Source organism: Heterocephalus glaber, unplaced genomic scaffold (genome assembly GCF_053883595.1).
Source record: "Heterocephalus glaber isolate CG9 unplaced genomic scaffold, H.glaber_assembly_v1.0 deba00000281, whole genome shotgun sequence".
In the NCBI taxonomy this organism is placed as follows: domain Eukaryota; kingdom Metazoa; phylum Chordata; class Mammalia; order Rodentia; family Bathyergidae; genus Heterocephalus; species Heterocephalus glaber.
This window is the reverse complement of record NW_028258139.1, coordinates 28,734,686-28,806,774: the sequence shown is the minus strand read 5'-3', so window position 1 is coordinate 28,806,774 and position 72,089 is coordinate 28,734,686. Positions and strand designations below refer to the sequence as shown.

At 40.9% G+C, this 72,089-nt stretch overlaps 1 long non-coding RNA gene across 2 annotated transcripts; it reads right to left on the bottom strand.

Moving 5' to 3' along the window:
* Window positions 1-41,511: 41,511 nt before the first annotated feature.
* Window positions 41,512-52,432, bottom strand: LOC110347686 (uncharacterized). Of its 2 annotated transcripts, XR_002392409.2 has the most exons (4): window positions 52,146-52,432; window positions 50,606-50,700; window positions 48,312-48,414; window positions 41,512-42,568 (listed from the first exon to the last, which is right to left on the bottom strand). It is a non-coding gene; the product is annotated as an uncharacterized LOC110347686 (long non-coding RNA). The 2 variants fall into 2 exon arrangements; XR_002392410.2 differs by lacking the exon at window positions 50,606-50,700 and having other exon boundaries at window positions 41,513-42,568.
* Between the last annotated feature and the right edge of the window lie 19,657 nt (window positions 52,433-72,089).

The window sequence follows — 72,089 nt, the reverse complement described above, 5'->3', positions numbered from 1 at the left end:
GAATGCCAGAAGAGAATAAATCTATATTCATGTAATTTATATATATATGAATTTATATAATCATGAATTTGTTCATAATTATGTATTCAGGTTATGTAATATATTATCATACATTCTAGATTTCTGAACATTGCTAGAAAAACTGAAGAGAATGAATGGATATACCAATCAACAATTTCTATGACATTACCTGAGAAAATTCACATGGAATGTATTGATGCAAATGTTATTCATAAAAATACATCCTCAGTGTAATGTAAAATGGTGCTATATGCTCTGCATGATGGGCATCAGAACTGCTGCACCAAACTCGGCTGGCTTTCACTTTCAGGAAGGTGCTCAGGTCTTTTATGTGCAATGGAACTGTCATTGTCCCTTCCACATCTGGCACAAGCATGTGATATTTACAAGAAAGAAGTACCCAATTTCTACTGAGCACCCCAATTTCACACGCAGTTAGTTTTCTCATATTTAGATGATTAAACATTATTAAAATGTATAAAATTAAATTAGGGCTCTTAGCATTGGCTCTAGAAGACATTGACACTGTTTAGACATAAGGGAGACAACAGAAGAAGTAAGGGCTACAGGGTCAGAGAACCTGGATTCAAGGTCCTAGTTATGCTCTGAAACAGTCCACAGACCTCACATTTTATTAGATATAAAATTAAGCATAAGTCTGTACTTTACAAACCAGGATTATCAATAAATTCAATGGAGATTTTATGAGAATATATACATTTTCAAGACCTAGCCCATGATTTATATGTGGACTAAGTCTTAAAAATGTACATGTAGAAAAAGTATTCAAGAGAAATTGCTGCTTCCAATCAAGGCAGAATAACAGAAGGACTCTCCTGTAGACACAACTAAAAATTGAGTAAGACATATAACACAATGCTTTGAAGACATAGACATTAGATAGCAAAAGACAATGATCATATAGAAATAGAGAATAAATGGAATAATCCCTACAATTATCCCCCAGCTTACTGCTTGGAGAGAATGTCTGGGTTGTGTTTCTGGACGGTAGGACCCAGGCTCACCCTGGTGTTCTCCCTGCACTGGGAAAATGGACTTGGGAATCTGAAGAGGTCAAAGTGGAGTTTACATGGTAAAGTACTGGAGAAGAGGCTCCTGAAAAACTGCAAGGGATTCCTCCTCTAGCCTTCAGCCGAGTGCTGCTCAAGAGTGCATGATCAACTCTTGATTAGACTTTCTTGGCAAACTGGGGAAAAAAGATAACTCATTCAACCTGATAAATAGCATTGTATTAAAAAGTTATAGCCAACGTTATGTTATACTTATTGGTGAAAGATAGAATTATTTCCCATTACAATCAGGACCAAGACAGAAATACTTGCTGTTATCACTTCTATTTAACATTGTACTGGAGGTTCTAGCTAGTGCAATTAAGCAAGAAAAAAAAACTGCATACACATTTTAAAGGGGCAAGTAAATCCATTTTCTTAAAGATAGCCCAATTTTTGAGGTACAAAATCCATAGAATTTACTAAAAAGGTATTAGAACTAATAATTGAGTTTATCAAAGCTCCAGGACACAAGATTAATACACAAAATTCAGTTGAATTTAACTATATTAGCAATGAATATTTGGAAATTTCAATAAATATAGTTTGTAATAGCACAGAATATGTGCTACTTAGACATAGATCTAATAAGTAATAAAAAATATCTGTTCATTGTAAACTATGAAATAATGTTGAGATAAATTACAGTAGAAGTTAATAAATGGAGGGAGACAGCTTGTCCAGGGATTAGAAGATTCAATATTGTTAAAATATCAGTTATCTCCAAATTGATCTAAATATTAGTCACAATCCCAATCAAAATTTTATCAAGAGTTTCACTAAGAGGTTTTTATTTTGCAGAAATTGGCAAAGAATTTCTTTGTTAATCTTGTGAAAATGGCAATAATGTAGAATAACTAAAGCTAAACTGGAAATAAAGAATAAATTTAGACAAAATAGAGTTGGCTACCTGAAGATTATATTCTGAGACGCCCAATTAGGAATAATCAGAAATTACATTAAATTGTTGCTTTTCTATTTAATGAATAAGTACTCTGATAAGCTAAACAATATCCTGGACATATGAGAGTTTTGGCTTAGTTGTCAGAATAATATTTATTAGAAGAAAGAAAATATAGGTATGGAGCATTTCGTAGGTGTTCAAAAACATATTGTAACAGAACCCATTCTTAATGCTTACAAATGGGTAAATAGTATTTATCTGCTTGTTCTTGTTTGTTGAAATGATCGTAAAGATTAATGTGTGTGAATATGGGTTTTTTTCTTAAATTCTTTTATTGGTACATTTAGGTATACATTACGTTTACATTTATCATTGGGTGCTTGTACCTGTACATGATGTATCTTGGTTCTTATTTTTTTCCCTATTACCTGTGCGCCCTTCATCCCCTACAAATATATTTTAAAGACAAAACAGTATTGGGCTGTAGAATTGTTAGCATGTAAACATGGCACTTTTGTAACATATATTTTGAGCTCCCCCAAAATAGGAAAAATTACTCTAATATTGTATATGCTGGAAGAAAGATGCCCTAGTGAGAGAGTGGTCACCGTGGTATGGTGGCAAAGGCTGCTGCTCAGCTCCAGATCCTGAGCTGAGGATAGACATCAATGCAGGAAAGCAACATACCGGAAAGAAAGAACTATACTCCAGGTAAACAGTAATTAACACTATTAGACAAGATCTGTATAGCACTTCCCACTAGCTTTATATATGCTGGAAATTAGTAGTGAGTCGGGAAAATTAACAATAGCACCAAGACCACAAAGTATAAAGTATGACAATTATAGAAGGAATTTTACAATGCTAGTCAAAAATACACACGGCTTTCAAGCAATCCCTCCTCCTAAACAACAACAACAACTTTTTTTTTAGAATTTAGGTATAAAAACAGTTCCCTTCTGTAGGCAACAATTTACACCATGCAATTTGTTTCATTTCCAGTATTCCTCAGAACCAATGATAAAATACAGTTGTAACAATTCTAAAATATCTATCAGGTTTATGTCTGATTTATTCTTCTTTTGTGCTCTTTGTTGTTACAATTTATTTTCTAATAAACTGCCCATTCATTTTTGAGAAGAGGAAGAAGAAAAATTAATGCAGGAATAAATATATTTGTATAAATGAGTCAGTATATATAATTATTTATATATAACACCTTATATGAAAACCCTCACTCCATAGTTATTCACATTCATATATGAACAACTTAGGGAGATTTTATATAAACATCACTCGAGTGCTGACTTCATCATTTTATAATTATCCCGCCTCTGTGGGTGCTTGTGAATCTATCTGGTATGTCTACGTCTGCCCTGATCCACTGAATCTCATTCTTTAGAAACTTTGAGTTAAAAGAAAATCTATCATTTTGTGGCCAGGGAGGCTGATGCATTCATTAATTAAATTCCTCACGGGCGTCTTTCCTGATGCAGGAATACTAAATCCAGGGATAAGTTATCTTGCCACCTGCTTTGGCGACTGTTAGCTGCCTGCTCTTCAGGCTCGTGAATAAAGATATTTGCATATGTAAACCACCAGCTGAGGTCCAACAGCTTTTTCCTCACTCTTCCAAAGAAGCTGGACACTAATTGAGAACACTGCGCTGCACTTTCATTTATGTTTGAATAATAAAGCAGCATTCACAGCTCAGCCTCTGGACGATTACATATATTATTCATGCTTTCAAAATGTAATAAAGATACATACTTAATATCAGTTTTCCAATTAAAGTTTATGACCAAGCTCAGTGATGGTTATGGTTTTGGGCAGAGGTTTTTAATTTTCTCCAAATGCCTTCTTGAGATTCACAAAGCAGCTTCAAGCATAAACATGGTTAGCTTGGGGGAAAGGGAGGGTCTGAGGCTGTCATGTGGGCATAGAGAGGATGTATATATGCAAAAGTCATCCATTCCAGTGTTGCACCTGGCAAAATCACGACAGTTCCTTTTCAAATGTTGCATTTTTTTCATAAAAAGTTCTTTAAGGATTAAGTGCACTAAAGAAATGGGCGAGTGAGTCAATTTGTTAACTATGGGTTTTGTGGCTAGCTAACACGCACTCCTGTCCTTTTGTAGCACTGAAACAATATGTGCCAGTTAAACCAGTTTTACTAGATAATAAAGTGATTCTCACTTAGCTTCTTTTTGGAAGCCTAGGGTATCAAACAGTATGGCGGACTGAAAGGAGCAAAGACAGTTTGGTTTGAACTCTAGGGAAGCGGAGAGTGAGAGGCAGGGAATTGCAGACGCCCTGCGCCTGCTGTTCTCTATGATCGGGTCACGTGTTCGCCACACCACTGTCAAGGTGACATGGGGGTCTTGTCAGGGTGGCCTTCCCTACATACATTTCTGGCTAAAACAAGCCTTTCCTGAGGATTTTTCTTTGTACATGATATGGCTTTAAAGTCTGGGCCTCTGAGTCATGTATACCTTTGTTCACACTTGGATTATTTACAGTTTTCATAAAACATTCTCTTTTCCAGGGTCTTGGTTCCCCTATCATTTGTATGGTCAGGTGGTGGCTACCTATTTATACAATACCCAGAGAGGTTCTGTCATCTGGAACACATAAAGATGACAAAGGACTTCAACATTCCACAGGGAGCTCCAGTAGCAGACTTGATCAAACACAAGAAAGCAAGTGGGCTTGGAGTTCTTGAAGTTAATACTTTGAAATTACCTTATCATAGGAAAAACAAAGAAAGAAAGAAAGAAACAAACAAAAACATGTCAAAGTGTGAAGAAAGTCTATAGGAATCCTGAGTTACCATTAAGTGGACCGATGAAGACAACAGAAATGTGTGAGGAGCAGGTCCCGCTCTTGCAGGAGAACTTTGTAGTGTAAACACATGGTTGTGGTCAGTGAGCCACATAGACCAAAATAAGATTTACTGGGGGTTCCACTTAATGTTAGTGGTGAACAGTTTCTATTTGGCATTGGCAAGGGAGAAGCAAGCTTACCAAGCTTGTCCTGTCTGAATCTTCTCCTCTCTGATCCCTCTTGGTCTTTTTCCAACATAGCTTAGTTGGCAGTGGTATAGCTGCTTCTTGGACATATATATGTCTAGCAAAGCTAAGAAAGCTTGTATGACACTACAGGTCTCTCTCTGGAACAGTTCACTCAACTCTTTTTAAAGCATAGCTTCTGAAGCATAATATATATTGTCCTTCTCTTAGAGTTACTGGTCAAGCTGTGCTCTCCTTGTAAATTTGACAGAAATGTTCTGTGCCCAAACTGACCAGTATGGAAGACACTAGCCTATGCAACGTGGAACACTCCAAATACAGCTAATGTCATAGAGGAGCTGACTGTTTAATTTTACTTAATTTGAAAGTTTAATTTAAATAGCTAGTTGGAGTCTTCTCTATCTCACTTCTCTTTCTTCTCACAATTCTTCTCTATATATGATAAGGTAACACAATACAAATAGTGCTATTGAGATTATCCTTCTATCGAGATACATTTGCTTTTATATAGGATACTTTTTAACTGGGAAACAATAAAAATTTTAGATTCCATAGAATTCTGGTAGGGAAAAGTCTTTGTGTTTAAGGAAATTTGTGCCCATCATGCTTTCCTTGGGCCACAGCCTTCAGATAAAGCTCTGGTTAGAAAATAAGGCCCAGTTGAGCATCTATATTACCGACATTGATACTTCCTGAATGCTGTAATAATATTTTGCCCCCTTTAAGTAACCTGATACATATTTGAGTGTATGTGCTGCCGAAGCGAGCACGTGATATATATTTTAATGTGGTCAGCTTTCAGTGCTTCAAGTCATCAGGCTCGGACTCTGTTAGGATTTGGAACAGGTAAACATTTCATCTTTGAAGCTTGGGTCATCTATTTTTAGTCTTTTTATCTCCTTGTGCCATGTTAACATAGATCTCACCTCTGTCACAATCGTGTCTTTAATCTTACGTTAGTAAGTCTTACTTTCAGTACAGCAGTTTTAACAAGACTAAAAATTAAGATATTTGTTTGCATTAGTTTGTGTCTTTGAGGAAAATGTGTTTCTTTAACAGTCTTACAAAATCGAATCTTTTATGGAGTAAAAATTTCCATCATTCAGTTAGCCGTCACTATGCAGTTGTTTTTAATGTGTGTATACCTATGCATGTACATGTGTATTCTGTTTCCCATACAAGCACATGTAAGTCCAGTTCTGAAATCTGACTTTTGTCCTTGAATTTTTCTTTTTAGGATGAAAGGGAATCTCATTTTCTGAAGATAAGGATTTTAATTTGAGTTAATTTAGCAGACTATGGTGGAACCAACATTGACCAAAACAGTCATAGGGCCTCTTTCTCGCCATCTGGGAAACAGGAAGGAGCACTGTATGACTGCTCTCATATTTTTTCTCAAGGATGTAAAGACTAAAACATTGGTATATCAAATACTTCGTCTTTGTCACTGAGTACATTGTCCTCTGTTGACCCTGCCACTTGCTGTTCAGCAGGGATAAATGAATCTCTTGCTCATGCAACCTCTGCTTTATGTCTGGTGTTCAGGTCTACAACATTCGCTTTATCATGGAGCATCCAAATTCTCTCTGTCTTATCAAATATTCACTTTCCAGAAATATCAGAATACATGTGACTAGTCTGTGCATGCAACTTGAACAAAAGAGAGAAGCCCATTTTAAGGAAACTGCTGTAACTGTGGCTGCAGAGTGACCAGAAGGTGGCACCTCTTAGAACATTCCTTGGGGAGAAGTCCTGAGTGTGGCCGGGGTTGATCTTGTGTTCAGAGCTCAGGTATATTGAGGTAGTAGAGTCATGAGTCTTCCAAAAGGATGGCCACAGAGAAGTCCATAAGCCAGGAGTCTAGGAAGACACTTCTTGATAGTGTCGTCTAAAAAACAGTGACAGTATCACTTGCATCTTAGAGTATATTTCCTACTTTTCAGAATGCTTTGTTTTATAAGAATATAAAACTTAAATTGACTAAGGGAGGAAAAGGAAGAAGAGACTCTTCTTTATATTTTACTACTATTCAAAGTCATTGGCTCTCAGTTTTGAATGTACATTAGAATATCCTGGGGAACTTTCAAATGACTGGGGCGGTATGCCAGAGATTAATTTTTAAAAGCACTCCAGGTGATTCTAAGGTGTATGCAGGGCTGTGAACCATCCTTCCAGTTCTTCTCAATTTATTCATTCATTCGCTCACCATTTATTACATACTTTCTCATGTCAGCTTTGAGAAAGGTGATGGTGAGGATGTAAAATGAGACTCTACAATTCTCCCCAAAGACCTTGTGAGATAGTAATTCAATTCAACAGAAGTCAATTCAGCAAACATTCACCAGACTCCTAGTACACGACAAGTACAGAGCCAGACACTAAGGAGACTGAGCTGGAACAATCCATCCTGTCTAGTATTTATACACTAGTGGTTAGTGTGTACAACTAGCTGTAATAGACAGAATGTGGTATTAGTCATATCTCACCTTCCCAGAACATTTCACAGTAACATAGGCATTTTCATCAATCTACATAATGTGAAATTCACCTACTGATTATTGAGACTAGTAAGTGGCTAGCTATCATTATCTGGAGTTCAGAGGAGAGAGAAACGTGGTTTGCCCATAAGATGCTCAGTAAGTTCTCCCACCCAAGTCAGTGGACTTGGTGGTCAATGTCTCACTCCATGGCAGGTGTGGAACTCAGGAAATAGTGGTTAATTTTGATTGCAAAATAAAGCCATTTGTCCCAGGATGTATTTTTGCACTTACTGTGGGAATTTTATTTTCTAGAGAGTGAGGAGAGGACATTTCTGTCCACAGATCTCTGAGGATACTTTGTCTCTCCAGTTAAATGTCTCTTCTGTTTCTATGTTTTTACACAAAGCTTTTCATAAAATCTGATGGCCTATACTCACTAAAATGCTGATCTCTAAATTTGCTCTCTAAGTCCATTGTCTTGAAGAGAAAACTGAAATTATTTAGTATTATCAGTAGATCTGTTTGTCATTAGTTTCTGTCAGTCACAGAGAGCTTTAATTAGGGGACTGAAAATTAGTCCAAATGTGTATAAGGAAGCCAGTTAAGTCTCATTTTCCAAAGTCTCCATTTGTCAGCTAATACAGCATGAAGCTAAATGCCATATGGACTGGTGCTGGCACATAAGACAGCTGCTGATGAACATGTTTTAAGAACTCACCCGAAGGTCAGAGAGTTGACACTTACAGAAGTGAAATAAGAGAGGTCTCCTCCTTGTGTGCAGAACCACAATGACATACTCCTGCTTAGCTGTTCTGTGCTCCCTCAGTAGTAGAGAACCCACTTGTTGGTGCTTCCTTGATGATCCAAGGCTTTTCTAGTGCACAGAAGGCTCAGCTGCTGGAAATTTTACTGTGGGGCTGTGGGATTGTCCATCTACTCCATAATGAGTTGGCGCAGTTAGGATTGTCCATATTTAGGCATCAAAGCCCAGAAGACATTAATTAACAAAGAATTAGAACATAATTTCAAAGAACGATTGAATAAAAGCTTTAGGCCAAAGAAGCAAACACCCAGAAAACTTAATGAGAATATAAGATGGTCCTCAAATATACCAGTCTCTCTTTGTGGAAGTGGGGTTTCATTTCTTTGTGCAGCTCCAGAAAAAAACCAATGACCATGGCCGGAAGTGACAAGGGTAAACTTTAACTTACTCTGGTATAGAAGAATATTAAAATTTCAGGGCAGTGGAAGTGGTTGCTTCACAAACCCCCTACTGTCAGAGATGCTTAGGAACACTCTGTTAGGAATGTGGACGAAGAGATTCCTGAATGGCTTAAGAGGTTGGATTTAATGAAATTTTCAGAGACTACTTAATAATTTTGTATATCCACCAATAGAGGAAGTCTATTCTAATTTGGATGTTTTGATGTCTCTAACTATATTTACCATATTGTCTCTGTCACTGAACTTTACTTACTCACCTAGGGTCAAACAATTGGCTGATATTAGCAGTTATCCAAGATTCTGCAGCCAATGGGTAATCCATTATCTACAGTTGTGGGTGTGTAAGATACTCAAATAATAACTGCTAAATGAGCATATGAATCACTCTTTGTTTTTCTAATGTCAAATCTGCTATGTAGCAGACAGGACTAAGGGTCTTCTACAGTCTGGCTCCATTCTGCTTGTGAACCGCATCCTGATTCTTGGATCTCATACACTTTACGTCTGAGTCATACTCAACTACTGGGAGTTTTCGGAACACTCACTCGTCTTTACCCTCTCCTTACGCTTTCCTGTAAGTTGTTTCTATGTTGGAGAACTAGTCCCTCCTTCACTGGCACCACTGCCCACCTCACCTGCTTGTCTCTTGCTCCTCCTCCTTTAAGTGCATCTCAGGTCCATCCCCCTAGGAAGCCATCCCTGACTCCTCCTCCCTTGGTCCTCCTGCCTCATGCTTCTCTCCATTGCTCTCCTGGAAGACATTACCAATCAGCAAGCACGATATTCTTGGCTGAGCCTACATTTAACTTCAGAATCCCTTTCACATCATTCAGCAATTACTAATGAACCAGAGGTGATAATGGAGATGAAATTTCCTGCTACTCCCAGTTTGAGGGTGCCTCATTTATGGCACTGTATGTTGTATTTAAAAGGTCTGTGAACTTGTTTTTTTGTGTAAGGCTGCAGCTACTATTATGTGAATTGTTACTTTAAAATTTTCCATTCTTAATTCCAGGCAGAGAGCTTGATATTAGTCTTCATGTAAGACTTCCTGGGTATGGAATCAAACTGACTCTTGGCTGGGAGAAGGTTGGAAGGGAAGACATGAGCTCTCAGACCTCTCAGGGTTCTTACCTGCCAGTGACTCTGGCGTGCATGTGCTTTGAGCCCTCTTGGAGGATGGCTGGGAAGAGACCGCTTGGTACCCTTCTAAGGGTGTCTGCAGTGTTTCCGGTCAGGGTCTGAAGATCCTCTGGCAGGAAGAGCTTGGTTGCCTCTGAAGTGCTCTTTGTTTTATAAACGGTTCTTTGGTGTCCAGTCCTTTGTTGGGGGCAGCTTTTCATGCCAATCTCCTCCCTCTGTCTTGGCACAGAATCCTCCCCTTTGCATTTGAAAGTGCCCAGTTGTCCCTGAGAACTCATTTTTACATCTGTTTCTATTTCTGATCTCTCTTCCATTTGGCACGAGGGGCCTCACTTCAGCTCAGGTCCATCCTGGCCATAACCTCGGTCCTTTGTCTACCAACACCTTCCAGGCCACCCTTCTCTCCTTCAGCTCTGTGCAAGGAATCTGGCTTTTAGGAGCTTGTCCTCAGGAAGCTTTTGCTTCCAAGCTTTCAGCTCTGTAGGCAGCCAGGGTCTGAAGGCATAGACTCTGGGGGCAGTGAGGAATGATTGCATGGTCCATATCCTTGTGGTTTTGGAAAGATGCTAAATGCTAACATGCTTTGTTTTTTAAAAAGAATATTTAAATGACTGTAATTGCCTCATATGACTTTTGGGAGGATTACATGCTGTACTGTAGCAGATAAGAGCTTTCAATTTTCTTCGAGTGAATAATTAATTTCATAGAAGATATAGAAGGTATTCTGGACCTGAAGATGAGAGTAGGATGGATTCATTTCAACAGGGGCTTGGAAAAATTCATGAGGAATGCAGTTTTGAGCAGATCTTTGGGGCCCAGGTCGTCAAGTGAAGCATCAGAAGGGAAAAATGCCTGTGACAACATGAGAGGTGAAAGTCAGGATGAAGCTGGAGAACAGCTGTGGTCTGGGGTACTGGGAGGGGGGTGTAGTGGGAAATATGATCGGGGAGAAATGGGGACCAAGCTCGGGTTGGGGGCATGCAAGGTAAGCTCATGGGCTGGACTTTACTTTGCTTCTGCTCTGTGGGTGGGGAGCAGAGGTACACCAAGAAGTGGGACTTGTCAGTCCAGCAGGCAAGCTCTATATTAGGAGTAGGAGGGCCGGGATGTAGCTCAGTGGCACTGCGCCTGCCTGACAAGTGCAAGGTCCTGAGTTCGATCCCCGGTACTGCAAAAAAAGAGAAAAGAGCAGAAGCGAGCAGTCCCAGGACCTTGAGAGGGAGTAGAATAATTTTCTCTGGTTAGGCACCTGCAAGTCTAACAAGGCTTCCCTGGGCCTGGTGACAATAGGGAACTCTGAAAACTCAGCCTGGCTCTGGTTTGGGTCCTGAAGTCCCTTTATTCATCACTTTTTTAGTTAGTAAAGCTTTGAAGACCCAAGAGATAGATCTGAGAGCAACTCCTGTATCCAGAGAATTGAGCCCTTCTTAGGTCAAGAGTGAGGACTAAAAGGGGGGCACTGGCAAACCCGGCCCAAAATCACAAGTTTGGACTGTGCTGGCTGTCATGGATCTTGGAGGAAGAGGAGGTGCTGGGGTTGAGTGGTGCTCAGCCCTCAGCATCCCTTCTGCTGTCTGGAGGGTCCCCACTGGGAAAGGGTGCTTCTTCTATTGGACTCTCATCCTGGTGGCTCTGCCAGTTTAACTGAAGGAAGCAACACCTCAGGCAGAAGGAAAGTCCTACAGAGTGGACGAGGAGCTAGACTTACTCTCTCTGTTCCAGAGAAAGGACAATTGCAAAGTGTGAACATGTTGGGGCCAGGTCTCAGCGTAACCAAGAGACAGAAGAGCCATTGAAACTGCTGCTTTATAAGACTTCCTGTCTGGAGAGATGCTTAAGACCAGCTGTTGCCTCATAGAAAAGTCATCATCAGTTCATTATTGAAGTGAGAGTCAGATTAAATAAACCCCAATGTGTAGGCAGTTAGATCAATATATTTTCCTGAGACTTCGTGAGACGATAAAATGATTTATTCATTCAACATTCTTGGATGCTCTAAAAAAGAATAGCTTCTGCTCTCACATTCATCAATGATCCTTGTTACATTTTGTATTCCAGAATAAACTATTATCTGAGGGTAGGGACTATGTGTTTGTTAGGTTGAGCCTCTGCCTTTTATAGAGGAGGCATGCAACAAATATTTGTTGAGTGAATGTCAAATTAATTTTCTTGGTTTGGTATCTCAAACATGGGCTGAGTCCTTTCTGTGTGTAAGGTATTCCTGCCTGAAATACAGCAATGGTTATCATTTCTCCTCTTGATAATGGGTGGGCAGCAGGCTAAATGCCTTTCACATGACTTATTTAACCTCTGTAACCAATTTTATTAAAAAGATCACACAGATACTAGTGCTATTTCTTTGTTATTAACAAGGAAACTGAGGCATGTGGAAGCTGAGCAGGTCCACTATGATCACTCAGAAAGCAATCAGATGACAGACATGGGGCTCAAAATTAGGTTGTGTGGCTCCAAAGCCAGGACAGCACATTAGGGCAGCATATCTTGAGTGAAGGAGTGATCTTTAGTGACATTAATAAGGTAGTGTATGCTTAAAACACTAGCAACTAGCAACTGAGTGCTTTCTAAGTGCCAAACACTAGATACACATTTAATCTTATTTACTCATATTAACTCCATACTGTAGGTACTGTTATTGTGTCTATTTTACTGAGAGGGAGATGTTTGAATCTAGGCATATAACATCCTAAAACACATGTACCCAATCTTGTTTCTCCTTTTGTTGTGACACCGTTGGGACTTCTCTCATGAAGTGTGTATGTTGCTCTAAGAGAATTGTAATTAGATTGAACCTCAAACTGGATTTCAAATCATCATTTTTCCAGAGTAGTGAGATCCAAAATATCTTTGTGCTTTTCCAGTGGCTATGGATCAGTGAAGGGCTTAAAGAGGCAGGTTATGGGTGACACAGATTCCAAGGCCTGGCTGCAGGGAGACCTGAATGTTCAGGACCTTTTGGAGATGGTCCAAGGCCTGCTGCACCGTTCTGCTAGCTATGGGATCATGGAGGTCACTTAATCTCCAATGCCTTAGTTTCATTATCTATAAAAAAAGGGCAGTGATGTTACTCCCTTCACAGTGTTGTTAGAAAGATGAACAATCACACTGCAAGGAAGCCTACCCGACTTGGTGACTCACACAGGCTGCAGCTCTGAGCCTCCTCCCCATCCTGTCCTGGATCTCATCTTCTCCCTTCTCTGGCTCCTCCTTCTCATCCTCTTCACACTCCCCTTTCTTACTCTCTGGTTTCATATTATTATTCATGATTTGTTCTTAGTGAAAAGAATTTTTATAAGACAATGGAGTCAGGTTGAGAAATACAAGCGTGGGCTCATTTTATGATGCGCTTTCTCTTTTGTATGAAATGGAGTTTACCTCAGCAGGTATTAGATTCCTAGAGGTCAGTGTCCCCTGACTCAGATGGAAGGACTCAACAGGCAAGGGAGGAAGATCCAGGTAGTGTTGGGTCTAGAACTGATATCACCTAATAAAAAAGCAGTCAGGCCTGAAATAACTGGATCTTTAGTTGACTTGGAACCAAACCCTGTGGGCCATGTTCTAACACAGTGAGTTCAGTCTCACTGTAAGAGCTGCTGCTCCCCCACCTTCCCTTTGGTTTTGTATGTTTAAGGTCAAACCTTCTTGCTGAGAAACAGGGAAAAGGCTGATAAACGCAGGATGAGTGTCTATCTGCAGACAGCAATTCAAGGTTGAGGGATTCTGTAGGAGAGTCCCCGTGTCGCTCACCATGCAAGTCGCCTGGTGAGTTTGATTTGTCTCCTTGCCCTGATCCCTCCTGGGTTCATTTAGGCCAAGAGAATCAAATTATCCAAGATGCTGGGCAGAGTAGGACTTTCCACTTCATTCCTTGGCTTGTCTTACACCTTCTCCCAATGGGCACTTTTGCTGCCTCCTGCCAGGGTGTATTGGGAAAGATTAATTAGCTAATATTGGTAAACAGCCTTTGCTGATGCTTGCTAAGTGTTCATGCCATGTAATGGCATTTTTCCATGAAAATGTCCATGCAATTACTAATGAGGCATTGTTGAAGCACCTCATGCCCCATTATTTTATAGTTGTCTTGCAATTAGCCAGCATCTGTGCTATTTCAAATGACATTTATTGCCCATTTTCCTAGTTTAATTTTTGGAGATTTTATGGAAAGCCTGGGCATTGTTTCTTATTCACTGCAACTTGAATAATTAAAAATGTAAATATGGCTTTGGGTGGCGATATTGTCAGCAACAAGAGTTCTTTGGAGATTTTAATTAAGAGCACTACTGCTGTACTTCATGGGAAGGTTTGTTATAGTTCCTAAGCACGCCTAAGCACTCCTGCCCTCTGGACTGTGGCTCATGCCTGAGTGTGAGTGTTTGTGTGTGTGTGTGTGTCTGCAGTGTACACATGTGAATGCAATGTTTTCTTGAGCAACAGTACAAAGTGAGACCTGAAGACAAGAGCAAAGTCCTCATTTAGGTTAGCTTTCTTGAAGACAAAAACTAGAGCAGCTGATTAATTAACTTTTTGCCATTTCTTACCATAACTCCAAGTTTTCTTATCATAACTCAGACACTTGAGTTAGCTCAAATTAAAGACCTCTGTTAAATATCTACTATATTATCAGCCATCGGATGATGGTTCTTTCATTCTTTATGACATGTCCTTAGAGTCTTTGACGATGACAAAACAGAGACTCAGAGAGGTTAAGTAAGATGTCCAGAGTTTCACGGCTTGTAAAAGATCAAGAAGGACTCAAACTTGAGTCCACTGGACTCCACTCTGGGTCTTTCACCCCATCTCTTAAACAAAATCGCCAAGCTTTCTATCTGAAGGTGAGCCTCAAAGGCCCACTTCTGCCTTATCTAGGAAGTTTCTAAGGGTCACTAATTTAAATGCTTCTTCTCTCTTGTCTTTTGATTTGCTGTCCCTTCTCACAGTCTGACTTTTATTTTAGCTGTACACCAGCAGGGAGGACAATAACATGATCATTTTAAAAGCCTGAACTTGGGAGACAACTAGATTACATTCTTCTCTGCTTCCTCCTGCCCAGGGTATCTTGGACCAAGTTCAGCATCTCTTAACCTTCATATTGCTGCTGTGAACAGGAAGGGGATGATGGATAGAAGACCTTTATGTCCTATGGTATGTAGAAAGAAGATAACAAATAGTGGTTCATTGGATAGATAAAAGCAAAATGAACCAATGAATAGGTAAACGATGAATGGCAGTGAGCTTTGTTCATTTGTATGATCACCTTTGCAAAATTCTTACTTTCTAAATTTATATTCAGTATAGTTCAATAAGTAACTTAAAAATAATGAAAATACACTGTGAAAAGATTTGGGGCTAAGTATGTGGTCCAGATATCCCCTCTAGTACTAGGAAAAACCGAACTAAATCTGGTGAATTTAAATTCTTTACAATACCTGTTGCAAGGACCAGAGTATCCTGACTATTAATGACCTGCAATACAAAAGTCTACTGTGTTGAGGCTTCCTCCATGCCATTTCATGTGTAGAGATGAAATTATGGCAGTCAAGAGGAGACTTGGACTTCATTTCACAAGACTGTTACCCAAATTCCAGGCCCACCATGTGCAGTTATCTGCATTGCTGGTTTGCTGTCTGGAGAGCATTCACTATGAGAACTGTGAAGATGCCAGGATCTGCAGATTTTCTTGTAGGAAGTCACTGGTCTTGGGTATGGCACCTGTCAGGGGATGAGAGAAGCAGGACTGAGCAAAGGTGGCTGCCACAAAGCTGAAGTGGATCCACTGGAATTTCTAATACTGGAATGGCCCCTCAGGACTGTCCTGAACTGGGGAAAGAGGGCTGCCTTTGGATTCCTGCAGAATGTCCCCGGGCAAGGGTACAGAATCCAGCAAGGCAGACCTCCTTGGTGAATGCAGAGGAATTCCCTGGGAGGAATCAACTGCAGTGTCAGCAGCCCCACACCAGCAGCTGTGGGTGTGTTTCTTTGTCCTGGGCTGAGATCCGAGGGGAGCTCTCTGGGTCCACTGAGATGGCAGAAGAGGATTTACACTCAGGAAGTCTGCCCCTTATTCCTACCATGGTCCTCCCCTTGCAACTTCATGACTATTATAATTTCTACTTTACTACTGGAAGTACAGAGTCTCGGAGTTAATTATCTTTCCCAACTAACATGCCAAGTGATTTTAGGGTGCATAGTACCCCACTGAAGCTCACACACTTTCCCTCGACCATGGATTTGCCTACCTGAGTGACAAATCAGGATTCACTTAGTACAGTATCTTGTTGAACTGTCCAATATTAAATAGCTCCTAAAACTCAGAAGGCTGAGGGTCTGTGTGTGCGTGCGCACAGGTATGTGGTGTTTCATAATAAGCAGATGTTCACCGCATCCCTGCGGTAGTGTCACTCACAACTTCAGAAGAGTAGTGGAAATGAGTGACAACCACTTCAGAGCACACAGATTCTGAGTCAATCTTATTTTTTGTAAACATAGTACCATGCCATAAAACCCAATATACATGTCTTGGAATTCACACATTATTCCATGTTATTTCTTCACACATGGGCTGCATGTATGTGGTGTGTTTGCTCCAGATATAAAGGTAAATGAAGCTTATAGATTGGTGGCCAGGTTTTATTGGATTTGACTCCATATCACAGGAGTGTTCTATAGACACGGTTGCTCAGAGAATAAAAATAGATGGAGTATTGTTTCTAAAATCCAAGACCATTCTGCCAGCCCACATCTGAGTTGTATGTTGCAAAAACAACACGGAGACACCTTAGGGAAATCCATCCTTGTTTACTGTAGCCTAAGAAACGTCCTACAAACTGCAGGCCTGTGTCAGTTTGCTAGCATGAGTCCTCGCAGGCACAGTGCCCCCGTCTGCACTTACAGGATGCAGCTCAGGGCCTCAGGAGCTGCTGTGAGCCTCCTCCCCTTAGCAAGGCTCATCTAGCCTCATCCCCTTCCCTCTTCACTGAACCTGCCTGTTGGAGAAGGGCAGAGCTGTACTCTAACCACCTCCTTTTTTGCAAGGTTTGCTTTGCCTTCCTGGGCTGCTCCGGATTTGTGACTACAACAATCACAGTGGTTCCCAGGCCTCCCTCTCCCAGATAAAATGTGGCAGCAGAGTAGACACAACAGAGAGGGCTTAAGTCATGATCCCCTCCTGTGGCAACTACCTGGCTGCTTAACGCCTCTGGGTTTTGGCTTCTTCCTCTGCAAAGTGGGATAGGGAGAAGGGATTATTATCATTCCAGAGCTGTTAGAAAATTGAAGTTTTGTAAAAACAACGAGTGATATAAAAGTCCCATACAAATGATGCTCTAGAGCCGCTCTGGGATGCTTTCAGCTTGGAAAGAGGCAGATCAGCCTTTACTTGAGGAGAAGGTGAATCCCAGGTGTTGGACTTGTGTGATGAGATGAAGTGAAACAAGATATTTTCTCAAGACTGACTAACAAAAATGCCCACGCCCCTGCTCGTGTGTTGGCCATTGCTCCCGATCTGGTTCGTCCTATTCCTCATGTTAACTCAGTACAGCTCAAAGCCACTCTCACACACTGTAGCTTAGAACCTTGTTTTCCCTATCTGTTGTCTATCTCAGCCCACCATTTTAGAATAACCAGAGCAGGTGTAATCAGCCCCAGATCATTCAGCCACCCACAGAGACTAGCATAAGTCATGAAGCATGGTCCTAAGAGTCCGAGGGTGCTTTGTGCATGTGCTGGCCTTTTTTTCTGCCTCTGTCTTCAGCAGAGAAGCCTTAAAGTAGCCTGGAGGGTCTTAACCTAAGGTGTCTGACTTCACACTCACCCTGTAGAGCCTAATTTGTTTTCCTGGAGGGCGATGACCTAACAGATTGCCTCCCACTCTCAGTAACTTTCCTTCTTTTCGTAGCTGTTGAACTCAAGTCCAGCTCACCTGGCATGGAACTTCTCCTGACAGTCACACAAGCAGGGAGTCACAGCTGTCTCCCTGTCCAGGCTTCTTCTGTGGCTCTTCATCCCAGTTCTGCGATTGTTTATTGAAATCTCTCTCTTCTGTAGACTGTGAGGTCCTTGAAGGCAAGTCCTGAATTTTCTTCATCATTTTGATGCAGAACACTTAGTGTGGAAGGAGCCTGCAGTTGTAAATTGAACAAATGAGTAAATATGCATAAACCTATAAACACATAATTTTCTCAAATGTTTATTTCCAGCTGAAATATTTGCAGTTCATTGTTTTTTAGTGGGTCGGCATTAATTTTTTAAGCCTTAGAAAAATGATGCCATTTTTTCAAAGAATGAAACAATGGAAAAGTATACTGAAAAATGACAGAATAATTGAGCTTCTTCTTTCTCTACCTTGAGAAAGTTCATGACTTTTTAAAAAATTTGAGCTTTTTTAATAGGCTTCACTAACAGGCACGATTATTTAGCGGACTGCTGGGCTCATTTAATGATGTGTCTAATATAGAGGACAGTGTCTTAGACGTTTTGCTCTGCTGAGTTGGGAGAACTCAGAATGAATGTCTGAATTTAAATTAAATTGTCACTTATTGGGTATGTATCAAAAAGTGGATTTGATGCTGGGTATGTTACCTCCATTATTTCATACTATATTGACATATCACCCCTTTTTGTGCACATGAAGAGAGACTCACACAGTGGCTTAATTTGCTGGAGATCGGCCAGATATCAAGCCGACTCTGACTTCAGATGTCTAGTGACCCTGAAGCAGACGAAACTCAGCCGGGCCGAGTCCAGCTGCGTAGAGGACGCCTGAGTCCGGTCAGCCCCAAGGACCCTGCAGGCTGAGGGTTGGGGGCTGCTGAGAACAGTGAGGTGTGAAGATGGGAGCAAGAAGCCTGAAGCATATGTGTTCTGTTACTTATTTTCACTCCCTGGGAGGATCAGGTTTTCACTTCATGCCCAACCTTGCCTGTGTCCCTCCGTGGCCTTCAGGGGCTCCTTGCACGCAGACTGTGACCTTATCAGGCACTGCTTGTCCCGCCTGTCCCTCTAGTTTCCCTCCACACCAGCAGCTTCCAGGCCTGTGCCCTCCCACCCTAAGAGTGCTGCTTATTCTGCCTAGAACTCACTTCTCCTCTCTTTGTGCCGCCTGACCAAATCTTTCCGTCCAGAGTGCCTGGCCTGAGCAACTCTTTCGGTGTCAGTTGATGCTGCTGCCCCAGGGCCAGCTCAGCTCACCTTGCTCTGAGTCACTGCCCAGACTCCTTTCCCTCCCCTCAGGGCTCCCACCCTTTGCAGCTCCACACTTGCTGATGGATAACGTCTGCCACTCCTCTTAGAGTGTGAGCTCCTGAAGAGCTGGGACAGCACAGCTCGGCTGGTGGGAACTTTGCTGTCACCTAACCACAGATTCTGACTCTGGGTGCCTTCTCTTCCTCTGTGACTCCTAGTTTCCACTTGTGAGAGTGGTCTGTGGCAAGCGTTGACATTTGTGATGCACTTTCAAAAACTGCCTCCCACTCCAAGATTGGAGCATTAACTCCTCCGTTCTTATCTACACACTCTTCGGTGGTCAGATGATTGTGTGGAAGAGATGAGGGAGGGGCCAGATTCGACTGGTGTTTACCATGTGCTCAGGGTCTGCAGGCCTTCCGAGTGCTGGTTCCTGTGCAATCACCAGACTCACAGAGGCTTCTGACCTCTGGAGGAGAAGAGTGATGCTCATGTCCACAGTAAAAGTGATTCTTTGTGATTTTCCAGCAGGAGGCTGGACTTTGGAAGAGGATCACCTGGATCTAAAGGCTGATGCCACCATTAGCTTTGTGAATTTAAGTGAGTTACTTAATCTGTTTCTGACTCAGCTTCCTAATTAGTAAAATGGGGGCAATAATAGTATTTATGTTGTAGTTTACTATAAAGAGTAAAAGATTTTCATATATTCTGTGAAGTGTGTGGAGCAGATCCTAAGAAAGAGCACATCATGTAAGTCCTTTATTTTATTTTTATTTATTTAGCAGACAGAACATTTTATGCCTTTTCAAACCCCTCCTCACTTCCTGCTAGGTCTCCTCCCATCTTCCTGGCAATTCCAGCTCTGCCACCTTTGGATCTGAGTTGCTAAGATGGGAGCAGGCATTGCCTCCATGCTACTTGGAATATGGTACTTTTTCTTCATGCTTCCCCAAAGGCCTGGCTCTCCACTGTGGAAACTGGTCCTACCATCTCAATTATGCCTCAGCTCTGTCCCAGAGCAGTTGGTTCATCAGGTTCAATCAGCTGGAAGTAGCAGGTGCAGGGCAGGGCAGAGAGGAGAATAAGGGGCAGCTTTGGGTGCCTGAAAGAACACAGCTGAGCCCAATAGGTGTGGCAGAACTGCAGGCCCGGTGTGGTTTGTGTGCCTGCTCACTCTCCCCACTGCTCAGTGGGTCCCGGCCAGCGAGGTGGTGTTAAAGGACCAGAAATGCTCGTGAAGCAAGCCTCCCCAGGTGAGCTGTCAGGCACCCCTGAAGCGGAGCTGGTCACTAATGTTCATTAGTGGCAGGAGGGACCTGAGGGACCTTAAAAGTGTGAGCTGCCCAAGGTAGAGCACATCACCTGGTGTTGGAGACAAAACCTGGTGTCCAGGGGTTTGGATTCAACCCAGGCTCTATCACTTAGGACATCAGTGACCTTGGGGCAAGTCCTTTCCTCTCTTGGAGCCTCCCCAAATATTACAGGAAATAGTTCACTTCCTCCTTCAGCAAACATTTATTGAGATCCTATTGTGGGACAGGTGAACTTTCAGATGCTTCCAATAAAAAAGATTCTGTGAAGTACATGCCTGAAACCTCAAAACTGGTGAATTTGAGAGTAAGAATGCTATAGACTATTATTTTAATCTGTATAACTAACACAAAGCAGAAAATGTGGAACATGATAAAGTACTTTGCAAATATTTTTTTTACAGATACTATGTTTGGCTTTTTTATTGTCTAAAAAGTATATATCTGTATAACTGATTTGTTTTAATTTTTATTATTTCTTTTTATTTCAGGTTTACTTTGCTTTTCTTTTTGTTTGAGAGAAACACAAATCATTGATGTTTTTTGTTCCAAATATAATTATATAAAGTTGTGAATTTTCTCTAGCCTTAGGTGCTTTCTAAAATTTTAAATTTTTTTTCATTATGATTATTTGAAATATTTTAGTGTCCCTTGTGATTTCCTTTTGTTCCAGGTAGCATGAGGAAGTGTGTTGTTTAATTGTGAAATGTTTGCACATCCATAGTTTACTTACTGAATTCCACTGTGCTGTTTTGTGCTCAGAAATGTACTCGGGAAGTACCGCCTTGGGCAATGGAAGAGAAGTCTGGCCCGAGGGACAGTCGGGTTCTGGGCCACAGATCCAGGGGGATTTCCCTGCACAGTACCTCAGGGGCTCCAGAGTCATAGTGCCCTTCTCCTTCTTGGAACTTCGCAAATTCCAATTGCATTAGTCGCTCTGAAGTCTAATCTCTGCTTCCTTAGCTCAGTAGGCTGCGCTTTCTACAAGGGCTGCAGCTCTGTGGCATGTGGGAGCCTTCAACGTTCCCAAGGTGAAAAGAAAACACTGTGCTTACATTTTTGGAAGCATAGTTTTGTACTGACACAACTCCCTCATTCTTCTCCTGAAGTATTCCTTATTTTGTCCAGTTTTATGCTTATTTATAGTGGTGTGTGGTGGGAGGGAAGTCATCCTCTGTCATGGCCCAATCCAAAATATTACTTTTTAATTTAATCATTTTACATTCTAATATTAACATAAAAATGGTTTTGGGTTTAAATTTGGGCTTAAAATACAAAATGCGCTTATTTGTTATCAGGGCCATCTTACAAGTTTTTAAATTTAACTTTTCTTTGCATTTCTAATCATGGATTTCCTTACCTTTATGAACATCAGAGGAAAGAATTATTAAGCTATTTTTTCTTCCACTTATGAGCAACTAAATTGTACCAGCAATGGCTTTATTAAAACTTCTAACAATCTCTGATAAGGCTTTTTATAAGGCTTTTTGATTCCTTTTAAAAATACTGCTAAGAACTTGTTAACAAAGAATAATTTAACCCATAAAATCAAGTATGAATGGCTTATGGATTGGGGCAGTAAAGCACAATGTTATTATCTCACAGTGCAAAACTCTTCCTGGGTTATTCACAGCCCCTTGGAACTAAAAAGTTGCAAAACTGGTTCTGTATGTAGACTTTGAGGCTGTCTGGTTTTGCCTGGACCAACATAGCTGGCTAATAATGCCAGCCACCTCTCCTCAGTCAGGGGCAGTGAATCTTCTATTAACATGTGGAGTTACATGCTCTCCTGCCTTTGCCTGATGTTCTTACTGATTCCTGTTGGATTGCATATTTTACTGAATCTCTGCTGTGTTTCATACTAGTCTTTGACAAATATACCAGGTAATTCTCTTTCAGTTAAGTCACTGCCTTGTGCGTGTGTTGAAGGTCTAGCTCCAGAGATGTCCCAAACTTTGGTAATAACTTGCAGTACACCCGCCAGGGGCAGGGTCTTTACTAATTGCATTCTTTTAGCTATCTTTTTCCTATTGCATATTGCACATTGCACACATCCACAAAAATTCTGAAACTTGAGGTGTTGTTTTCTTTTCTCCTCCAGAGCATACACACAAAATTACTTTGCTCAAATTCCTTATTATCTGGGAATAGTTTCTGGTCTCTGTAGCAAGGAGAAGCATTCAAGTTTCTTGGCTTTTGATGAAAAACAACCAAGTTTTATACTATTTGGAAAAAAATGTTTCACTAGCTCAAGGTTTATGGGTGCCATATGTGATTCTTACGTCAGATTGTTAAAGTATCTCCCAGAGGTACCATCGCGGGCTTTGTCCTTCAGTTATTTTACATTCATCCGAGGTGATACAAAGGAACTTTTTAACATCCACTCTGGATGCTTACACACTTTTGTTTCTTCACTTATTGGTTTTGCATGTATTTCAAATAGATAAGGCTGCTGGAGCAGTGCATTTGGGCAAATGAAATTCCAGTCTATCTTCCACTCACTTGTGTAGCCTTGTGCACAAGCTATAATTTAAAATCATAAATGCCACTATTTTGGAGCAGGGGGAGATCAGGCTTTGTAGTCTGCAGGATACAAAATAAGGAATGCCCAGCTCAGGTTCAGCGGGGCAGAGAGGGAAAGCGCAGGCAGAGTCAAATACAAAACTTTAAAAAGCAGACAAAAGAGGCAACTGTTTTGAAAAATAAATGACTGGTAATGTGATCAATCGAAGAAGAAACTGATGATTGGAGTGGGTCAGGAAAGAAACCTTTTTACAGCAAGACTGTTGTCATGGGAGGACTGCATAAATTCTGTGTCCTTAGCAGAGCCTCACAAGGCTCACTGCTTGGACCTTATGGTTGTGTTTGTATTTAGCAGTTTAAGAGGCTCTCTGTTCTTTGAAGTGTAACTGTCTCTGCTTCTCACTTGGTATCCTTTCTCCTTATTTAGGGCGCAGTCCTCCTGGCTCTGCTCTCCTTTTTACAAATGAGGAATTCATCTGTTTCCAGCACCATCTTCCATTTGCATTTGCTGCCCAGGTGCCTTGTGGCTGCCAGTGGGATTGGCCCACACACTGAATCCAAACATGGTCACAGGCTCCTGTGGACTTCGCTGCCTACTCTTCTGATGGATCGTGTAGTGAACTTTAGGTGGTCAGTGACTGGTGGATTGCACAGTACTCTCAGGTTGTCAATGACTGAGGTACCATGGACTGGGAAGAGCACAGCTAAACCCACCAACATCTTTGATTGTGTTACACACCGCCGCTTGGAACTAAATGACAGCAAAGACAGTTTTGCATAGTATTGCATTGAGACCAGGTCTGAGCATTTTTGCCTAAATCATGCTCTCAGAGATAGGGAATTTAAAGAAAAACATAGACTTGATTAAGCAGCTCAGAGCCACATTAAAGACAACCTCCCTCCTTAGAAAACAGCACTGGGATGGTTGATTTTGACTTCATCATTCAAGGTGAGCTAACCTATGTGGTTCTCATGGGGTAAACAGGCACAAAGTCTAGAATGTAGTCCCTGGTCCTGAGCAGAAGAAGAGAGGTGTGAGCCCTTCCTGTTTCTCTCTGGAAAGCATGAGCCGGGAAGTGCTTTCCAAATCCTGTTTAATCAGGTCTCTTTTTACCTGCAGGAATAGTTCAACCTCTCTCAAACTGAAATTTGTTTTGCTTGCTGGGCAACAGGAGTGTATTCTCTTTCAGTTCCCACTCCCAGGGTCTTGGGTTCAGAAGTAGACCTTGAACTGGGTTAAAGGACAGACACAATAAGTGGCATTTCTAGAAGCCACCTCTCTATCCCAAGCTTTACTCACTATTTACTTGATGTTTTGTTTGTTTTATAAAAACACTTGAATCTTATTTTTATGGTATAAAATAAGGACAACTCTATTCTTTCCAATCCATTAGTCAAGTGAATCTCCAAGATTTGTTAAACCATGAAACTGGAGGAACACTTTTATTTTACACAGTACTCTCATGTGTACCCGAGACTGTCCTTGGACATCACAGTGTGCTCCGTTATCCATCTCTGTCCCATGGCTACATCGCAGCTTGAGCACTTTCCGCGGAAGCTTCTCTTGGCAGTTGGCTACTGGGACAGACAGTTCTTTGCCCTGAGACCTGCAGAACTCCAGGCAGCATTCTCGGCTGCCTAGAACTGTGCCAGGAACACATCTTTCTTCCCTCAACTCAGCTGCATTTAGCAAAACTATCTCCGAGAGACTAACAGATACCCCTGGCAGACAAAACTCTCCCACTTGAGAATCACTGTTTAGCCTTATTAGCCTTTTAAAACACTTTCTTTATTACGTAGAACAAATATTCCTTTTTTCCTCCAAATATTTCTGTTATTCCTATATATTATTCCTGTTAAACTTTATATTCATTTTGTAAATATATTTAATATATATTTAACTTCTATATTAATCTAGAGAAGAATGAGATTTAAAGATATTAACTATCTCATACAGAAATGTTTCTATTTTTAGCAGTATTTTTCTCTATTTCAAGTTCAATGCAGTCCTGCAATTGGTTGTAAGATTATTAGTTTTTCAATTTTTGTTAGGACATGTTGGCGCGACATAATGATCAGATTCTGAGTGAAAGTTGATACACGTGAGCAACACATCTTTAATCCCTTTTCATCTCCTTTCCCTCCCTTCTCTCTTCTCTCCCTGCTTCCCTTGGTCCCCTTCCCTTTTACAAAATAACATTTTCAAGCTGGGCATGGTGGCACACGCCTGTAATCCCAGCGATGTGGGAACCTGAGCTAGGATGCTTGGCAGGTTTTTCAATTTGTCTTCTTGTTAAATCTGCATTATTATTCCAGATGTAGATATATAAATTATTATTTACATTTTATATGATACGCTCAAATGTTGGATAAGCCACTTGGCTTGGACTCTAGGGCTCTTGCCTACTTCAAAGGCTAGAAATTGGGAAATGAGAAGAAAGATATAAACTACAGTGTGAGACTTTGTCTATATTTAAGAGAAGAGTTGGAAGCAAAGATTTCATTTTTCAAAGCAAAATAATTTTTCTCCCATGGTTTTGGGGGTTTTTAATTTCTTGCTTTCTCTCTTGCCCCCAAATCCCATTAAATTTCCTTCAACTGATTTGCATGTCAATTTTGTAAACCCTAGAGATTTGTGCACTTTGAATACATTTGAAGACGGCCCTTAATTAGGGATGCTTGGGTGATGTTCTGAGGCATTGTTATCTCATTCATTTTAATGGGGTGCTAGTATTTTATTTAAAAGATCAACCAGGTATAATAAAAAAGGTGAATTATGTGGTCATGACCTGAAGCTCATTATGACCCTAAAACATTTTACTTTTCCCCTCCTTTTCCTATCTCTGCCTAGGTCCTGGGAATGGAGAGTAAATTGGAATATAAAATCTGTGTGCTGAGGTCTTTTTGACAAAAATTCAATCCATAAATATCATCTATGCATGAATATGAAGAGTGTTTCTTTTTCTTTTGTCTCAGAATGTGGCCATGTGGGGCTTCCTTAGTTCAGTTAGGATGTGAAAAATTGAGTCTAGAGGTGTCAGAAATATCCATGGTACTGGTCAAGGGAGGCAGGGAAAGCTTGGGAGGGAGAAACATTCAAGACAGGAGACAGAACACAATACCTGAAGATGGTAGGTGACCAGGAAGGGCTGGAGAACTGTCTGGTATCAGATGGAATTGATTTCTACATAAATTGATGGAGATGTGCTAAAGAGAGATGACTGAAAATCCAGCAGGTTAAGTGGCATCAGGAAAAGCTATCCAGAAATAATCTGGTTCCAGTTTCTGAGCAAAGTTCAGAAAAGAGAAGAAAAGAAGGTAGGGAGGACTAAAGATAAGACAGAGCACTAGCTTTGCAGAATCAGATGATTGCAACAAGAACCAAACCCGAGGAACTTGTGAGAAGCTCAGTTAATGTGGGTGGAGAATGAAATCCTGGTGGAGCCAGTTCGCAGAAGCAGTAGGACTGCTTCAGAAAGGGAGAGAAGGTGGAACGGGTGTGTTCCCAGCAAGAGTAGTGTTTTGAGAAGGGTTCATGGCAATACGTCTTTTACTGGAATATATTAAAAGTATAAATATTCATTGTATTTTTTATCATATCTTTTCAATATGAGTGTCATTAGTATGCTGTATGGGTATTTAAAACCCATGACCTAACGAGATCTCACAAGGAGTGAGTGTATTTAAAACACAGCATTGGACCAGGGACTCCACTGGATCAGGGTGGAGTAGAATGCCCTTCCGAGGTATTCTACAGTGAAGAGCCAGGAAGAGGACAGAGCAAACCAGACCAAGAAGCGGCAGTAGTGACACAGAAGGAAACCAAGAGGAGGAGTGTCTGGAGGTCTAGTGAAGAGTGTGTTATCAGTGTGTCAAAGGCTACACATAGGACAACAGAGATGAGCCCTGAGAACTGTTCTCTGTATTCAGCAGTGTGGTCTCAGCTAAATAATCTGATTCTCTCTACATATGGCACAATGTTTACTGACCATTTACTGTGCGATTCAGGTGCTCCCTAGACCTTGGGGAAAATAAATCAAATAAAATGTTCCCCCAGGGACTTCAATCAACCAAACAATATTTACTGCAGAATTACTATGGGTATGATGAATATAAAGAGAGAAGATGCACATGTAACCTAGTAGGAAACATTAGTAGACAGAAGAAACACAGAGCCTGCTGAACTGTAAAACAGGTGAAGGCTGCATGAAATGTCACAACCAATTAAAAGTTTCAGTAAATGGCATCTGCAGGACTATGTGCTCTATGATGAAGGGAAAGGTAGCTTCCATTGGAAAAATCAGGAAAAACTTCATGAAAAGGCACACAAACAGAAAAATGCAGGGATGAGGAACATGTGATTTGGGCACTGGAAGTCAACAAATAGGTGACTTGGGAGAAATTCAGGTGAAAGAATATTGACATAAAAATTATACATGATGAAACTGGATGGATACTTCACTAAGGGAAATAAGCCAATCATAGACAAGTATGGTATAACTCCACCTTTACGAGATATCTAAAACAATCTATTGTAAGCATCCAAGAGACTTCTTGGAACTTGTTCCCTAAAGATTAGAGAGAATTTCTGTGCACTTAACAATTTATTAAAAGGGTAGATCTTATGCTGTATTTTTACTACCATAAAAAAACCAATAAAAATTCAGTAATGAATTTTTTACAGAAATAAGTGGTGATACATCAAGCATGGGTAAGGTCCTATGAATGACTTTGGAGCTTGGTCTTTGTCTGAGCTATGGCAGGGGCTGATAATGTGGGAATTTTGGACCACTGGATGCATCATAAAACTTGTACATCAAGATAATCTAGTGGTGGAAGCTGGGGTGGAGTTTGGATGGAGGATGGTAAAATATCACTGGAATTGATTGCTGCTTAAAAATGCTTACATTTTAAAGGTGTTTTCAACTTTAAGGAGTCTTTTCCTCTTTTTTGATTATGTGTGTTCTTGTACATATAAGATAGTGTGTGTGTGTGTGTGTCTGTGTGTGTGTGGGGTAATGAACATCTCTTTATTAATACACTAATTCATAGCTACTGATTTTGCTCCCAGGAAGGAAATCCATTTCTTTCGTATTCTAGCCACCACAAGTACTGTTCTTAAGAATTCAACTGCAATACTTGGAGTTTCTTTAGAGTCTATCACAAAAAGAGGTTATTTTGTCTTAGGGTTTAAATTTATCTTATTTTCTGTTTTTTAAATTATATCATCCACAAACTTTTATATTCCAGTCTTAATTCTTCTTTTTTTTTTTTTTGGTACCGGGGATCGAACTCCGGACCTTGTGCTTGCCAGGCAGGCGGCAGAACCACTGAGCTAAATCCCCAGCCCTTCAGTCTTAATTCTTACACACACACGCGCGCGCACGCACACACACACACACTTCTGAGCCCGATGCCTGGTACTTATTATCACTCAATAAGTAATAGTTCACCATTGCCTTCCTTTCCCTATTTTAGACGTTTGGAAAAAGTTTTCCAGTAAATATTTCATGGTTAAGTACTTTTATTTTTAAGTCAAAACTGTTGACCTTTTGTATTGTTTTGAATTTCTTAATCTTGTCCTGCCTCTTGAAATTTTCTTTTGATTCTCATCCATTTACAAACATTCACTGAGCACTTGTCCTGCGGACAGCTGAAATGCCAGTGCCATGGTCCGCACACAGGTCTTGGCCTCCCACATGAGGCAGACATTGTTTTAAACCACTGTAGACAGAATAGAATGATGGATATTACACAGCCCAAGCAAATTGCTGAGCCTGTCCTTTCTCTTTGCAAATTTTATTAATTGGCACATCTCTTAGTGTGTGACCAAATTGGTTAAATTCAAATGTATAAACTTTATTTTTTTCTAAATCAGCAATATTCATGTCATTTTATGAGAAATTTATTATCTTTGCATTGATTTTTGCATGCTTTTGTGTTGTCATCTTCCTTCTTTTTTTGGATGGCTTCAAATACTTATCTAAAAGTATTTTAGGTGGAGGGTGGGTTAATTTTGTTGGTGTTCCTGTACTCATAGTAATGGTGTGGATGAGTGCCTTCTTGATGATTAATGACTCATTTGATACTAGTACATTGTGCTCTGAGTGCTTGCTTTCATTTAGTTATAGTAAACATGTCTCTTAGGCTGCAGTTTGTCGCATTTATTTTGAAACTGGGAAGAGACCTTTAGTAGAAGACACCAGGATGTTCACAATAGATGGTATGTCTGACACCTTTGATTTCTCTTTATCTTACAAGCTATTCCTAGTGGTCTCTCTTCATGCATCTTTTACTTATAATGAGTGCTTTTAAACTCTTCCTCCCCCTTTTAGATTCATCTGACAAATAATTTTAGATCATTTAATTTTCCTTATATTTTAAAATATCAACATAGTTTTGAAAGACTCTTTTCTATCTGTTTTTGTTTGTTTTAGTTAGCAGACCTCTTCTCTGAGAAGCAGAAATGTAGGCAGCCTCGTGGCCTAAACTTCTGCTAGAAGATGATGTCAACTTTAACAAGCCTGGTTAAAAGTATCTTTAGGCCCTTTGTACTATCCTAAAGGACACATGGGGCTCAGTCCATGATAGCTCATACTTTCTTACAGGTGTTCTATTTAACAGTTGGAGGCTGCATTAGTAAATTCATTTCTAGTTTGATCCTTTTTAACATAGTGCAATATGCAGCCCTGAACTTCATATTAGCACATGTATTCTAGCCTAGTGAACTTGGTTTTAACACATACACTTCAGCCCACTGTGTAAGGGTCCACAAAAGGGAGAGCCGAGAGAAAGAGCTTCCTGGGGCACAGTGGACTGCTCCTCATTTAACAAACATGTTTGGTAAAGCATATAAAGGTGAGAGAAGAAAAAGATTGATTTGCTGTTAGCAGGAGGTCGGTCTAAAAGACAGCTGTCCTGACATCTGCAATTTTGTAGTTTTTTCCTGTGGTCTGCAGCAAGCCATGAGACCAGCGACCAGAACACAGGGATATGATGTGGGGAGCAAGGCAGATGCATTCTGAGACTCGTCTACTGTTACCCATTTCCTGAAAACATAATCGAGATGTAATGCCAGAAAAGTGCATTAAGAGTTAACCATTGTCAGCTAGGCCTGGTGGTGCACGCCTGTAATCCTAGCACTCTTGGAAGCTGAGGCAGGAGGATCCCCAGTTTGAGCCCATCCTGGGTGACTTAGTGACTAAGGAGACTCTGTCAAAAAATAAAAAGTGGAGCTGAGGTGGGGGTGAGCATGTAGGCTTCAATCCCCAGTACCTCCAAAACAATAAAAGTTATCTGTGTCTCTTCAGAGATAGGGACACGTAAACAGGCTGCGAATGTGTATTCTGTACTTTTTGCGGCTGTCAGGTAAGCAAGATAAATACAGGTGAGTAAGTGTGAGCTTTCAGCTTTTTTGTTTGAAAAGGCATTCAGGCCTCATGGTCTCGAGCATCTTCCGTGTGCCCCCATCCTGTCAGAAGTCACCTGTGCCCTGTGTGGACACTAAAACATAACCATAGCGAAGTGCCACCAAAGCAAGGTGAGGCTGAGGTAGCCCACAGCTTCCACTTAATGCCCTAAGCTAGTGAGGGTCTGCACTTTCCTGCCCTGTGGTCCCCAGGGCAGCTGGAGCTGAGCAGCTAGTGGGAGAAGCTATCCCGGGACATCTGTAAGTGACCTGAAAAAGTCTCAGCAAAGTACCGAAGGACAGTGTGGAGAGGAAAGAAAAGTAGTCTCAGAACTGTTGGAATAAAGGGGCAAAGTACTGGGCTGGCAGTGTGAGTAGAATTCCTAAGGTTATTCTTCTTTCATAGTTCTGGCTTGTAGCTGTGAAGCAGGAAGGTCGCTTTTCCTTTTATTGCTTAGCCGGCTGCTCTCTCTCTTCCCAAAGTGACAGTGAACTATTCCATTCCTGGGAAGGGAAAATGATGGCCTAACTAAATGTGTGGACTTGTACGACTAGAGAGAGGAAGAAGAATCCATGGCAACTCCAAGACTGAATAGAATTTTATTACATATTTCCCAAACTACTTGTGGAAAGGGGACAGTTTTACTTTTGAAATTTATAACCCATCACAAACTTAAGCTTCTATAAAATGTACTAAAAATGAATTACATCAAAAACTGTACAAGTGATGAAAATGTAAACTTTTTTCATTATTAGATTCAAAAAACATGAGATTTTTCTGAGTTTCTGTGCATTCGCTCCCCATCTCAGTACTCCTCTTGTCAGAGAAAGCGGAAATCCTCCAACTTGCTTTGGTCTGGACAGCTTTGGAGTATCAATTTTCGATAGTTAAATATTCTAAAGGGATATTGTGATTAACCTTGAAATAAATTTATGCTTTCCCTTTTGGAAAAATAAGAGGAGGGCAGACGGCTTTTGTTTATATCTGCTTCCCAATTATCTTTAGCTCAGAATAATCATTATGCCAAATTGGCATATTCTGAAGTAGGAAATTCTGCTACCCTTCACATTTAAGATTGTAAAACTTGAAAATTAAAGGATGAATTCTCTTTCAATATTGCTCCTAGAAAAAAGCAATGATAAACTATGATTAATGCATATATTAGATTTAATATTTACACTTTTTAAAGCAGTATACAATAAAATCCACACCTCCAATTATGCAAAAATAAATGGAGATCACAGAATAAAAACAAGAGCTAAAGAGTAAAGAGATAAGGGAGATAAATATGTACATAAAATTCTATTCTGAAGTTAAACTTGTATGTATGAAAGGAAATTAAATTACTTTTTTGTATAGCATAGTAATGAAGAGCACAGACCCCAGAAATGGACAACCTAAGTTCAAATCTATTAATGTGATTGTGCTGAGAGCCATGTGACCTCCTTGAGTATGAAGTAAGTGCTGATAACAGCAATGTCTTCCTGATGGTATGGTGAGGATTAAATGAATTGGTACATGTAAAGCATCTAGGTTAGTGGTTTAGGGCACAGAGATATGAAATGGATGTGTAATACTTTCTGTTCTTTGAGATCCACCAGTGACTCGTACAAGCAAAACGTGAAACAGTATGCGTTCTTTGCTCTATGATGAACAGATGGCTGAAGGGATGGATAGGAATAAACAGTATGGCCATTCAATGAGGGAGGAAAGTGAGACCACAGAGTGTGTGATTTAGTTTTGATCTCTTGGCTAGCAAAACCAGGCCTGAGAATGTAACTTACGTAGCTATCTCCAAGGAGAGAATCCCGGCTGTCCCCTGCAAGGCACAACCTCAGCTTCTCTGCTTATGAGCTACCTCATTTTTGGAAGGTGACTCAGCTTCCCTGAGCCTCAGTTCTTGTATTTGTTAAACAGAGATGAAGATAGTCTCTCTTGGGAAATTGCTATGAGTATGAAATGAAACAATGTATATAAACAGTGTACAGGGTGCCTGGCTCACAGCAAGCCTTCAATAAATTTTAATCTTTATTAATGGTAATGTAAATAATCCATTTCATCTCTGTACTTCTTGTGGAGAGTGAATTGCATATTTGGAGTCACATAGTCAAGATTAGTTCTATTTTTGTGTCCAAGTTTTGCTTCTAAATAGAGCATAAGAGACAACAATCAGCAACAATGGATACATAAAAATACACACCACAATTACAAGGAACACCTTCCCAGAAGAAATAATTAATTGCAAAAAGAAGTGGTTTGAGTTTTCCTCCTTTCTCTTGAAGCCCCAACGTGGGGCTAGAGAGTGCTTCAAAACATTACAGGGTGTGAGCTTCAGGAAGGCGAACAAAACATCTCAGCACAGTGCAGGCTGTATTAAGCATCTGCAGCAATTCCTAGCACCCTTTTTTTTTAAGAGTAGGAAAAATTTATTGAGAGAAAGAAAACTTCTGTCTAAGAGAGACACGGGGGACCAGAAAGTGGGTTGCCCGCCCTCCCCATGGTTCAAAGATGTTTTATACAGCAAAGCCAGGTGGTGAAGCGGGTACAGAGTGGGACAGAACTCTAAGACCCAATGGAAATGTACAAGGTGGGCATGAGGTGGGGCAAAACCACAACCAACCAGTAAGATTACAAGTACAGTCTCCCAGGGAATATTGATTAAATAGGGGTCAAATGGGAGAGCAAGTCATGGAGCAAGCATACAAGTATTTTCAGTAAGGGTGGGTCAGGGATATTTCCCAGAAAGGCTGGGTTAAGACCTCAGCCCCCACCCAGGTGATTGATACCCTTTTAGGGTATCAATCTCTGCTGTTCAACCTACATGGGTGTGGTGGTTTCTCTCCTTTTACAATGCTGGCCTTCAGTGAATGTGTCTTCACTGTCCTCCATGTTGGCTCCTTGTGGGCTGGCCCTGTCTAACTGCCTACAAGCTGTCTAATTAACTTACCCATCTGCAATATTCCCCACTCTGAAGAAATACCCCTAACTGCTGTGGGGGGAAGGCACAGGGCGAAGACCATTCTGGCTACTTCCAGCTGAAAAGGGTCACAGTTCTGATCAGCAGTCAGTTACTCTACAGAGGATCTATCTAAAGGCCTTCCATAGGGGCCAGGCACTGTGATCTAGGTAGCTGTATAGCTTTGAGTCTGGAGGAGACAAAGCCAAAGACACAATTAAGAATACATGGGCCAAATTATAAGGTCAGCAGGATTGCTATGAATATAGCCAACAAGGTTTTCCACTGGGAGGAAGTAGTAATAGCCTCCCACAAAGAAGATAAGGAGAAGGTCCAGGGGAATTCAGAATCCCAACATAGAAGTTGTATTGTGTAGTTTAACAGTTATGAGCTGTTTACAAGGTCAAACTGGTGGATCCCAGTAAAAGAAGTCTAGCACATTTGTCATCGGTTCCATTTGTATGACCTTTTGGAGTTTGGTAACCTCTAGGCAAGAATGAACAAAACATTAAAGAAATTAGAGCATGTATAATCTAGGCATGAGCACACTAAAATGGAAGGGCAGGTTGGGGAGAAAGTCACACTTAGAAATTGAAATAGTGATTGTAACCTGTTGGCTCTTATAGATTCTAACATAGCTTTTCCTAATAACCCGTAACTGTGGTCAGCTACTGGTGTAGCTGGAAACTGCCAGAAGGAGTCAGTGACTGGAGCCCCTTTTTATATCTAGCTTTATTACTATGGCATTATTTTATACCTCTTTTGTTTATTCTTTTCTGCTGGGTGTTTAAGACCAAGTTAAAGTGAGACCTGTGTCAATCAGTATGAATCTCTTGCTATCTATCAAGGTCAGTTAAGTCCACTGGGCCATTACTTTGGAACCATGCACAGAGCCTCTCAGCTCCTCTGTCAGTGTCAGCTATCAGGATGGGCCACAGCCTTGTTTGACCATGTTGCTTTCAGTGAAAGCATGGGAGATTTTTCCCTTTGTGACCCTCCTTTGGCACATGGTCCATTTGTCCTCTGGTGCCCAGCAATCTCCCTGCTCAGGAGTTTGAGTGATTTACCAAAAATGTAGGCTCCTCTAGGAAAGGTTCCTTTGTGTCCTGGATCTTTGTTGACCTTGAGGGGCCAGGGCCAAAATATTGGCTGTCCTCATGGCCCTTTCTAGTTTTGGTATCCAAACTTTAGATGTTGAACACCCAGAAGAGAATTTCAGTGATATAAGCATTTCAGTAGGAGCAGTGAGCTTAACCATTATAATAGTTAAGACATCAAGAACTTTTGAAGTACAAAGCACAGTTAGAGGGCTGTTATTTCTTACCAACCATGGTTGTTTTAGTAGTTGAATCCCTGCAGAACGTTAACAGACAACAGTTATATATTATAGAGAAACTTAAGATCAAGAGCTAGACATAGTATTTTAGCATGACAATCATGATGACATTTTCTTTGTAACACTTACATGTCTATCTTAATATGGAATAGTCTTTCAGCCAAACACCTCCATCTGATCACAAGACATGACATAAAGAAAACTCTTATTTGTTTTCCTTTAGTAGGGTGCCATCTAAAGAGAACATACATATTGGCCTATAAATGCACCCTAGGAGTTCATCATGTCTAGCCTCTGATTTTTGTGTGACGTTATTTCAACCATCTGGCAACTGAACATCCCTAAGTGTGGTGACACATATAACATACATCACGTAAGTCTTTAAGAAAACTATTATTTGACTGATTTTCTCATGCTGGCTTGACATGTGCCTCTTATCACAAGTAGCTGGAGTGCAAGAAAGGCAGATACCTGAGTCAAAAAAGATCATCACCACAAACAATATCCTAGAGGACCTTACACCCGGAAGGCATGAATGTGTATACCATGAAATAACAGTGAGTATCATTACATGAAACCCTTTGTCCCTTAATTTTGTTTTGTACTAAGAGCATTTTAAATAAAACCTTGTTTTCCTACAGAAAACTTAGCTGTTTGACCATGACCATTGTATACATATCACAATATGTTTAGCAATGTATTTCTGACAAGGCTATGGAAATTATTGGGGTCTCCTTTGTGAACAAAGGCTGGAAAAAATTTTCCAGGTAGCTACTCCTTTATTTACCAAGGGGAATCCTGTCCAGTAGTTTTCCTAAGCCCAAGAGTCTTTAGTTAATTATCTTAACAAATCTTTAGATGACCTATGAGAGCCAGATAAAAACAATTAACACATTATTCATTTTGACCAATGAAAGATTCTGAGATATTATCTATAGACAGCAATATGTACTGTATTTGTAAAACCAGTTGACATTATTTGGATAATAATGTCTGGCAGCCTGGGGGAAGCATGTCTTTAATTATATTTATCTATAAGCCAACTTGAGTTACAGGCAAACATCTTTAAAAATCCAAAATGCCAAAAGAAAAAAGCTCAAACATAACAGCTGTACATGTTGTAACAAATTGAACAGACAGGCACGCACACACATAAGACAACTTGTTTATAAACCAGAGTGCACTCAGATGTATTTGGCCAAGTTGAATTAAAATAATTTTTATAATTTTTAGGTTTATAAATATAAAAAAACTAGTCAGAACTTTGTAGGTCAATTAACAGAGGTCTCTTGCAATAAGAATCAAAAGGAATAAAAATCTTCTACACTTGTGAAAACAAAGAATATTTTAAGATGGGCCCTAAACTGAAGGCTTATCTGACTAGAATACCCAGTAGACGGGCTTCTCACTGTTCTCACGTAGTTCTTTCCTCTAAAGAGTCAAACTGTTAAAGGTAATTTTAACTATCTCCAATGGGGTCTGCCCAGGCCAGTTCTGCATGTAGAAGAGACGAGGTGACACTCTTTGGAGCTAAGTATGAATTCCATGCAGTGAGGGAAGAAGGCCTGGCAAGCCTCCAGCCTGCTGTGCTACACAGTCTACCTAGTACAGTTTTTCCCATTTTGAAAAAAACAAAGGGAAAGAAGGTATCCTCATCTACCCCTCTTGTTCTGTGTCCAGTCTAAGGTGTCCCTTAGACTTTATCTCGTCCAGTGCCAGTGGCGGCTGACTAGAGGTTCCTGGCACCTTTTTGAGGTGTTGAATTGCCTCTTTATGGGATGATTGAAAATGTTTTCCATGTCCTCTTCACAACCACCTTTTACTACAAAATAAAACAAGTTTGTAAGTTTTCAGGTCTGAGTAACACAAATGCAAAGAAAGGGGGAGGAGAGAAAGAGAGAAAGAGAGGGAGAGAGGAAGAGAGGAGAGAGGGAGAGAAAGAGAGAGAGGGAGAGGGAGAGGGAAGGGAGCATTTCTGCATGGGAAAAACTTACGACTTTCATCTGCAAGTAATTTGCCATGGAGTCTCTAAAAATATGTGCTTGTAAAGGTTTGGGGTGCTTGTAAAATATGGAGTGCTTAAACCTCTCAAAGCTGTCTGTTTTGTTGACTGAAAGATAATTGTGGACTGAATGATAATGAGTGTCATTGGAACCAAATCTGCTGGGGAACTCTGGGAAGCCAGACTTACCATGAGAAAAACACATCCGGTCCTGGGGTGCAAGTCAGTTGCTAATTCAGCTTGAGCTCAAGGAGACCCGGGTGCAATCTGCTAGGCCCTGGAGGCCAGGGAAGTGGGAGACAGAACTGGGTTCAGTTCCCCTGGAAAGACAGAGAAATAAGTCAACCAAAGGGTGCTGTCCAAGGTCAGCAAAAACCCCACAGTGAGAAATCTCAATGTAAAATGTGATTCGGGCCAGATGAGAAGGCTGGGTGCTACCTTCTCTGAGTTACAGACGCAGAAACTCCAGGTCTGCAAGACCCTGGGGGAGGGGAGGCCTGGGATTAAAACTCAGGGGTGCAGAGCCTGGGGTGAGGTGTGAGAGGGCGTGTCCCTGGGCCAACAGAGGTTGATGCTGCACAGTGGGAGCAGCAGAACGTCCTGTCCTGCCCTTTGGAAGCCCACCCGGGAGGCCCTTGGTTATCTCCCACTGTGGCCGGAAAGCATGGTAACTAGGGGCCCAGAGTCCTCGCATCACTGACCTGGCAGAGGCATGAGCCACAGCCTGAGGGAGACTCCACAAGAATGGCAGAGAAGGCAGGTGGCAGGACAGCTCAGTGCTCAGCACCAAATGCACCAGCGGCAGGTTAACGCACTGCACTGACTTTCCTTTCGTGTATTTCCCCTCAGAAATTGTGACCGTCTGAAAACAGAGAGTTTGTGATAGAAGGAGTAAATCTAACCTGTCTCAGTATTTGGGCAGCCTGTGTCCATTGTCTGGTTACCCATAGGACTACAGTATCCCTAGTCTACTCTTTTGTGTGAAGACCACCTTCAGGATGTAATTTATGCCCCAGACCTCCCCAGAGTCTGGGGCCTCAGCTCCTGTTTTTGCCTCTTCTACTTCCTGTCCTTTTCCCCAGGTTCTTCTTCCTTAACCCATCACTGGCAGTAAGAGCCTAGCTACAGGCTCTGCTTATGGACTTACAAGAAAAAGGATTTAAGGTAGATGAATGCAGATTTAAAGAACTGAATAAACATGTTGGACTTGCTTGAGGTACCCACTTTTATTTAGTTGGAAAAGGAGTGAATGAAAAATTCTAGAAAAGAGTTTGGAAATACAATTATTGAATGGCACTTTTCAGAAATTTAATGAAGCTAAATAAATTCAGTCTTTTTTTGTCTGCCTATCAGCTAAGACAGCTTATTACCAATGCAACTTCCTAGATTCAACTAAAATATGATGGGATCTATGTTCCAAGAATACATCTTGCAATTTAGAACTCAACTACACAAAGTGTAGGGCAGACACCTTGTCTACACTGCTCACCCAAGTCTCCCTGGTGCTCAGAGGTCCGGGAGACTGCTTCTTACTACACAAATGCATAGCTTTCTACTTAATGGCCCCTTCTGTCATGGTAACATATGCTTGACCTGATGCCAGGTGAGCAGAAAATGTTGAGGACTCAGAATCTCAGAGCAGCTCTCAACCATGGCAGTGATAGGAAGCTATGCTGCAAGTCACTGACTGCCCAAGGATTTATCCTGCCTTGGTATGGACAGCGCTGCACAGAAACTGTGCTAGTCATGGGCTAGGGGATACATCTGAAGAATGCAGCTCACAGTCCTGAAAAGCAGAGGATGTTCATGTTGGCTGAATTAAAAGAGGTGGAACTGATTTGGTGTACAGCTTGCTCAGAAGCTGCTGCAGAGCGAGGCTCTCAGGAGGGCTTCCCTGCTGATTCTGACTGGAGAGAGGTTATCCTGGAATAAACACACGTCCCAAACTCCCCTGGTTAGCAGGTTCTGATTTCCATTAGGGTGTGTGAGAGGTGACACATTTGTTCAAAAGTAAATCACTCTATTCATTGTCTACCTCACAGAGTCTTCAGCTTTTTCTAATTGCTCAGTATAAGTTTGCATTGTTCCCACAACAGGATTGTAAGATGTGGAAAGACACTTGGTAAGTCCACCCTTTTATTAGGTCCATGTGGGCCTACTGAGAGTGCGCCATGCACAGCCTTCTGGAAACAGCTGCCCACTCCCTACTGCAAACCCTTGTCTCCTCTTGCCATGAAAAAGCCATAACAATTCTTGGTCCTGGAAGTTCCTGACTTATGGCAGAGAAAAATGAAGGTAGAGAAATTTGCCAACTCTTATAGCAAGTGTTATGACAGGAAAGGTAAGAGGTAGAGGAGTTTCAGCCCACTCATCCCTGGGAAGAGCAGGAGTACAGAGTAGGGGCTGTGTTTGCATATGGCATGAATGTACTCCCAAAGCTCTCATGGGCTGAAATCTGTTCCCCATTATGAAGCATGAAGAGCGTAGAAACTTAGCTCTGCTATGGTACATGGAGCCGAGCTCTTTGGGAAGTGAGTAGGATTCAGGTCATTGGGGTGGAGTCCCCATGATTGAACCCTGGTGACTTGGTGAGAAGAGAGAGAGGTCAGAATGGACACAGGTTCTCTCTCTCAGACATGCACACACACACGCTCCTTCTCTACATGATTCTCTGGATTTCTGCTGGGTCTGTTGTCATTTCACCCTTTTATTCCTAATTGCATGGATTTGGGCATTTTCTTTCCTTTTTCTGATAAGGTTGGCTAAGGGTTTGTCAATTTTATTGATTCTTTCGAAGAACCAACTCTTGGCTTCATTGATTTTTTTGTATAGTTCTCTTAGTCTCCCTTGCATTGATTTCTGCTCTGATCTTTATAATTTCCTCCCTTGTATGAGCTTTGGGGTTGTCCTGCTCTTCTTTTTCTAGAAGCTTGAGGTTCAGCATCAGGTTGTTTAATTCAGCTAGCTCTGTTTTCCTAATATGAGTATTCACTGCTATGAATTTCCCTCGTAAGACTGCTTTCATTGTGTCCCATCGATTCTGATATGTTGTATTGTCATTTTCATTTAATTGAATGAACTGCCTGATTTCTTCTTTAATTTCCTCTGTGACCCATTGGTTATTCAGAAGTGTGTTGTTCAATTTCCATGTGTTTATGAAATTTTTGCAGTTTCTTTTGCTATTGATTTCCAATTTCACCATACTATGGTCTGATAATATACAGGGGATAATTTCAATTCCTTTGCACTTACCTAATATGTTCTATGAGCGAGTATGTGGTCTATTTTGGAGAACAACCCGTGTGCAGCTGAAAAGAATGTGTATTCTGATTTTGTGGGGTGGAGCACTCTGTAAACATCTGTTAAGTCCATTTGTTCAAGAGTTTGATTGAGTTCTAATATTTCCTTGCTTGTTTTTTGTCTAGTTGCTCTATCTATTTGTGACAATGGGGTATTGATGTCCTCCACTACTATTGTGTTAGTGCTTATATGATTTTTCTTATCTGTTAGTATTTGTTTTATATAGTTGGGTGCACTAGTGTTTGGTTCATAGATATTTATGATTGTCATCTCTTCCTCTTATATTTCTCCCTTTACAAGGATGTAGTGTCCTTCTTTGCCTCTTTTAATCAGTGTTGGTTTGAAATCTACTTGATCTGCAAAGCGGATAGCTATTCCTGCTTTTTTTGGGGTTCCCGTAACATGGAGTATTGTTTTCCACCCTTTAACTTTCAGTCTATGAGTTTCTTTTTGAATTAAGTGTGTTTCTTGTATGCAGCATATTGTTGGATCTTTCTTCTTGACCTATTCTGCCAATCTATTTCTTTTGATTGGTGAATTGAGATCATTAACATTGATGGTTATAACTGATACGTATTGACTTATCATTGTCATGACTTTTTCTTTCCATTGGATTCTCCACCTTTGCATGTAATTTCTTGTTGTGCCTGATGGATTCATTCTGCTGGGCTTCCTGGAGTTGTGATCCTCATTGTCTTTCCTAGGATATTGTCTAAAATTTCTTGGAGTGCTGGTTTGGTATTCATGAAGTTCCTAAGGTGCTCTTTGTCATGAAAGTATCTTATTTCTCCATCAATTTTGAAAGACAGTTTTGCAGTGTACATCAATCTGGGTTGGAGGCTGTTCTCCTTTAAGGCTTGCAATACTTTACTCCAAGCTCTTCTTGCCTTGAGGGTTTGCATTGAGAAGTCTGCTGTGATTCTGATGGGCTTTGCTTTGTATGTGATTTGTTTCTTTTCTAACTGCTTGTAGAATTTTGTTCTTCTGTTAAGTTTCTGGAATCTTAACAACTATATGCCTTCGTGTAGATTTTTTTTGATCAAGGCTATTTGGTGTTCTATATGCCTCACTTATCTGTATGTTGAGTTCTTGCTATCTGGGATTTTATTAAGCTCATCACCCCTTATATCTAAGTTCTTGACCTTCTTTCAGCAGTAATTTTATTAATCCAGTTTATCGAGAATCCCTCTACCCTTCCTAGTAACCAAGCTATTCTTGGTAATCTCCGATGCACTGATTCCCCTACCTTTCTGCCTTGGCTGGAAATCCTTAGCTCTCCTTGCAGCTGAACTCAACCCTGTTCTGCAGCCTCTTTCCTCTACTGTAGTAGTTTGAGTAAGATATATTTACTATTTTAACAAGTAGCCAGGAACAGCTTTTCTTTACATTAAACCCAAGAGTTTTCTTTATAATAGAAGTTACTGTTAAGCACCGAATGTGAATGTGATTGTATTGGGAGTGATCACGGCAAAGGGAGCACTTTGTATGCAAAACACATAGGATGTGTTTTGTTAAGGAAAATGAGAGTGACTTTTCTACCATAAAATGAATAATTGTTCCAGTACACATGGTGTAGGGAAAACCCTGACTGGATAATGTTGTTGAAGCTTCAAGGAAAGGACATTGTATTTTATTTTTGTAGACAGCTAAGTTTAAATAAGTTATTTATTTATAAGATTGTAAATGAGAGCAGTAACATTAAATTTTATACTGATGTAAAACTACAATTTAGGTTTCTTTCTATTAAAATCATATATTTTGTTGGCTAGTGATCTTTTCAATACAAGTTTGTAAGAGACTTTCCTTTATTTTCTGAGTAATTTTCACAGACTATAAATATTCAAGGTCTCATCAGAATAATTTCTTATGCTTGGTGTTGACTTTAACATGTCCTTCATTATTAAAGAAAACAAAGTCTTCACTTAAAAAAGTTGGATTTTAAAATAATCTTGTTACTTCTCTCATCTGCCTTAAAAATCTCTTAATGTCATTTGGATTAAACAGGGAACCAAGTATTGTTCCTTGGTAATCCAGTATCCCATTTAATTAAATATTCACATTTCTCGACAACTTTTTATATTTCACCTCTCCCAAAGCAAATCCTAAAGGATATCTTATGCCATGTTAAGGAGCAAAAAAAGTCAAATTAAGTGAGAAAAAGTGTTATTAAGGGCAACTATCATAGTAGGAAGGTGTCTGATGCTCAGAGACTGAGGCAAGAATCACAGGCAAGCAGAGTCCTAGGAAGGGTGTCTTCTAACAGTGTGTGGATGGGGATCCATGAAACTCAGTGGACCGTATTCAACATGGCACCATCAGAGAAGCTGAAGTGGGAGTTTGGATATGGTTAGGCGGTAGAGTGGGTCTCTAGGTCTGAGAAGGAACAAATTCAAGTCCAGGAGGTTCATGTAGAGTGGAGGGCTGTTTGTTTTGGCAAAACAGCATACAGTTGTTTTGAGGACAAAGTTTGAACACCTTTGTCAGCACCATCTTTTGTCCAGGACAAGTCAGAAAGAAAGTCCTGAGCAACACAGTGATGAGGAGATTTCAACAAGGGATGGCAGAGTAGAATAATCCCTGGGGTCAGAGTTTCTTCAGAGTTAGTCCTTTTGAACCATCAGATATTTAAGTGCCCTTTGATCAGACATCTGAAAGCAGGATGTCTAAAAGAAAAAAAAGAAATATTAGTGTAAAAGGGTGTATTAAGTTAAAGAAACAGGAGTTGAACCCAAAGATGTCCAATTCAGGGGATTCCAAAGATGGTGGATGAAAACTTTTGAGCAGGCAGCGCTGTTCTGAGTTCCCTAATGGTCTTGGTGACATTGTACATGGTTTGAACTACTTTTCCTATGAGGCCTGGCCTGGCCTAAGCAATTAAGAAAACATGGTTAGTGGTTCAGAAAGTGGCTTTCCAGAGAGAAATAGGACTGTGCTTAGTGATTCATTCCTCAGCCCTCTGCAGTGTGAGTCTTACAGGCATATAACAAGTTAGTGGACTTTTGCTTGCAGTGATTCTTGGGAAACTGGGGGCAGCCAGAAGAGAAAGTCTCAGTAAGGATGGAAGTGGTCAATTTTTAGTGTGCAGAGCAAAGAGAGAGAGAAAAATCAGAAGGTTAGTTTGTAGTCAGATACTTAAGGAACTGGAAGGATAGAAAATCTGGTCCAAGTCCACAAAGTGAGAGGTTCTAGTCTGATTGAGGCAGGGACCAACTGCTGCACACAGGGAGAGAGAAAGCTTGGCAAGCAGACAGCACAGAGCCAGCATTTCCATCAGTCTCATGCCATTTACACACAGGGTCAAAGCAGCTCAAACACATATGCACAAGAACCTGGGCATCCAGAAGGCTGTGCTAGTTTCCCACTGAAACACAGAACTTCTTTCCACTGATTCCCTTCCCCCACTTGATCAAACATAACCCCCAAGAAAGACTATTTCTGACCACTCAATAAGGCTGACTTACACTGGCTGTTTACATAAGTACTGCAAGAATGGCAACTTACACATCAGTCTTCTTACATTGGCTCTGCAGGAAGTTTTCATAAAGAATCTCAAATTTCAAAGCCTCTTGAAGATGAGAAGCCAAGCCAAGAACTGACCATCAGTTTTACCTGCAGAACCCATTGCTTTGGCAGGAATTTCTCTCTTCTTGGGCTTCCTTGAACAGCCTAAGATTCCTAAGTCTCCTGGGAAGACACTTCCTTACATGCCTGTTAGACCAGGAACCCTGTGAAGCCAGGGCTCAGGCCAGGTTTCCCAAGAGGAACTTGGTAATCATTGGCTGCAGAGTCTGCCTTATTTCTTGAGAAGTGCCTGCTCATAGCTGATTAAAGAAGCATCCTTCTCAACTATGACATTCCAGGCAAAACCTTGGTGTACTGTCAGTGTTTCCAGTTATGTCCTGTTTTCAAGGAGGATATGCTCCCATGGAATCTATGCAAATATGTACATTGCCATGAAAATAAGGGTATTCAGTAAGAATTTCTCAAATTTGAAAGGGTGAATCAGGAAGGAAGAGATAGAAATTTCGCTTCTGTTTACAAGGAAAGGTTATCATTGGTGGAATTGAGGGATAGGTTCAAGAGAAAAGAGAAAGGGATCCTTTATATCCAGAAAATAGATTATTAAAGCAACAAGACTGTCCAAAGTGAGTCCATAATCACTTACCATCAGTTCATTCCATGCTATGTTATTAATCCTTTTCTACTTCATCCTAGATCAGCAGTCTCAGGAACTCATGTCTCTCAGCGGGAGGTCTAGACTCCTCTGCTTTGGGCACTGTTTTGGTCTTACAGGTTTTTTTTTTGGTACCAGGGATCAAACTCGGGACCTTCTGCTTGTGAGGCAGGGGGCAGAAGCACTGAGCTAAATCCCTGGCCCCATCCTACAGTTTGAAGTGATTCCATCACAGGCTTTTGCCTGAGTTTTCAGTATTGTCCTTTCCCAGGGGTCTCTGAGATGGTCCATTCTCTTAAAGACAAAGCCCACTGGCCTATTGCCGATTTACAAGTCCTCATGGGGAAGCATCAGAGTAAAACATTAACCATCTGTAGTTTAAAAAAAGACTTAAAATGAGTATTATTGACATATTTTGGCTATTTTTCAAAGCAAAAGGTCTGATGAAAGTTAACTATGGAAATAAGTACAAGTGACAGGGAAATTAGATTTTTATATGACACAAAGTCTGTTCTAAAAGTTTTAGACAAAATATGTATATATGTAAAGATTAATTCTATTTTCAAAGAACAGTGCATAATGCATCTAATTTATGAAAATAGATGAGCATAATTTTTTCCAAGAGAAAATTGCAGATGTAATAATCATGAGACATAATATACTATGAATATATAAAGCACACATTAGAATATATCACGAATATATTATCAACCCAGAAGATTCAGTATAGCTGTATAAGTTTAGGAAGAAAGCACTCAGACAGAATAAGACTATTTTTTCAATGCTGAGAATGCAGAAGACATACTATGTTTATTAATTCAGCAATATGAAATTATTTTCACTGACCAAAAATTTATCTAAGTTGTGTGTTAAATTTTAAAAACATTTTGGTAAGGTTTTATGGGAACACTTTTTCACATTGATTGTATTACAAATTTAATCTCCTTAACTTCTCTGAAGCTCAGGAATATTTGGTTTATATAGGCTCTTATTTACATCTAAGCTGAACCAAATGGACCTCCTTTAATGGATTTTAGGATTTAATCTTGTAATACCATTTGGAGCCAGGTTGGTCTCAAACTCCTGGATTTGAGTGATCTTCTGACTTCAGCCTCCTGAGTGTTGGAACTTCAAACTCATTCCCCTTGGCTACATCTAATTTAAAAATTTTAGCCATGGTTCAGGCATAATCACAAAAATGCAAAGCTCCCTGGTTTACATAGAAGAGCTGACTCTCATTGTTGCTTCAGCTCCACTTTTTCCTAAGGATGGTGTTTTTAGTCAATGGGGCAAGTTGAAACAACTAGCACAACATGAGGGCTGAAGCCCTTTCATCAGTATCCGTGTGGGGAACTCTTAAGCTGTCTGTGGCCTGATGTGTAATTCTATGGATGCTGTAACCTAGATTTCAGGGGAGGGATAGAGGAGAGGAGCATCCATGCCATGTCTCCTAAGCCCATCTGAATGGACAGAAGAGTCTGGTGGTCTCTAGGTAACCTTTCAGCCTCAGATTGTAATGTTGATTTCCCCGAGCTCTGCCAGAGCCAGGGGGAGAGACTTTAGGCTCAGGTGAGCAAAGGGAATCGAGGGTCTAATGGGAAGCAGAAAGGAGGGGTGCAGCAGCTAGAAATGAGGAAATGGGGAGGTTCAGGGACCCCAGGGAGCTGGAGGGAAAGTGGTAAAAGGAGAAGGAGATTCAGGGGTAGGTGATGAGAGGAGACAGGTTTTAGAAGGAATCAGAAAAGGAAGACAGGCTTTGAAGGAAGCAACGGCCTCTGGAAAGCTTTTGCAGGAAATATTTTGTTTCTATGCCTAACAAGCCAGCAATTGAGAAAAGAGGACTCTGTTCCTTGGTTGAGGTCTTATGGATGTGATATGCAAGAGCCCCTCACAGAAGGAGATGATTTGGGCAGATCCTAAGATGCCCCAAAGAGGACACTGGAGATTAAGTTCAAGACTTCGTCATTTTTGAGCAGTGCTGAATTGGGACTGATGAGGGCACAGGTTACGTGCAACTGAGGGGTGTGAGGGACCACAGTTGGGTGGACAGGGGCCATAATAACAACAGGAATACCTGCAGATGCTGAAGACCTTGGGACCATAACCAAGGCATGATTTCTTGGGAGAGAATCGGGGCCTTTAACCAAATCCCCAAAAGGCAGAAAAATAGGAAAAATTACAAAACCCAAAGAAAAATAAAATCAAGTTCTTACTGTGCCACCACAGAAGATATCTGGAACCCTAAATGGGGATCATGACTCACCACTCTGTGGATCCTGATTCTCCCAGCCAGAAAGAAATAGCAACAAAGAGCTGGCATTAACACTTGGGGGAGAGAGGAGCTGAAGAGTGGCCAGCATCCGTCCGAGTCCTGGCATCACTGCTGGCAAAGGAAAACCTAACCTATACATTAGGATGGAAAACTGCATTAAGGGGTGCTGCAATAGGAGGAGGGGAGCACTGTAACGGAAATATGCTCAAAGTCTAAGTCCCAATGTCTCAAGAAACAGTTGGGTAGGCAAATCAGTTAAATTCAGAGATGCCTGGGGTAGATGGCTTTGGACAGAGGGAGATGCTGCAAGTTGGTGGTGAGAGTTCTTGAAACCTAACAAACATCAAATACAGTGATGGCAGGAAATGTTTTGAGGTTAAGCACGGGGGCGGCAGCTTCACCTGAGGTGGAGCAAACGTGTTAAAGTGAGAAAAATACAAATGGTGCTGGGGCCTCTGTGTTAAGCATGCTTCTTATTAGCTGCATCAGCACCTAACACTACCTTTGAGGCCCCTGGAAAATCACGAAGGTTTGTTTGTTCATCTAAGGAAGTGTTAGAAATGATTCAGATTGTTTGAACTGTTACTAGTGACTAGAAGCAGGGGTAGCACTGTCAAATCCAAGGAGATGCATATATTTCCCTGGGTGAAATTTGTACGGGTAAAAGGTTATTAGTGTGAATGTTTAAAAAATTGTGTATGCATGGAAAGGCTCTAGAGGTGTGGGCATGCGCTGTTTCTTTCTCCTGAGTCCTGGTAATGCTTTGCCTAATGCCAGACATCAGTTTCCTGTTATCATTCATCACTTCAGTTATTTTTTAAACATTAAATTGGTTTCAGCTTTACTTATTTAATTTGGACACAATATATTTTAGGGGAGTGGTTTTCTCTTGGGAATTCCCATCACTTATTTATGCAGTTTTTTTTTTTTTGGTACTGGGGATCGAACTCTGGACCTTGTGCTTGTGAGGCAGGGAGTGGCACCACTGAGCTAAATCCCCGGCCCTATTTATGCATTTTGTTAATATACTGATACCAAGAACCTACTTCAGATATACTGAATCTTTGTTTTTTGTAATCTTAGTATGTTTTTGGTAAATTCTGATTATGTGCTGGGTATATATGCATCTAATGTCGCAGGATTTTTATGTTATGTCTGAAAATGCTTTCTCTATATAGATTATATATATATATATCTCCATTTTCATAAATTAGGTGTGTTGTGTGCTCTTCTTTGGAAAAACTATCTAAACATTGTGTTTATAGACATTTTGCCTAGAATGTTTTTTGGATTGACTTTATTTTGTTTTGTGTGCCATATAAATAGCCAGATTTTCTCATCAATTGCATTACTAATGTAACAAACTCTATTGAGATCATTTTTGAAAAATATCAATAAGTGAGTAATAGTCATTTTTAGTTTTTTATCACCAGCAGATCAATTCTGGGGGGAATGTTTTGGTTTACTCAGATGCTTTCATGAAATCCTTGCAGTTGGATATAGGTTAGAGTGTTCATTCTCAACAGAGAATTGTCTTAGAGTCTAGTGGAACAGGACTGGGGCAGACACAGTGGAGTACAAATTTCTAATGACATTGCTTAAACAACAATCAGATCATATCACTGGACCAAGTCAGAATTTCCACACATCCAGTTGACAAGCAGATGTGTCCATGAGACAACCAATCCCAGACCTAGAAGGACAAGAAGTGATTGTAGTAGTTCTTCGTCTCCTCCACGAACATTTCCAGATGCCCAGTGGATGCCTGAAAATAAAGGTCATATCAACTCCCATAACTTGGCAACTCTACATGGACTACAGCCATAACTTTTGCATTTTGAACTAGGACAGCAAAATTAGTATGAATTTATTTTCCTTTATGAATATAAAATTCATTCTTATTGTAGATCTTAATGACATCAGCATACAATTTTTTGCTTACTAAATAAAGAACTTTTACCTTTTCATTTAAAGGAAACATTTCACAGCTTCTCCGTGGCATATGTGAATTACCAGCATCCATATTCTTGAGCCATGAAGCACTCTGTTGCATAAAGGATTACCTGAACACAAACATTTCATCTTAGTCACTGTGGATGTGAAAACCAAGATGGCTATCACGTGTACCAAGTGGCTAATGAGCTGGTTGTGTATACAGCATGGATATAGTGGACAAAGGATAGTTAATGCCTGGTGTGGAACACAGTGGGGTGACAACACAAGATTTCATCATGCGATTCAGAATAGCATGTAACGTAAAACTTACAAATTATTTCTTGCTAGAAATTTTCATTTAATATTTTTGGGCTATGATTGATTGCAGACAATTTTTTTTTAAGAAAAAGAATTGGAAAGTAAAACCATGGAAAAGGGGAAAATACTATACAAAAACTGAATGAGCTCATGAAAGATGATTGGGAATTTGTTTGAAATTTTGTTAATATTTTAACGCTGTTTTCTGGATATAAATATTCTATCACTCACCAATTCCATAGATTTCCTATCTCTTGCATACAAAGCAAAACTTCTGTCTTTTTCTTCCTGACTCACCCTTTCAAGTTTCTGAAATTCTTACTGAATATTCCTATTTTCATTGCAATGAATCTATATTTATATAGATTCAATGGGAGCCTGCCTTCTTTGAGAGCAGGACATGATTAGAAACTCTGGCAGTACAACCAAGATTTTGCCTGTAATGTCATATTTGAGAAGGATGCTCATTTAATCAGGTTTGACCAGGCATTTTTCAAGAAATAAGGCTTATTCTCTGTAGCCAACATTTACAAAGTTCCTCTGAGGAAAACTGGCCTGAGGCCTGGGTTCTCAGCCTTAAAGACATGTAAGAGAGTGACTTCCTAGCATGTTCAGATATCTTAGGCTATTCAGGGAACCTCAAGAAGAAAGGTATTCCTGCCCAGGCAATGGATTTTACAGGTAAAATCTGATGATGAGTTCTTGGCTTGGCTTCTCATCTTCAAGAGGCTTTGAAAAGGGCAATTTGAGATTCTTTATGAAAACTTCCCCCCAGAGCCAATATGAGAAGATCGATGTGTAAATTGCCATTCTTGTTGTCCTGATGTTTAAGAGATACTGAGTTGTTTGCTCCTGACTGGAGGGCAAGAGCCAGCCAGCCCCGAATGGTATCCAGTTGCTCTGTGGCACAAACCCTTGGCCCTGGTTGCCTCCAGGGTGGATAGGAAGATGTGCATTAGGGTACCTAGTGGTCTAAGGACACTGGGTTAGAAATACAGATCAACCAGCTAACTTCCCAGTCTTGCAACATGGATGGATCAGATCAGTGTTTCACTGGTATGATTATCTGGGTGTGATTTTTATTCCCCAAATAGGACTTGAGGCTGTAATGGGGGATGTTGAATGTCTTACTAGCTAAATGCAAGAAGCTTTAAATGACATTGAAGAAGGTATTTCATTACTATATTCAGAAGTAAAAATGATGAGAGAAAAGTCACTCTACAAAATCAATAGCCCTAGATATTCTGACAGCAGTACAAGGTGGAACATGTGCGGTTTTCATAACAGAATGTTGTTTACTTTACATTCCTGACAACTCTGCAGCTGTGTCCTCTGAATCACATGATTTACATTGGCAAATCAAAGCAGCGTCAGACTCTGCCATAGCTTTCATGACTGGGTGGCATCCTGGTTCTTGGGCAAACTGGTAGATGAAAGTTCTCATGTTTTGGACTATGATAGTGTGTATTGGGATTCTTTTATATTGTCTGATCCATTGCTGATGTGGGCTAGTATCTCTTATGCCCTTGCTCTCTTTTTCAGACTATCAGAGGATGATGGTTCTTCAAAAAAAAAAAAAAAAAAGAAGGAACCTGATATTCCTATGTCTCCTTTAGATCAGACAGGATGAGACTTTTGGTCCTTGGTTAGGGATGGTCATGGCCCCTTCTCAGCCTGATGCAGTTAAAAGAAGTTGGACATCTGGACCTTCTGGAACCCCTAAGAATAAGGGTTTAAAGACTCAGGGTTGGAAGTGAGGTAGGATAGAAAAAATAAAAAAAATATGCAGAAAGAAGACAAGGAACTAAAGATTTTAAAGTTGTACTTTTAAGAAAAACTGAAGCAAGACAAGTTAATTTTTGTTCTTCTGAAGGCCCCTTCCCAGCTTGTGGACCCCATCTCCCATCCTTATAGAGAGTAGTCTGAAATTCCTAAAAGGTCCTTTTGCAATAGCTAACAAATTCCTGGGTATTACATCTGTCTTTTTCACCTGCAAATTACCTTTGCCTCCAGCCCAGGATGCAGCAAAGTTGGAGACAGCATATCTCAACTTCAAACAGCATATCTGGACTTCAAACACATATAGATGGCTTGCACTGTAATGTGACAGACAGGGAGAATCCACACTCTAGACTGGCTGTCTTGAAGGGATGCCTTTGAATGTGCTCTACTCCAGCTGGTAATGTTCTCATTTCTTTGAGCATCTCTACACCACTCTTGACTGTATCCTATATCTCTGTCTCCAATAAACCTCTCAAGTCCCTTTTACTGGCATGCCCTGAAGATTCTTTTTCCATAATTGGAGGCAGTGAACCTGCCAACTTATTTTAAAAGGGGGTGTTAAGTTCTTTATTTCAGCCTTGGGCACCAGAGGCCCAATCTGGTGACAACCTGCATAGATTCCATGGGAGCCTGTCCTCCTTGAAAACAGGACATAACTGGAAACACTGACAGTACAACCAAGGTTTTGCCTGGAATGTCATAGTTGAGAAGGATGCTTCCTTAGTCAGCTATGAGCAGGCACTTCTCAAGAAATAAGGCAGACTCTGCAGCCAATGATTACCAAGTTCCTCTTGGGAAACCTGGCCTGAGCCCTGGCTTCACAGGGTTCCTGGTCTAACAGGAATGTAAGGAAGTGTCTTCCCAGGAGATTTAGGAATCTTAGGCTGTTCAAGGAAGCCCAAGAAGAGAGGAATTCCTGCCAAAGCAATGGGTTCTGCAGGTAAAACTGATGGTCAGTTCTTGGCTTGGCTTCTCATCTTCAAGAGGCTTTGAAATTTGAGATTCTTTATGAAAACTTTCTATGGAGCCAGTGTAAGTGTAGGAAGACTGATGTGTAAGTTGCCATTCTTGCAGTACTTATGTAAACAGCCAGTGTAAGTCAGCCTTATTGAGTGGTCAGAAATAGTCTTTCTTGGGGGTTATGTTTGATCAAGTGGGGGAAGGGAATCAGTGGAAAGAAGTTCTGTGTTTCAGTGGGAAACTAGCACAGCCTTCTGGATGCCCAGGTTCTTGTGCATATGTGTTTGAGCTGCTTTGACCCTGTGTGTAAATGGCATGAGACTGATGGAAATGCTGGCTCTGTGCTGTCTGCTTGCCAAGCTTTCTCTCTCCCTGTGTGCAGCAGTTGGTCCCTGCCTCAATCAGACTAGAACCTCTCACTTTGTGGACTCAGACCACATTTTCTATACTTCCAGCTCCTTAACCATCTGACTACAACTAACAGCTTCCAAATGAACTTTTTAATTTTTTCTCTTTTGACTTTAATTCACTAACAACTGAAACTTGACTACCACAATCCTTATTGGAATTTTAGGGTGCCTTGTAGCTAATCTTTCTCTTGATATTTGAAGAATCACATCAAGCTCAATGCTGAGTACTGGTTATAAGGACTGTCATTCCACCTAAATACTCATGGTCAGCTCTTATACTAGACAAGAAACTCTTGGGATTGCTAAGAAATTCCAGTGAAATTCTCAGCTTGTGCATTCCCTTATTGGAGAAGTAACTTACACTGAGCAAAATTACCAATATAACTGACCTCTTAGCTTCAAGAACTCAGTGAATGCTGAGAGGCTGGCTATACAAATTGCTGTGGTTTGGATGTTGTTAGAGTGTGTTCCTTAAAGACTCCTGTGCTGGAACCTTGTTCCCCAGGGAGGCAATGTGGAAGTGGGAGAGCCTGTAAGAGGTGAGCCTTGTGCAGGTTGTTAGGTCACGGAAGTTCCATCCTCAGAAGGGATTAATGCTGTTATTCCAGGGTAGATTAGTTCTTGAGAGGATATGATTTTGTAAAGCAAATTTGGTCTCCGTCTTGCTGCCTCTCTCACCATGTGATCTCTCTCTGTAGAACTTGCTTTTGTCATAATGCCCTCTTGCCATGTTGTGACATAACCAGAAGGCCTTCACCAAAGACAAGCAGATTCTAGATCTGTGCTTTTGGACTTCCAGAATTGTGACCTAAACTGACTTCTTTTTTTTTTTTTATCTATTATATCTTTTAAAAAATCTATCATCAGATATTTTGTTAAAGCAACCAAACATAGACTAAGATATTAACAAAATGATCAGTCCATGTATAAAATATAAACCTGGCCACAGTCTCTGGAACAGCTAGTCTAAGAAGCCTTTTTGCAACCTACTCAGCCTCACCTCCCAAATCAATTAAGACTTGGTCAATAATTGGCCAGATTCCACCATAATATCTGTCCCATTTCTGATTTATGACCAACTGTAGAAAGACAAATATCCACTGCTCACCAACCACACTGGATGGCCCCTAACATCCTGTCCCAACAACCTTCAATGGGGTATATCTGAAGCCTTCCTATTTCTTCTCTTACAGAGCATTCAAACTACTCTACTTATGTTTGAATGTCTGACAAACACAAATGAATTTGAATATGTGTAGTAAACTTTGAATAAAGAGCTTTTGTTTGTTCTCATATGAGTGATAATCACTTATTTCCAGTTTTGCAGGTTGCGACTAGAAATGCCAATCCCCACAGACCTATCCTCACAGCCTTCCACCAAGTGTGGAACCCCTTGTGCCCTCCTGCTTGCTGCTCATCTTTCCCAGAACCTCTACCAAGATTCTCAAGATTTATAAATTTCTCTTGTGATTCAGTTTTGATTCAATATGTAGATGATATTCTACTTTGTTCAGTGAACAAGGAAGCTGGTAAAAATGTGGTGCATCTGCCCCAGTCCTGAGCTCTGGTCTTTTGTGGTATAGTCAGTCCCTCAGCTCTTATTCTGAGTTTGGTACCTTGGTTTTGTTATCAGTTCCCATTTGTTTTACACCCTTGATAGAGCCAAGTCACTGCCTTCATCCTTTTTGCTGCCTCTCATGTCACCATCTAGATTATGCTGGGTAAATGTGTAGTTTGTCATAAGAAGGATCACAGGTATAATGCAGGCATAGGTGTCCTAAGTCTGTGGAAGGTGAGAGGCCCACAGACCAGTGAGTTTTAGTCCCTAACTCAAATGTCATCTTGTCATTATTCTGCCCAAAGCCACTTGCTTCCCTGCAGTGGTTCTTTGCTCTGCTTTTCCAAGTGTGCCTCTAGAGCAGAAGACATACTGCTGCCTTTTCTTGGGGGAAGGGAACACTTCTTATCTTCTCCAGAACATCCACAAAGATTTTTAAGATTTATAAAGGTCTATTGTGATTCAATTTTGAAATTTTGATCCAATATGTGGACAATATTTTATTTTCTTCTGTGGACAAGGAAGCTAGTAAAAAATTGCATTTACTTCCTTTCAGCCCTAGCTGAAAACAATCATGTTTCAAAAGATAAAATTATGAAATTTCCAGAACACAGCCCATTATGAGAGGGATGGCCTTCTTAAGGAGGTAGAAACACTCTCTTCTCTCAAGATGGTGACCAAAACTATTTCTAGATTTCACTGGATGTTGCAGAGAGGGTGCCAGATTTTCTGTGATTGCAACATCTCTTTATTGGCAAAGTGCTCAAAGACTCTGATCTGCGAGTACAAATAAAAACAGTACCTCCCAACCCGAAGAAGGCTCCTCAACCTGTTCTTTCCTTAGGAATCTCTAATTGCGAAAAGCTCTTTTGGCAGTTTCTACATGTGTGCTCTGGACATGTTCTGAGGGTTCTCAATTTCATGGAAACTGAAATCTCTCTAGCTCACTGTTTCTTCAGCCTTGAACTTGCTATACAAGTTAATTCCCCATGTCTTAGAATAGATGTGGCTGCAAAATTTACTACTGATTGAGTTCACACAACACTTTTCAGCCAACCAGTTAACCTCTTACATCCTTTCTCCTCTCACATTACTGTTTACCCCTTCAGCACACTGAATCTTGCCACTTTTCCTAAAAAATGGGCAACATCATAATTGTCTGGCTTCAGTTAGGGAACTTTACGTATCTCACTTCCACACAGTGAAAACCTGACCTAATACTGTACTGATAGGTCATACCTGGAAACTGGCCCTGGAGTTATTTAATAGGTTATGCTATCAGGATCTAAAATAGATCTTTCAAGTACAGTCCTCTTTCTGAAGTAAAACCAGCCCAGGCAGTAAAACTTACTGCACTTACTAGAGTTTATCAACCAGCAAAATACCAAACAGTAAAGATAGATAAATGATAATAGATAGATAGATGAGAGATACAGAGAGAGAGATAGACAGCAGATATGCTTTGGGGCCAGGAGATGCCTTTCTTATGCTTTCAAGACAAGGGGCGTTTCTTGTCTTACCAAACTGAAGAGGAAGCCCATGTAAAAATAAACAATAGCTTAAGGAACTTTTAGGTAAACTCCTACAACCTTGAAGGATGGCTGTTACTGAGCAAGGGCTCATGTGAAGAGCGATGGGCTAGCGGAGATGGGCTAGCAGAGATGGTCTAGCCAACCTTTATGCTAAATAAGCTACCTTAACCAAAGTTAGGATTCTATCTGAACCCTGAAGGAAAAACCCTCGTGGGATTTTGAAAAAGAAAAGAGTGTGGTTATGCTCTATTGAAATTCTCTGCTACTTTCAAGATGGTCATTTCAGATACTAGATAATTTCAAATGGATATTAAGTAAATTTATCCGTGAAACCACTCATCAGATCAGTTAGTCCTAAGAGCCATGAATGAGGACACTAACAAGAGGACAGAGGTCATGTGTTACCTGTTAACAACATAATCCTGGAAAAACTGAAAAGGTGGAACAAGGCAGGGTTTTAAAACCTGAATGGCGCATTGAATATCTTCAGATGGATTTTATTGGTTTCCTGATGGTACAGGATTTGAACACATTAGTTATATATTTATATGGATGGAATGCAGCATTTTCTTGCTGAGAAGTTACAGCCTTGACAGTTGCTTAAAAAATCTGCTTGAGTTTGTGTTTACTAAATTTTATTTTATTTTATATTTTAAGTATTGTATTTCTTTTCAAGACTGGGTCTAGCTATGTAGTTCAAAGCTGGTTTAGACTCACTGTGTAGCCTAGGCTGGCCTTGAACTCCCTGAGAGCCTCCTGCCTCAGACTCAGGTGTGCTGAGATCATAGGCCTGCACTACCACGCCCAATGCAGCCTAAATCTTACATCAAATATATTAATTGGCTTTCTTGTTGTTGCTGGCACAAAATACCTGACACAATTTAAAGGAGAAGAAGATTATTTTAGTTCTGAGTTTGAGACATGTCAGTCCTTGGCTGGCTGGGTCCAATGCAGCAACATCATGGCAGAAGGACACGGTGAGCAAAGCCTCTCACTTCAAGGCATCTGGGAGGCAGAGCATAAGCACAGCAATTGTAAGACCGCTGTCCTTACCAAACGCTCTGAGGAGCTGACTATAGTGAAGCACACCCAGGGATCCCAGCGGTGCCTCCAGAATGTGAGGCCAAAGGCCTTACCAAATGCTCCAAGGAGCTGGAGTGGAGCACACCCAGGGATCCCAGCAGTGCCTCCAGAATGTAAGACCAAAGGCCTTACCAAATGCTCCAAGGAGCTGGAGTGGAGCACACCCGGGGATCCCAGCGGTGCCTCCAGAATGTAAGACCAAAGGCCTTACCAAATGCTCCAAGGAGCTGACTGCAGTGAAGAACACCCAGGAAGGAACACACCGGACAAGTTGGAAAGTGAAACAGACCTTAGTCTGGCCAGATAGCACTCCCAAAGCAAAGTAGCTTAGAGAGGCCTAGTCCAGAGTCCGAGGCTCTTTTTATAGGGGCTTGCAGGGGAGTTAACAGGTGAAATTTACAAAGGTTTAGTGGTCTTACATTTGTATGTTAATTAGTCTGACATGTACTGATAGTCAGCAGATGCTTTGTAGATTGTTCTATAGATAGTGGTGTCTGGAACAAAGAGTTGGATAATTATGGCTGATACGATCTTATCTAGTGTCCTGAAACTAAGAAGCATCTTTATCTATTTACTCACATTCAATCACAGTTGGGGCTAGGGGAGTTTTATGATTACAGAGTTCTGCAGTCCTACATTCCCCACTGATTTTACAATTTAAGTAATCTTACTTATAAATGTAGGCATCCATTGTATACAACAGCATGACAATAGTAAGCATATACACACAACTGTAATGACCAGAAAAAGTTGTTTTAACCATTGTAGGTTGGACAACCATTTAGTTAGCCATTGGCTCAAGTCCCAGCCATCTTCATTATGTACCCTTTGAGCCAAGTCTTCCAATTCTTTTATATGGCAGGACATCCCTTCCGACCGTTTTATCCTCAGACATTGGGTATTATTTGACATAATTACCTTGGGTGTATATAATTTGACAGCATTTTTAGGTTTACAACATGGGGCACGTCCCCAATACATGATGGAAATTTACGTCAACATTTAGATAGAATTCAGACAAATTAAGCGAGTTTGCCAATTGAATCCATACATTTTTGTGTGTATGTGATCTAGTCCTCTTGGGGACAATACTGCCAGTGTCCCAGACAATATTATCATGAAGGCGAAACATCTCCAACCCACTCCAATCTTAGCTTTTGGTCACCTGGTTGGCTGATAACCTTTCATTTGTCCTTTTTGATGTCTGTGGGGGGTCCTGCTTTTAGATGGTTGTGATGTATCCAGGGAGAATGTCCAGCCACCTTCACCGCCAAGGGAGTTGACAGGACAACAGGAACCGGTCCCTTCTAATGAGGTTCCAGGGTCTTGGAATCAAACCTGCCAATAAAAACCAAATCTCCCAGCCTATAGGGTAAAGGTTGTAGAGGTTTTTCATTTGGACTAGTCATTCTCTTTCATAATGTCTCATGTAGCTCTGACTGAAGCTGATGAACTGCTTTTAAGGATTTAAGGAGCTGAAGGTGGGAAAACTTTTCTTCAATTCTACATCTATTAATGGAATGATTTGGGGGAGATCACCCATAAACAATCTGGAAGGGGGACAAATTGAGGGGAGGCTTGGGAGTGCACCTCATTTGGAGGAGGGCAAAAGGGAGATGCTCTACCCAACCTAGTTCAGTCTCCAAGCATAATTTAGTCAGAATCTCCTTTAAAGTTCGATTTGTTCTTTCTACCTGTCCTGAACTTTGAGGCCTGTAGGCACAGTGTAGATTCCACTTTATTCCAAGAATATTACTAATTAATTTAGATATCTTAGCTGTAAAGGCTGGACCATTGTCGGACCCCAGAGCTAAGGGCAAACCAAAGTGGGGAACTATTTCTGTCAGGAGCTTTTTAACTGTTACTTCAGCTGTCTCCCTCTTAGTGGGGTATGCTTCTACCCATCCTGAAAATGTATCCACAAAAAGTAGCAGGTATTTGTACTCATACATGCCAGGCTTCATTTCAGTAAAGTCCAATTCCCAATGTTCTCCCGGAGTTAGTCCTCTGTGTCGGACCCCAGGGGGCCCAGTTACCAGATTTGCATTTACCTTGAGGCAGGTGGGGCATCGTCTCACCATGTCCTGGGCCTTTTGGGCTAATCCCTCACTGAGGAAATGAGGTTGCAGGTCAGCCATCATCCTTTTCTCACCAAGGTGGGTGGACTCATGTAGTTCCCGCAGCAGCATATCTGCTACAGTGGCTGGAAGCACCACCTTTCCATCCTTAGTTGTCCACGATCCATGTTTTCCTCGAGTCCAGCATCTTCTGTTCATTTCTGCTACTTCTTTATCTGTGTATTCAGGTTTTTCTGGGAGTACCAGTGTGGGAAGCAGAACCATTTGCTTCCCCACTGATTTTTGGGCAGCTTGTTTTGCTGCCTGGTCAGCAGCATTATTACCAATCATCTCGGGGCTAGACCCCTTCTGGTGTGCATGGCAATGGATGATGGCAACCTCTCAAGGCAACCAGATTGCTTGTAGCAATGCCAATATCTCAGTCTTATTTTTCAAAGTCAAATCCTGTCCAAAGGTCAATTTGTCAGCCTCTCGGGTTAAAATAGCTGCTCCTACTACTGTCCTCAAACAAGTAGGCCACCCTAAGGCCACTGGTTTGAGCTTTTTTTGAGAGGTATGCCACAGGCCACTTCCATGGCCCAAAAGCTGAGTAATCACTCCCTTAGCTACCCCATTTTTCTCTGCCACATACAGGGTAAAGGGCTCGTTTAAGTCTGGCAATGCCAGGGCTGGTGCCGATGCAAGTGCAGTCTTAAGCAATTGGAATGTCTGCTGGCAAGCCTCAGTCCATTCGAGGGGTGTATTTCCTCCCACAGTGGCCTCATGCAGGGGTTTGGCAATCTCAGCAAAGCCAGGAATCCAAATCCTGCAATAGCCAACTGCCCCTAGGAACTCTCACACCTGTTTCTTTGTGCCTGGCTTTGGAATTTGGAGAATTGTGGATACTCTCGATTCTGCCAGCCTTCTCTTTCCCTTTTCAAGAATATAACCATTCTATCCTCATAAGGATCTCTGTTGTTAAACACCTTCATTGCCACACTCATCAACTTTTCCCTGTTTTCTCCCTCAAGCCCCTCCATCAGCTATAATTTCTTCCTAATGTCTGGGGCCGGCTGAGTAACAAAAGCCAAATTAATCGCCTGTTGATTTGCAGGGGCATCTGGGTCAATTGGAGTATACATACGGTATGCGTCCAACAGACGCTCCAGAAAGGCAGAAGGGGATTCCTCAGGTCCTTGAAGGACTTCGCTTACCTTGCTCAAATTGGTAGGCTTTCGAGCGGCTCCCCTCAAGCTGACTAGGAGATGCTGATGGTAGTTGTGGAGAGCCTCTCTCCCGCCTGAGGAATTAGCTTGCCACGGGGGATGGGTGGACGGAAGTTGCGCCTCAATACGGGCCCACTGTTGTTTATCGAGTGGGCCCTCCATTCCTCCTAACACTGACTTTATGGCTTGCCCTCTGATCCTTTCTCTTTCCTCAGAGGTAAAAAGGGCTTGGAGAAGTTGTTGACAGTCATCCCAGGTTGGGTCATGGGTATGAAAAACAGATTCTAGGAGGGAGATCAAAGCCTGGGGTTTTTCTGAAAAAGGGGTATTTTGATGCTTCCAATTATACAAATCACTGGTAGAGAAAGGGATATAGACATAATGACCCTGTTCTATTTCCCTAAGAGGCAGAAGAGGAACTGAACTAGTCCCTTCAGTGGGAGCCCCGCTGGGACAATAAGAGGCCCCTGTTTGTGTGTGGGAGTGGGAGGTTACAGAATCCAGAGATTTTTTTTTTTTTCCTTCGGGAAGAGGAGGGTAGAAAGGGTTTCGAGATCTGGGGCCGGTTTTATCAGAGGAGGAGGATAGCTCCACACAGAGTGGAGGTCTTACAAAGGGGTCTAAGGGATCAGGATCTTGTGAGAGCACTGGCTTGGGAGCCCGAGCTTTGACCTCTCGGGGTTCCCTTGGGGCCATAACCAAAATGCGAGAGTTTGTTCACAAGGAACAACGCTGCAATGAAGCCGGAGGCTCTTGACAAGCTTGAACCCAGATATTTATATATGGAAACTGATCAGGATGGCTAGGGTACCCAGTTACCCTTTTCCATACCACCCGGCAGAGGCTCGGCTCAAAGGAGCCCTCTGCTGGCCATCCAACTCCGAAGGCCGGCCATTCCAATTGACACAGGGAGTGAAGTTTTCGGCGAGAAAATTTAACCCCATATTCGTCCTCCTGCTCAGGGGAAAAAGCCAATTTAAAATTAGTGAGGAAACAGTCCAACGGGGTAGTCTTGGAGCAGGATCCTCCCATCTCTGTCCTTGATGGTTTGGAAAGAAATTCAAAATTAAACACACAGCGGATAGGACACTAACGTATAAACGACAAGATGAACAGGCGCCACAACAAAAACAAAACTAAATCTTCCCTTGTTCCTCGTCAGGAACCTGGGGTCAGGGGAGGCTTACCGGCCCGTCAGCCACCTCACTCCTGAGAACAAATGGTTGCAACTGGCCAAAAAACTTACCTCCGGAGGTTTTCTGAGGTCTGTGCCTGAGAGTCTCCTGCTGGATCCCGCCACAGAGTCTTGGTTGAACCGGGGTTCCTTACCTGGGTATCTGGCTGGGGCCTCCAAATGTAAGACCGCTGTCCTTACCAAATGCTCCGAGGAGCTGACTATAGTGAAGCACACCCAGGGATCCCAGTGGTGCCTCCAGAATGTAAGACCGGGTATGCTCCACTTCAGCTCCTTGGAGCATTTGGTAAGGCCCTTGGCCTTACATTCTGGAGGCACCGCTGGGATCCCTGGGTGTGCTTCACTATAGTCAGCTCCTCGGAGCGTTTGGTAAGGACAGCGGTCTTATACAATATGTAGAGATTCACCCCCAAAAGGCACAACCCGAGTGATCCATTGCCAACTGGACCCCACCACCTAACAGCATGAACTGTGAGCATCAGTGGCATAACCCCCGAGGTCCAATACCCCTCCAGGCATCTCCTAGTGCAGTGTAGTTGTCTGTGAAGCTTCAGTGTGGTACTCACTCAGCATTAACAGACACAGGAATTCTACAGTATTACTGTTTACACTAAAAATAGCAGTGACCTTATCAGCCTCAATCTTCTGGAAAGGTGGAAATGACCAATGGCACCCTTACACAAAAATTAGCAAAACTTTCAGAAACCCTTGAGCTCGTTTAGCCAAAAGGGCTCCCAGTTGCTCTTACAGCCAAATAGTGCCATCGGCTGTGAATTCGTAACTGAGAGCACACACTTCTGGAGACTTTCCTCTGCTCCTATACTGCCCTGCTTCAGAGTGACCAGGCAAAAATTGCAAAGAGCTTAGCTACCATACCCAGTCCCATCAGCACTGAGTGAAAGCTTCCTCTACACAACATTTTCCCAAATTGCCCCTTTGTGATCTTCAACCAAAGCATTTCATCTATTAAAAGTGACTTAAGAGAAAAATTACCATTGATTATATTGGAAAAGATCTAATTATGCACTGCTGCTAACACAGTAGTAAAACTCCAGAGAGTAAATACTTGGATAAATTCAGAATTTCACAGAAATGGAAGAGGGACTTCAGTTGGAGGATTTTGAGCCTACAGACATAGCTGACCATTTAAGGGAAATGCTGATCAAAGTCTATGTAATAAGAAGATGCTTTCAGACATTAGACAGCTTTTGGAAATTGTTGACCAAGACTCCTAATTCCTATATTTAAAAATTGCTAATAATCATTCTTATAGACGCTTGTCATCCACACATAATGGTCACTTTCCTCTTCTTTTCCATCCCTGTTATAATTGCTATGTCAGAACATATTCATTTTAGATGATCCTGAACAGTAGCTATACCCCTCGGTCTTATTACTGCTGAATATCCCATGCATCACTTGGTTCCACTGTAAAAACCTCTGGGAAATTCCAGTCTCACCACAAGAGACTGTAAGGAATTATAACTGTTGGTGTTTCCATGGATAACACACACAGGAACATGACCTTTAAAAATCAGTCTATGACTTTACTAGTGTCCGTGGCTTTGGAAAAAAAGAATTATTCCGATCTATTGACCAATATTCTAAATTTGAATTTTGATAACCTTCTTAGGGCAGTGGGCCAAGCACTTGTCATCTGGCAGTGATCAGTGTAGATCCAGATAGGTAACCCAGCTTGTCATCTGGCAATTTCAGTCATGCCGCTTACATCAAAAGATTTTCACTCGTTAACCCCACTGGAATTCACTAGACTTATGGCTGTCAGTGTCTGGCTTCTGGATAGTTGCTTTAATTTAACTTTTTATCTTAATATTTCTCTTTTTCATTTCAGCATACTTTTTAAAAACACTTTAGGATTCTAAAACAACTGATTTTTGCTGTTACCTCTCCTCAGCTGGTTTAAAGTCTTACATAGGAACATCACCAGTAGGAGCCCTGCAGTGACTACTTGTTAGAACTCCCTTCATCTCACTGAGGGTATTTATATTTGTCTCTTAGTTGTTCGGCAACTGTTGCATTCATTCATTTTGGACAAAAGGAGAATTGACAAGTTTGAATTTTCTCTGAACTCTATGTTCCTGGGAAATGGTGATAGTTAAGAAATTCACTCATCATTTTCCAAGAAAATACTTTGATGAACTACCCTTCTGCATAAAATTTAGATAAAACTCCATAAGACTTGTGTATCAGTGTCTGGGGTCAACCGATTTTTGACAGTGGGGAAGAACAGTCTTTTCAAGTAATGGTTGTGGGACAACTGAATAACCACAGGCAGTACAAGAACTTAAATTCTCACTTCACAACATATGTAAGAGATGAACTTGAAATGAATCAAATACCTGAACACAAGAGCTAAAACTATAAACATCTTACAGAAAAAGCAGCGACTCTTCATGACATTAGATATGGTGATAGACACCGAAACACAAGCAGCAAAAGAAAAAATATTCCTAAACTGAGCTTCATATAAATGAAAAAATCAGATTGTGCTTCAAAGGATAGTATCAGGAAAGGGAGAGCCGAGGTTGTGGTCAATGTAGAGTGCTTGCCTATGCTGTGGGAGGCCCTGGGTTCAAAATCTGGCGCTATACACTCACACATGCATAAGAGTGAAAAAGACACAACAGACTGTAGAGATGCTGGTACATTATATATCTGATAGAGAAGTTTGTGTCTTGAAACTATACAGGACAGCTGCAACCTAATAATAAAACAAGATACATAACCTAAATAAAAATAGCAAAACATTTAGACAGACATGTCTCAAAGGGAGATAAGCAGATGGCCAATAAGCATATAAAAAGTGCTTGGCACCATTAGCCATCAAGTATATGCAATCAAAATAGAAACTACATATCACTGCAGCATAAAGATGGCTAAAACCGTGGAGTTGACAAGGATGAAGAGGAACTGAAATCCCTGTTGGCTTCTGGTGGAAATATAAAATACTGTAGGAACTTTGGAAAATAATCCATTAATTTTCTCAAATAATTAAATATAGATTTATCATTTGACACAGAACTTCCACCCCTTCTTAGCATGGTCAAGAGAAATGAAAACATAAAAATGAATACAAATGTCTATGGCTAGAATTTTCATAGTAGCCAAAAGGTGAAATCAACTTAAATGTCATTTAACTGGTGAATGGATGAACAAATGCAATGCTGTTTAGACATTAAAAGAAATGAAATAATACTTGCTACAACTCAGACAATCTTGAACACATTATGCTAAGTTAAAAATACCAGTCACAAATGACCACATATTAATGATTCACTTATATATCGTGTCCAGAATAAAGCTAGACAGAAAAGAGCAAGCTAGCGGTTGCTTAGAAATGGGAAGCCTGAGGTCATGTGATATGCTAGCTAAAGGGTAATTTTCTTTTGAGAGGATGAAACTTTCCTAAAATTGTCCATGGTGATAGTTTCAAAATACATCAATATACTAAAAACCAGTTCAGAATATACTTTATTTGTTTATTTATTTATTTTTTGGTACTGGGTATCAAACTTGGGACCTTGCACTTGTGAGGCAGGCAGCGGAACCCCTGAGCTAAATCCCTGGGTCAGAATATATTTTAAATGAATGACTTATGTGGTATGTTAATGATATCACGATAAAACCATTAGAAGCAAAAGAAAACAAATAGCATATGTTAGAAAATGTTTAGCTCTTTGATAACAGTTGGGAGCCCACTTTGAACTGCCATTGTCCATGATTGTTTTTCTACTTCAGATCATTTTATGAGTCATTCGGGAGAATGTCAGGTTGATTTTGTCTGATTCATTCATATGATTCATTTTAGCTGGAGATTTGACAGACTGGAAGACGTAAGATAACCTCTCTTACCTGTCTGGCCACACTGCTGGCTTTTGGCTGGGAAACTTTGCCTTTTCCCTACATGACCTTACATCTTCTAGTCGCTGAAGTCATTTTCCTTTCATGGCTGTCTCAGAGGAGTGTTCTAAGAAAATAAAATCAGAAGGTGTAAGGTATGTTGAACCTCACCTGGGAGATTGCATTTTCATTTCTGCCACATTCTATTGATCAAAGCAAGACTCAAGAAGAGGGTGACAAAGCCTACAGCCCCTGCTCATGAAAATGGGGAGAGAGACTTCACAACTGTATGGATGGAAGGGCAGTTGCATGATAACATAGCTCTGCCTCACCAGGGGAGGAAATTATGGACGTTACAAAATCTGCCACAATTTTCTGAAGAGTTTCAACTTTTTCCTTTAGTCATTGAGACATCTCTAAAAGGCGTCAAGCAGAGTAATTCTATGATCAAATGTGTGTTTTAGGGAAATGACCAAGTGTGGAAGAATAACTAAAGAAAAACTGAAGTTGGGCAAAATAAGAGTATATTTAGAAGAATAATAAAATAATCTGTTTAGAGACAACAAGGGTTTGAACAAAGATCAAATGTGAAGCCTTAATTTTTGAATCTGTTTCTGCATACAGCACACATTTCCAAATTATAAACAGCATGATAACTCACTGTGCCATGACTGTAACTATGTGCATAAATTATACATCACTGGAACAGTACAAAAACTGTGTCAAGTGAAAACAAGGGCATAATAAGCATAAGTCTGGTGTGGTGATTTCCTTAGACAAAGGGTATCAGCTGCTATAAAAGTTCTGAATGTTCTACTGAGTGGTGGGGTCAGACTTGCTCATAAAATTGGGAAAGAGAGGGGGGAGTGGTAGGGGAGGGCAGGAGGAAAACAGAGCATTGATTATAGATCAAAGAGGGAAGCAGAGCATGAAATAAGCCTTGCTGTGTGTCCCTAATCCATGATGAGAAAGATAGCACTAATCTGCACAGTGAGTGTCCAAAGAGCTGAACTTGTATGGAGCATTTTCCAAACCTGCTTGATCTGGAATCATTTGTCTACATACACACTTTGGGAAGTGCCTAGGAAGTTAACAGTCACAGATGCGCGAATTGAGTTATGAAATGTAAAACAAACTCCCTTTTCTTTCTTATTCCAAGGCTTATGTTTTCCTTATTTTTTTGGTACTGGGGATCGAACTCAGGTCCTTGCGCTTGCGCAGCAGGTGGCAAAACCACTGAGCTAAATCCCCAGCCCAGTGTTTTCCTTTTTTAAAAATTTTTAAGTGGTTTGAAACAATTTTCGTAGCTAATAAGCATATGGTAACATTTATTGAAACTGGATACTTCGCAAGGTCCTACAGATACTCTTAAAAGCCCAAAGGCCATATCCTAGTTCCTAGAGATAAGCCGTTTAACATATGGCTAAAAGCCATGCACAGCTATGAAGCGCTAGAAACATGGGTAATGTAACCAAGGAAATACATTATAAATTTAATTTAATTTAAACTTATTCTATTGAAAAGTTAAATATTTTCCATTACATTTAACTCTAGTGCTTTGGTATGTTTTATTTAAGTTATTAAAAATTTAGCATCTAAATTGAGATGTGCTGCACACAAAATATACACTAAGTTTTGGAGACTTTGTATGAAAAAAGAATATAAAATATCTCACTAATTATACTATATGTAGAAATACTGATTTTTGATATATTGGGGTAAATAAAACATAAAAACTAATCTCACCTGTTCTTTCTATTTTTACCGTGCATGCTAGAAAGTTTAAAATTTTCCGTGTGACTCATGATTGGTTCCACTGGACAGCGCTGCCATAGAACCTTGGTATTCCTCAGGTGAAACACAGGGCCCAGACTGAACACTGCACCTGTCGCATGGTCATCAGAAGGCAGAAATCCCCCGGCGGCTTCCTGGCTCCCAGGTTGTTTCTGGCCATGGACTCTCCGGCCTGCGTGTGGTCATCCTGAGGTCTGGGGCCTTTCAGAGCTCACTGAGAGGTGGCTGTGCTGGAGCAGTTCATCCACATGGACAGCACTCCCTGGGCACTGACTGGAGGCCTCCACAGACGGCTCTGACTAATCAACCTCCAAAGCCGTTTATCGCTTGCTTGACCAGAACCTGGGGGAGATTATTGCTTTAAAGAACCATTCTCTGTCACCTCTTTTCAGAGCGCAGAATTCTCCTCACGACCACACAGATTGCCTGTGTACATGCCAATGAGCAAGAATAAAACCAAAAAAATGAGAGAATGCATAAGTGTGGGAGCTTTCATAATAGTGTGGTGGAGAGCAACATAGCAGAGCAGACAGTCTGCAACTTCCTCCTCAGAGACATTTTGAGTTCTAAATACATGTAGGATTAACAGAAGAAGTGGTCTAGAAAGATGCATGTGTGCATGTGTGCGTGCGTGTGTAATACAATGTGTATTTATGAAAATATACCCTTCCAAATGAGAAACCACACTGAGATGCACTCTGTGAATACATGCATTTATTCATCTAACATTTACCTAACATCTGACACAGACTGATGAATTGAATGTAAGAGAAAGGGAAAGAGAGAAATCGGTAACATAGGTGAGATTTCTGGCCTAATCAATTCAGTGGTGCCATTTCCTTAGATTCCCAAGAGACTGCACTGAGTGGGTTTGCTTGGGTTTCTCTGAGTTGAGGAGATAGAAATCCAGAGTGGTTGTGTATGCGTCAGCTTTGAGAATCCTACAGCACATTCAAGTGGAGGCAGTGTGGAGTCCTGGTCCCAGCCCAGCCCAAACTTACAGACTCTCATGAGGTACAGTGGCTTTGGTATTAAAAAAAACCCCAAACATTCCCCAAGTGAATCCCTGGCACAGCCAGGGTGGACATTAGCTAGAATGTTTGTGTATTGCTCATAGGAACTGGAGTATGATGAGGAAAGAGGTTTTGGAGAGAAAATGAGAAAGAGGAAACCATACTGGCTGAACTGAGATTCAGGAATTCTGCAATGCAGCTTCATTTCCATTACAGTGGACCTTTGCCATTTCGGCCTTAGTTTTCTTGCCTATGAAACGACGAGACTGAACTTCAGGTGCAATCTACTGGTCAAGGGCTTCCTAGGTGACTCCAGTCCCCAGACTTGGCAATGTTCTCTGGTGACCCTTGGGATAGGGGAGTGGCTGAAAGGATGGCATTAGACCATGGTACTGCTGCTCCCTTATGCTGCCCTGGACAGTCTGTCAGCCTCTCTAATGATTAATTTCTTTAGCTGGAAAATATGAATCAACACCACCCCCAACTTATTAAAATGATTAAATAAATCAGTATCTATGAACTAATGCATCAGTTAGCTTTGTGTTACTTCAATGAAATGCTGGAGGCAGATAACTTATAAAGAAAAAAATTTATTTAGCTCATACTTTGGGAGGTTTAAAGTCCAAGACCCGGGGTCAGGAGGACAGAAGTTTGGCTTCCAGTGAGGTGGTAGTGGGTAGCAAATGATGGCAGAAGCACATGTTGGAGCCAGTAGTCATGTCTTGAATTGGAGCAGAAAAAGAGTGTGGCCCCCCAGTTCCCCTAAATGCATCACTCCCAGCCACCCAAGGACCTCCCCTAAGACCTGCATCCTAGATGTTGTGCCACCACTCAGCAGGAGTAACCCCTGGGGACCAGCCTCAGCACATGACCTTTGGGGCCTCTCACAGTGCAGGGCATGGCACGTAGTTACCACAGCGAAGCAACCATTATTTTGTTTTATGTCCTTTTCATTTATCTTGTCAGCCCAGTGTTCCAGAGAAATCAACAAAAAACACATATAAAGTATATTTCACTGATTTTATGTGTTTGCCTAATCTCTCTATAGGTTTATGTATGTGGACATATTTTCTCCTCATGCTTACAAACACTTTCCCATTCAACAGAGTTAAATATCATTTATTTTTCTGCTCTCAGAATCTGTAATACTCTGCTTGAATAGTGGAATTATCCCTGGGAGCTTTCCCTAGCATTTTTAGTACAAAATCTTTATTCATAAAGGGGCAAATTAAGCCTCTTGTAAGAATACCTCCCTTTATTTGGAGTGTACAATAGCAGTAATTGTTTTATTCACTTATAATCATTTTTTAATATCCCAAACCTTACCTATAAACATCTTCTGTATGGAAGTCTCACTACCAGGGAGCTTGTGTACACACTTTGAGAAGAGGAGAATAGAGGAGAGTGGACATTTATTCATTGAGCCCCGTGCTCCGCTTTTTATTAAAGTTTTAACAGGCAGTGTTTAAATGCATAGATTTTTTTTGAACCCTTTAAAAGCTATAGGAAGTATGCAGTTCTTAAACTGGGTGTTGGGTGCCCAGATTACATGCTGCCCCTCTGTAGCTTTTCACATGACTGAAATATTTCATGAGGTTTTTGTTTTGGGAACCATGTGCTACACGATCTCAGCTTTACAGAGAATGAGTGTGCTGCTCAGTGTGACATGCAGCCCCTCCTGTGTCATCCTCAGGTTTTCACATGTATTTACATGTGGAGATAAACTCCAAACTGGTTACATTTTCCATAAATGTTCCCATTAGTTTTGCTCCGAAGAAGCAAAAAGAGAAGGAAAGAGGGCTTGCTAAATTTTTTCTTAAAAATTCAGCATTTCTTGTTAATATGGGGGTATAGAATTTAAATATTCTTACTAATACCTTTTTAGAATACTCATCTATGGGCAGATCACTGATTTTTTTGATGAGAAAGAACAAGAGGAAACATTCATGGTTCTTACTCCAAACACTGTATTTTTTTCCCATATTTGCCCCTCCTGGAAATGGATACACTGTATCGCTTCCTTTTTCACTTCAGCTTCCTGATTTGATTTCTCCTATCTCTTCCCTCCCTGCAGAGTAGCTTTCAGATGGGATGTTCCAGTTTGTAGTGACTGATCAGGGCTGTTCAGCATAGGTCCATAGTGGTGAGAGCTGAGCAGCATTTTAAAGTCGTCTGAGGCTGGATCTCAAGCTTGATGGTGCATTACCACGTGCTGAGAGCTCCTTATGGGGTTGCACTCAATGCTTAGTTTCTTATTCAGTAGGTTGGAGGAGAGGCCTGAGTATTTGCATTTCTAGCTTGTTCTCGAGGCTGATGCTGCTGGATTGCACTTTGAGAATCTCTGGTCAGTGGGTCCTGTGGTCAGTGCTCTTTCACTGCCTTCCCTGCTTTTTAATTTATTTTTTCACTTTTATTTTTTAATTTTTAAAAACGTTTTTGTATTTTATTTGTACATTTGAAGTATACAATATAATGACATTCATTATTGGAAATTTGCACCTTTACATAATCTCTCTTGGTTCTTATTTTTTCCCCTTTCCCTGCCCTCCCTTCAACCCCTCCACCCCTCCCTATTTACAAAGACTTTGTTTCCATTTTTTCCTTTTCTCATATTAATTCCGTTCCTTCTTTTCTTTCCCCTACCCCTCCCACTTCCTCTTCCCCTTTGCCCCTTTTCTTCCTATTTCACATTATCTATTATACCTTTTAGTCCTTATTTACATTTTCAGTTTCTCTCACTTCATACTGAATAGTTTCCCTACTTTTTAAAATTGATTACTAAGCACTTTCACCATGTCAGATGATGATGTCATCTTGTTATCAGAGCAATGCTACGATATGCCACCATCCTGAGTCTCAGTTTACAGGTGAGGACTCTGAGAATGAGAGACAGAGTGATTGGCTCAAGGTCACGAGGCCAGCGAGCAGTAGGAAACTGCCAGATTTTGGTTTTTCAATGCTGTGTTCTGTCTTCCTGCCAAACTATACTGGAACAGATTTGGTGCAGGAGGTGAACTAAAAAAGGATTAATTCATTTAACAAGAAAAATGTAGAAAAGAAATTGAGAATACTGGAAACATTTTTGCTGAATCATAAAAGAAGAGTAAATTTCAGCAAGCCAGTATGGCAGACAAATATTCTGGGCTTAGAAAAATTCATGCAATAGACATGATGAGAGAAAGTACATGAATTTTTTGTGAATGAGGAATTTGGCTTGATTTGCATAGTTTCCCTGGTGATGTTGAGTGACAAATCAACCTGGAACATACTGGGAAACCAAATAAACATCTTCCCTGTGTGCATTGTGAAGTTTAAATTTATTTTTCTTATTGTATGAAGTTGAACTCGAGGCCTAGACATCATTAGAGCCATGAGAGCTCTTAATGAACTCTGAGAGAAGAATACAGTTTAAAACACACATAATGTACAGTTAAGCAGTACCAAAAATGCAAATGTTAAAATTTCCAAGGAGAGTCCTTATTCACGGAAGACCTGAGCCATGACAAAAGCCAGACATAATTTCTGTTTTAGAAAAAAATAGATCTTTCTTTTCAAAAGTGTCCACCCTAGAATTTATTAAAACATTCTCATCAATTTTTATCCTATATGCATGGTTTTGTTTTTTCCCACCCCTGTTCCTCACAATGGCTAAAGATTAGGCTGCGAGGAGGCAGTGGAATGTGGTCCTGACCTGGTTTCTGCACTCACTGGCTGTTTCCACAGAGGGACACGAGGGTAAGACTGTAAGATGGGCTTCCTGACCATCCAATCAGCTAACTAAAGGCAGTTGACTCTCACATCCTTCCAATCCATTAATTATTCACTTAACAAACATTTTTATTCAACATACATTTGTTTAACACTTATCTAGGGTAGCCATGTGACAACACATATAGGGCTCTTATAATTGTGTTAACATTTATCCATTGCTATGAACAAAGTACCTCCATGCTAGAGGCTTAGAGTGGGCCTCCTTCATCTTGTCTGTCTCTCCATTTTGTCCACATACTTGGTAGAGAACTTTCTACCTGGGATTATGATCACTGGGATCCATGGAAGTTTCAGGGAATGGAGGGATGAAAGGAGACAGAGAGAAACTAAAGTGAGATACTTGTGAAACATGAACTATTTTCCCCTACATTTCTGTCACTATTTGTTTTTAAGAGAAGTTGTTCACTAAGTGCTTCAGATAAAGAATTACAGATTATGTAAAGGTGCAAATTTCCAATGATGAATAGCATTGTATTGTACACCTAAAATGTACCAATAAAATTAATAAAAGAAAAAAAAAGAATGTGGCAGCATTAAGATGGTTTTAAGAGTCAACATCCTAAACCTCAGTGGCCAATAGAAAGTGTTTGGGGCATATACAGAAAAATTGGAATATGGAAGAGAAAAGGAAGGCTCCTGTCATGAGTGCAGGTCTTACTCAGGAGACGCAGGAGTGAGGGAGTAATTTCCCCAGGCTCTGTAAGGAGGGAAGAGGCATAGACCATGCACCGAGGGAGAGGGGACTGTTTGACCTCAAAGGGGACCAGAACTGGGGGAACCTTATCGCAGGAGCAGGGTCCCCGTCCCAGAGAAGCTTGGCCTCTCTTGAGTGGGCACCGCCCTTGTCCCACCTGAAGGACTGCACTGTCTTTAGCATCTGAGGCACAGCAGCGGTTGCCTGTGCACTCCCAGCATGGCGGAGACCCAGCACTGCTCTCAGCCCTTGCTTCAGTCTTGCCTCATTTGCCCTATGAAACTGTATCTCCCCTGTACTTGGATTTCCTTTCACTCCCAAGAGAGAGGCTGGGCCCTGGTTATCAGTGGAGGGTGTGTGTGGAAAGAACATCTCTGCAGTTAGGCTTTGGTGAGGGCCAAGCAGATTCAACTTGTGAAAGCTCAAGTCCCAACAAGGACCGGTCTTGTCCTGGAAACAGCATGGTTTTTGTGAATAATAACTCATAAATACTAACAGAATGCAAGTCTCTCTATGAAGGCCATACACAGCATTGTGTGGAACTCTGCA